Here is a 66,431-nt window from a genome sequence, read left to right as displayed (position 1 = left end):
TCGCATTGTCTCCATCCATGCCCGCGTCTTCTTGTTCATCGTCTACGACCATGTCATCGATAGTCGGCAAGCCGATTGTGAAATGGCCGGGGAGCCCTTCTTCCCGATAAAACTCGACACTCCTTGCCGAGGGGTCTACGCGGCGGTAATCGTCCTTGTTTGGCGGGGGCGGCCTATTGCGTGAAGGCACCGTCATCACAACATCCCATCCATGTAGACGTTTTGTCGGTTTCGCACGCGCACGGGAGATAGAATACTTGAAAGGCCTGGGTTGCCAAGATGTACACATCCTCTCCCTTATAAACGGAGTTCCTTTCAACTTCGACCAACCCAATTTCAGGATCCCGCCTCACCCGACGTGGGTCAAACCAATGGCATTTGAAGACGACGGGATTTAGCCCTTTGTGAAACCCGTAATTCAGCTCGTATATACCCTCGACTCTTCCATAGTAATGGAGCCCATCATCACCTTGACATACCACCCCACTATTTATTGTCTTCGCTGGGCCGGCTTTGTTGTGTATTGATGGGTCCGGAAGCGATACCCGTTCACGTCATAGGAGTTGAACGCTTCTACGGAATGGTCAAAGCCCCTAGCAATTTTTCTTAGCTCGACTTCATCTCTTTGTCGGTTCTTGCCTACAAGTTTAGCACAAGAAGTTTAGAACGAGAAATGACCGATAAATGTCGGAAGTGCTAGCTAATTTGGATAGAATAGTACCAAATTACAAAACCAGCTACCGAAACCGAAATCGCCTCCCTTATCGAAAATTTGCTTGGATTCTTCCGGGTAGGCTCCTCGTGGGTATTCTTCCAATGTATAGCCTTGAATTTCCTATACCGATGAAAAGAGGAAGAGTTAGCCACGAACATACGAGTGAATGTTTGCGAATAATTAAATGGTTCGCACTTACTCGATGTACGGCTTCACTTCGACCATGGTGTTTAAGACATACGAGTGGATCAAGGTCCGCTCATGTAGGTCCGTTCAGTACGGCTTCGAGCCACTTGACTTGCCACCAAGCCCCACGAAGATGCTAAGCTTGGGTACTTCTTCATTGTTGGCGGCATTGTAACGGAGGATCGGGTTGTGCTTTGTGGGAATGTTGGGATCATAGTGCTTAGTGGTGAAGTTTGCCACCTCCACGTTCGAGGATCGCCTCGGCTATGGATGCTTCGATCTTGCATTTATTGCCAGTCATTTGACGAAGCTTTTGTGTTTCTCTCTCGGGACCAAACCGCCAACGGCCCCAATTCGGGCCCCCTTTAAGCACTCCTCCGCGAGGTGCAGGGATCATGTGTTGCATCGGATTAAAAAACCCCGGAGGAAAGATCTTCTCTAGATCGCAAAGCAACACGGGTGCCTCTTCATCCAGCTTCTCAATCACTTTAGTGTCTAACTCCCTAGCACAAATCGGCGGAAGAAAAACTCAACCTCGCTAGCACTCGCCAAGTCTTCTCGTGGGACATAGCCTCGAATCATCACCGGCATTATCCGCTCAAGCCATATGTGGTGTCATGACTCTTCAGTCCTTGTACTCGCAGCTGTTTCAATGTTCAGACCCCTCATCCAAGCTTGGCTGCGAACCCATCGGGGAAAAACAAGGAGTCCTTCATCCATTGGAAGACCTCCTTTTTGGGCCTTTGTGAGGCATGAACTGGAGCGTGTGGCTTAGTCCAAGTTTTTTGGCACCATGAGGTGGCTGCATGTTCAACTCCGGCCTATCACACCACATTTCTTGATCAATTCGAGCCTTTATGTTATCCTTCGTCTTCTCGGTGTCCACAATCGTGCTCCAAATGGCTTCACTCGATATTCTTCTCGGTGTGCATTACATCAATGTTATGCGGAGCTCGAGAAACTCAAAGTAAGGGAGCTTCCATAAGCACGGCTTGTGAGTCCATTGGTGTGTCTCCCCATATCCCAAGAAACCATTCCCATCGTGGCTAGGCTGAAGAGCATCTAACTCGGCCTTGATTTCCGTCTCCGGTCTTCGAATTGGCTTCGGGCCACGGACAACACGGCCTTTCTTGAAACTCTTTACATCACTCCGTATGCATGCCTCCGCTCAAGGAACCTGTCGAGCTTCATCAAAGCATGAATACTTGCCTCCCTTGTTTAGCCGTGAAGAAAGTCACGGCCCGCTCCGCACTGTGGGCAAGGCCACTTCCCATGTGTACACCACCCGCGTGAACAAAGCACGTGCCGGCAGGTCATGCGTGGACGTGTGGTACCACACATACATATCGAAGTACTCCTTCTTTGATGCGTCATATGTTCGGATCCCGCGACCTTCCCAGCCACGAACCAAGTCATCCACCAGCGGTTCCAGGTACACATTCATGTTCTTGCCCGAGTATTTGGGCCCCGGGATTATCATCGACACAAACATGTTCTCCGATCTCATGCGACGCCAGGGGGAGGTTCATGGGAATAACAAACACCGGCCAACAACCGTATACCGAAGCCGACATACCATATGGATTGAACCCATCGGTTGATATCGCAACCGCTACGCTCCTCGGGTCACCCGCTTTCAGTGGAAATTTCTTGACAAAGTTCTTCCATGCAGCACCATCCGACGGATGTATCATCTTGTCGGTGTATCTGTTTCCTTCCACGGCCCACCTCATCCGCCAGGCAGTATCCTCGGTCATGAAGAGCCGCTGGATCCTCGGTAGAACTCGGAAGATAGCGGAGGATATTCTTGGCAACCGTGGTCTGCCTCTTCCGACCATCACCATTGCGGTCTACCTCAAAGTACCTAGAGGAATTGCATTTGATGCAATAATTTGTGTCGACGTGCTCCTCTCCGAATAGCATGCATCCCTTTGGACAAGCGTGTATCTCGCTGAGATGACATCTTAAGGTCACCGAGCAATTTGGTCGAATAGTAGAAGTTTTGCGGCAAGAGGTGCCCTTTCGGCGTAGAGGCTGCCTACGATGACCGAAGTTCATCGAACCCATCTCTCGCACAAGTTCCTATGGCACTTCAAGGCCATAAGGCGAGCGATGGCATCCGAGTTGGGTAACCTCCGTATTTTCATGTAGGGGTTTCGCGAAGCAAACAGAGCCTCATAATACTCCTTTATGTTTTCCTCCGGGTCCTCACTTGTCTCCGCATCCCGAGGTGTCTCCACCTCTACATGAGGGCTTTCGAGCACATTACCATTAGCCAAGTTTTCTAAGCACCTATCAAAACCAAGTGTCATATTCCCCCTAGGTTGAATCTGCCGCACCTCCTTCATAGCACGTTCTTTGCCTTTTCTCCATGGTAAGTCCAAATCCTGTAGGACGGTGTGAACCCAAACTTGATCGAGTGCATACTCATAGTTTCCTTGTCCCGTGCCTTTCGGTTAGCGCACTTACTACAAGGGCACCAAACACTTATAGGTCTGCTAGGGATGGCAAACGCCCTATCCACAAACCTGCTCGGTCTTTTCTCCCCATTCATCAAGTATAGTTCCACTGACTGATTCTGCCATCGTACATCCAGCCACGATTATCCATCCTCTAATCAGCAACAAAACAGACGAACGTAGCATTTATATATCAAATAAGGAATAAATGCATCATTTTTTTTACGCGTGGATCAACCTGAAACTCTACTAGGTGGGCTCCTAGCAGCCGCCGGATCCGTAGATTGAGTACGTTCTCCCAGCTCTACCCCGATCCGAGACAGAATTTCGGCAGCACCTCCCCGCTGCTCTCCCGATACACGTCTCGGCAAAAAGCTGAGAGGGGTGTGCATCCGGAGAACAACGGGGAGGCGCTACCGAAATCCTGTCTCGGATCGGGTAGAGCACGGAGAACGTACCCAACTACGCATCCGCCGGCTGTCCCGATAAATGCCGTAAGAGTTACGAGTTCATAATATGCGAGACCACAAATGCATATTTATCCGCGTAACCCTTACGGTCGGGAAGAGACGCCTAGGTATCGCGACAGTACTTGGTGATCTAGACACAAAAAAACCTAGGTACAAGAGAGGCGAACGGATTCTCACCCTCGAAGCATGATCGACGACCGGCGAAGAAGATCAACAACCCTCCGGCAAAATCCACTCCGGAAAAAGGTCCCTCCGAGCAACGCTCATCAAGCACCACGACAACGCAGGCCCTCGTGTCCACCTCGAAACATCGTCCGCATAATGAGAAAAACTACAACAATTAGCATGCATATTTATTTTAACTACCTACATAGCTAACCTACAAATAATTTCTAGCACTACATCACTACCAACAAATAATTACAACTACAACTAACCTAAAGAGCTAGTCCCTCCGGTCGATTACAAATAATTTCTAGCACTACATCATTACAAATAATTTCTAGCACACTACATCATTACAACTAACCTCCGGTCGATTTTGCAGGGGCCGAGGTGGAGGAGGGGGGCAGCCGGCCGAGGTGGAGGAGGAGGACAGGGCCCGAGGTGGAGGAGGGGGCAGCCGGCCAAGGTGGAGGAGGAGGGCAGGGGCCGGCCGGGGCGGACGAGCAGCACCAGCACAAGGCCGGCGCGCGAGCAGCAGCTGGCCGAGGTGGAGGAGGAGGGCAGGGGCCAGGGCGGGCGAGCAGCACCAGCAACTGGCCGGCGGGCGAGCAGCAGCTGGCCGGCGCGCGAGCCGCCGAGAGCACCCAGGGGCGCGCGGCAGCAGCAGCCAGGGGAGGGGCCCGCGGCGGTGGCGGCGTGGGCGACTCCGGCGGCGCGGGTGGGGCTCGGGAGGGTAGGGAGAGAGGTGAGGCGTGGGCGGGGCAGCGGACGGCGGCGGCGGAGGTGAGGCGGCGGCAAATGGTCTTTGCCGTGCGCGCGATAACCTTTGCCGTGCGGCAAAGGCTTTGCCGTGCGCCAGAGCTCTTTGCCGTGCGGCAAGGCTTTGCCGTGCGGCAACGGCTCTTTGCCGTGCGCCCTTGTCCTTTGCCGTGCGCTAGTGCACGGCAACGTTTTTTTTATTTTACAATTTCAATTTTCATATGTGAAAATTTAGTTTTATTTCAAATTAAATTAAACCTGTTTTTCCAACATGCATGAGTACTTTTTAATAATGTTCTTACCATGTTTTCTTATAACTATAGGGGTGCAAAACTCGATCGCCTAAATCCTAACAATAACTGTCGGTGCACACACAATACCGCTGTTTTGAGGTGACGAGGGGGAGAACAACCGCCGGAGGCTACCATGTGCCAAAGGGTCCCAATCTTGGTTCTCCATGTGTATATGTACTAAACAAACCTAAAAGAATGAAAAGTTACATTGGTGCACCCTCGCGCGGAGAAATCTAGGGGGGTAGACCCGACGGGGCACGCGTTCCGCTGTTTTGGGGAGGAGGGGATAACGACCGCCGGAGCACCGGAACCCCACCAAACCTTGCATGTGGACCTATGATATGTGTCAAAGTGTGGAGCAAGGTCTAATGGTGCAAAAGTAGCTCCCCTAAACCCTAAACCCTAAACTGGGGAGGCTTCGAGCCCTAAACCCCTCTAAAACCCTAAACCACGACGCCGAGCTGCAGTAACCATGCATCATAAACCCTAACCCTAACCCTAAACCCTAAACCTATACCTAACCATAAATACTTACCCTTTAACCTAAACCCTAGCCCTAGCCCCTAAACCCTAGCCCTAACCCTACACCTAACCCTAACCAGTAGATCAGGCACATCGTCGATCGTGTGATAATGGCTCGAGCTGCGGGTATATGTGCCAAAGGGTCCCAATCTTGGTTCTCCATGTGTATATGTACTAAACAAACCTAAAAGAATGAAAAGTTACATTGGTGCACCCTCGCGCGAGAAATCTAGGGGGGTAGACCCGCCGGGGCACGCGTTCCGCTGTTTTGGGGGGAGGAGGGGGATAACGACCGCCGGAGCACCGGAACCCCACCAAACCTTGCATGTGGACCTATGATATGTGTAAAAGTGTGGAGCAAGGTCTAATGGTGCAAAAGTACCTCCCCTAAACCCTAAACCCTAAACCGGGAGGCTTCGAGCCCTAAACCCCTCTAAAACCCTAAACCACGACGCGGAGCTGCAGAACCATGCATCATAAACCCTAACCCTAACACTAAACCCTAAACCTATACCTAACCATAAATACTTACCCTTTAACCTAAACCCTAGCCCTAGCCCCTAAACCCTAGCCCTAACCCTACACCTAACCCTAACCGAGAGATCGAGCACACCGTCGATCGTGTGATAATGGCTCGAGCTGCGGGTGTATGTGCCAAAGGGTCCCAATCTTGGTTCTCCATGTGTATATGTACTAAACAAACCTAAAAGAATGAAAAAGTACATTGGTGCACCCTCGCGCGGAGAAATCTAGGGGGTAGACCCGCCGGGCACGCGTTCCGCTGTTTTGGGGGGAGGAGGGGATAACGACCGCCGGAGCACCGAACCCCACCAAACCTTGCATGTGGACCTATGATATGTGTCAAAGTGTGGTGCAAGGTCTAATGGTGCAAAAGTAGCTCCCCTAAACCCTAAACCCTAAACTGGGGAGGCTTCGAGCCCTAAACCCCTCTAAAACCCTAAACCACGACGCCGGAGCTGCAGAACCATGCATCATAAACCCTAACCCTAAACCCTAAACCTATATCTAACCATAAATACTTACCCTTTAACCTAAACCCTAGCCCTAGCCCCTAAACCCTAGCCCTAACCCTACACCTAACCCTAACCAGTAGATCAGGCACACCGTCGATCGTGTGATAATGGATCGAGCTGCGGGTGTATGTGCCAAAGGGTCCCAATCTTGGTTCTCCATGTGTATATGTACTAAACAAACCTAAAAGAATGAAAAAGTACATTGGTGCACCCTCGCGCGGAGAAATCTAGGGGGTAGACCCCCGGGGCACGCGTTCCATCTGCTTTGGGGGAGGAGGGGATAACGACCGCCGAGCACCGGAACCCCACCAAACCTTGCATGTGGTCCTATGATATGTGTCAAAGTGTGGTGCAAGGTCTAATGGTGCAAAAGTAGCTCCCCTAAACCCTAAACCCTAAACCGGGAGGCTTCGAGCCCTAAACCCCTCTAAAACCCTAAACCACGACGCCGAGCCGCAGAACCATGCATCATAAACCCTAACCCTAACCCTAAACCCTAAACCTATACCTAACCATAAATACTTACCCTTTAACCTAAACCCTAGCCCTAGCCCCTAAACCCTAGCCCTAACCCTACACCTAACCCTAACCGAGAGATCAGCCACATCGTCGATCGTGTGATAATGGCTCGAGCTGCGGGTATATGTGCCAAAGGGTCCCAATCTTGGTTCTCCATGTGTATATGTACTAAAAAAACCTAAAAGAATGAAAAGTTACATTGGTGCACCCTCGCGCGGAGAAATCTAGCGGGGTAGACCCGACGGGGCACGCGTTTCGCTGTTTTGGGGGGAGGAGGGGGATAACGACCGCCGGAGCACCGGAACCCCACCAAACCTTGCATGTGGACATATGATATGTGTCAAAGTGTGGAGCAAGGTCTAATGGTGCAAAAGTAGCTCCCCTAAACCCTAAACTGGGGAGGCTTCGAGCCCTAAACCCCTCTAAAACCCTAAACCACGACGCCGGAGCTGCAGAACCATGCATCATAAACCCTAACCCTAACCCTAAACCCTAAACCTATACCTAACCATAAATACTTACCCTTTAACCTAAACCCTAGCCCTAGCCCCTAAACCCTAGCCCTAACCCTACACCTAACCCTAACCAAGTAGATCGAGCACATCGTCGATCGTGTGATAATGGCTCGAGCTGCGGGTATATGTGCCAAAGGGTCCCAATCTTGGTTCTCCATGTGTATATGTACTAAACAAACCTAAAAGAATGAAAAGTTACATTGGTGCACCCTCGCGCGGAGAAATCTAGGGGGGAGACCCGCCGGGCACGCGTTCCATCTGTTTTGGGGGAGGAGGGGGATAACGACCGCCGAGCACCGGAACCCCACCAAACCTTGCATGTGGACCTATGATATGTGTAAAAGTGTGGAGCAAGGTCTAATGGTGCAAAAGTAGCTCCCCTAAACCCTAAACCCTAAGCTCGGGAGGCTTCGAGCCCTAAACCCCTCTAAAACCCTAAACCACGACGCCGAGTCGCAGAACCATGCATCATAAACCCTAACCCTAACCCTAAACCCTAAACCTATACCTAACCATAAATACTTACCCTTTAACCTAAACCCTAGCCCTAGCCCCTAAACCCTAGCCCTAACCCTACACCTAACCCTAACCGAGAGATCGAGCACACCGTCGATCGTGTGATAATGGCTCGAGCTGCGGGTGTATGTGCCAAAGGGTCCCAATCTTGGTTCTCCATGTGTATATGTACTAAACAAACCTAAAAGAATGAAAAAGTACATTGGTGCACCCTCGCGCGGAGAAATCTAGGGGGTAGACCCGCCGGGCACGCGTTCCGCTGTTTTGGGGGGAGGAGGGGGATAACGACCGCCGGAGCACCGGAACCCCACCAAACCTTGCATGTGGACCTATGATATGTGTCAAAGTGTGGTGCAAGGTCTAATGGTGCAAAAGTAGCTCCCCTAAACCCTAAACCCTAAACCGGGAGGCTTCGAGCCCTAAACCCCTCTAAAACCCTAAACCACGACGCCGAGCTGCAGTAACCATGCATCATAAACCCTAACCCTAAACCCTAAACCTATACCTAACCATAAATACTTACCCTTTAACCTAAACCCTAGCCCTAGCCCCTAAACCCTAGCCCTAACCCTACACCTAACCCTAACCAAGAGATCGGGCACACCGTCGATCGTGTGATAATGGCTCGAGTCACGGGTGTATGTGCCAAAGGGTCCCAATCTTGGTTCTCCATGTGTATATGTACTAAACAAACCTAAAAGAATGAAAAAGTACATTGGTGCACCCTCGCGCGGAGAAATCTAGGGGGTAGACCCGCCGGGGCACGCGTTCCGCTTGTTTTGGGGGAGGAGGGGGATAACGACCGCCGAGCACCGGAACCCCACCAAACCTTGCATGTGGTCCTATGATATGTGTCAAAGTGTGGTGCAAGGTCTAATGGTGCAAAAGTAGCTCCCCTAAACCCTAAACCCTAAACCGGGAGGCTTCGAGCCCTAAACCCCTCTAAAACCCTAAACCACGACGCCGAGCTGCAGAACCATGCATCATAAACCCTAACCCTAACCCTAAACCCTAAACCTATACCTAACCATAAATACTTACCCTTTAACCTAAACCCTAGCCCTAGCCCCTAAACCCTAGCCCTAACCCTACACCTAACCCTAACCAGTAGATCAGGCACATCATCGATCGTGTGATAATGGCTCGAGCTGCGGGTATATGTGCCAAAGGGTCCCAATCTTGGTTCTCCATGTGTATATGTACTAAAAAACCTAAAAGAATGAAAAGTTACATTGGTGCACCCTCGCGCGGAGAAATCTAGGGGGGTAGACCCGACGGGGCACGTGTTTCGCTGTTTTGGGGGGAGGAGGGGGATAACGACCGCCGGAGCACCGGAACCCCACCAAACCTTGCATGTGGACATATGATATGTGTCAAAGTGTGGAGCAAGGTCTAATGGTGCAAAAGTAGCTCCCCTAAACCCTAAACTGGGGAGGCTTCGAGCCCTAACCCCTCTAAAACCCTAAACCACGACGCCGGAGCTGCAGAACCATGCATCATAAACCCTAACCCTAACCCTAAACCCTAAACCTATACCTAACCATAAATACTTACCCTTTAACCTAAACCCTGGCCCTAGCCCCTAAACCCTAGCCCTAACCCTACACCTAACCCTAACCAGTAGATCAGGCACATCGTCGATCGTGTGATAATGGCTCGAGCTGCGGGTATATGTGCCAAAGGTTCCCAATCTTGGTTCTCCATGTGTATATGTACTAAACAAACCTAAAAGAATGAAAAGTTACATTGGTGCACCCTGCGCGGAGAAATCTAGGGGGTAGACCCGCTGGGCACGCGTTCCATTGTTTTGGGGGAGGAGGGGGATAACGACCGCCGGAGCACCGGAACCCCACCAAACCTTGCATGTGGACCTATGATATGTGTCAAAGTGTGGAGCAAGGTCTAATGGTGCAAAAGTAGCTCCCCTAAACCCTAAACCCTAAACTGGGGAGGCTTCGAGCCCTAAACCCCTCTAAAACCCTAAACCACGACGCCGGAGCTGCAGAACCATGCATCATAAACCCTAACCCTAACCCTAAACCCTAAACCTATACCTAACCATAAATACTTACCCTTTAACCTAAACCCTAGCCCTAGCCCCTAAACCCTAGCCCTAACCCTACACCTAACCCTAACCGATAGATCGGGCACACCGTCGATCGTGTGATAATGGCTCGAGCTGCGGGTGTATGTGCCAAAGGGTCCCAATCTTGGTTCTCCATGTGTATATGTACTAAACAAACCTAAAAGAATGAAAAAGTACATTGGTGCACCTCGCGCGGAGAAATCTAGGGGGTAGACCCGCCGGGCACGCGTTCCGCTGTTTTGGGGGAGGAGGGGGATAACGACCGCCGGAGCACCGGAACCCCACCAAACCTTGCATGTGGACCTATGATATGTGTCAAAGTGTGGAGCAAGGTCTAATGGTGCAAAAGTAGCTCCCCTAAACCCTAAACCCTAAACTAGGGAGGCTTCGAGCCCTAAACCCCTCTAAAACCCTAAACCACGACGCGAGCTGCGGAACCATGCATCATAAACCCTAACCTTAACCCTAAACCCTAAACCTATACCTAACCATAAATACTTACCCTTTAACCTAAACCCTAGCCCTAGCCCCTAAACCCTAGCCCTAACCCTACACCTAACCCTAACCAAGTAGATCGAGCACATCGTCGATCGTGTGATAATGGCTCGAGCTGCGGGTATATGTGCCAAAGGGTCCCAATCTTGGTTCTCCATGTGTATATGTACTAAACAAACCTAAAAGAATGAAAAGTTACATTGGTGCACCCTCGCGCGGAGAAATCTAGGGGTAGACCCGCCGGGCACGCGTTCCGCTGTTTTGGGGGGAGGAGGGGGATAACGACCGCCGGAGCACCGGAACCCCACCAAACCTTGCATGTGGACCTATGATATGTGTAAAAGTGTGGAGCAAGGTCTAATGGTGCAAAAGTACCTCCCCTAAACCCTAAACCCTAAACTGGGGAGGCTTCGAGCCCTAAACCCCTCTAAAACCCTAAACCACGACGCCGGAGCTGCAGAACCATGCATCATAAACCCTAACCCTAACCCTAAACCCTAAACCTATACCTAACCATAAATACTTACCCTTTAACCTAAACCCTAGCCCTAGCCCCTAAACCCTAGCCCTAACCCTACACCTAACCCTAACCGAGAGATCGTGCACACCGTCGATCGTGTGATAATGGCTCGAGCTGCGGGTGTATGTGCCAAAGGGTCCCAATCTTGGTTCTCCATGTGTATATGTACTAAACAAACCTAAAAGAATGAAAAAGTACATTGGTGCACCCTGCGCGGAGAAATCTAGGGGGTAGACCCGCGGGGCACGCGTTCCGCTGTTTTGGGGGAGGGGGGATAACGACCGCCGAGCACCGGAACCCCACCAAACCTTGCATGTGGACCTATGATATGTGTCAAAGTGTGGTGCAAGGTCTAATGGTGCAAAAGTAGCTCCCCTAAACCCTAAACCCTAAGCGGGGAGGCTTCGAGCCCTAAACCCCTCTAAAACCCTAAACCACGACGCCGGAGCTGCAGAACCATGCATCATAAACCCTAACCCTAACCCTAAACCCTAAACCTATACCTAACCATAAATACTTACCCTTTAACCTAAACCCTAGCCCTAGCCCCTAAACCCTAGCCCTAACCCTACACCTAACCCTAACCAGTAGATCAGGCACATCGTCGATCGTGTGATAATGGCTCGAGCTGCGGGTATATGTGCCAAAGGGTCCCAATCTTGGTTATCCATGTGTATATGTACTAAACAAACCTAAAAGAATGAAAAGTTACATTGGTGCACCCTCGCGGAGAAATCTAGGGGGTAGACCCGCCGGGCACGCGTTCCGCTGTTTTGGGGGAGGAGGGGGATAACGACCGCCGGAGCACCGGAACCCCACCAAACCTTGCATGTGGACCTATGATATGTGTCAAAGTGTGGAGCAAGGTCTAATGGTGCAAAAGTAGCTCCCCTAAACCCTAAACCCTAAACTAGGGAGGCTTCGAGCCCTAAACCCCTCTAAAACCCTAAACCACGACGCCGGAGTCTGCGAACCATGCATCATAAACCCTAACCCTAACCCTAAACCCTAAACCTATACCTAACCATAAATACTTACCCTTTAACCTAAACCCTAGCCCTAGCCCCTAAACCCTAGCCCTAACCCTACACCTAACCCTAACCAGTAGATCAGGCACACCGTCGATCGTGTGATAATGGCTCGAGCTGCGGGTGTATGTGCCAAAGGGTCCCAATCTTGGTTCTCCATGTGTATATGTACTAAACAAACCTAAAAGAATGAAAAAGTACATTGGTGCACCCTCGCGCGGAGAAATCTAGGGGGGTAGACCCGCCGGGGCACGCGTTCCGCTATTTTGGGGGGAGGAGGGGGATAACGACCGCCGGAGCACCGGAACCCCACCAAACCTTGCATGTGGACCTATGATATGTGTCAAAGTGTGGAGCAAGGTCTAATGGTGCAAAAGTAGCTCCCCTAAACCCTAAACCCTAAACTGGGGAGGCTTCGAGCCCTAAACCCCTCTAAAACCCTAAACCACGACGCGGAGCTGCAGAACCATGCATCATAAACCCTAACCCTAACCCTAAACCCTAAACCTATACCTAACCATAAATACTTACCCTTTAACCTAAACCCTAGCCCTAGCCCCTAAACCCTAGCCCTAACCCTACACCTAACCCTAACCAGTAGATCAGGCACATCGTCGATCGTGTGATAATGGCTCGAGCTGCGGGTATATGTGCCAAAGGGTCCCAATCTTGGTTCTCCATGTGTATATGTACTAAACAAACCTAAAAGAATGAAAAGTTACATTGGTGCACCCTCGCGCGGAGAAATCTAGGGGGTAGACCCGCCGGGCACGCGTTCCGCCTGTTTTGGGGGAGGAGGGGGATAACGACCGCCGGAGCACCGGAACCCCACAAAACCTTGCATGTGGACCTATGATATGTGTCAAAGTGTGATGCAAGGTGTGATTCACCAAATGGTGCATGGCATGGATCCCCGGTCTGACATTCCTCACCTTCGGGCGATAACACTTAACGTATTCCTCGGACGTGTACGCCGAAGTGTCCCGCCGCGGGTATATCGGGGGCTAGACTGTGCCAAAGGGTGCCACACATGGTTTTCCATATGTCCATGGACTAAACAAACCTAAACCTATGAAAAGGTATATTGGTGGAACCTCGCGCGGAGAAATCTAGGGGGTAGACCATCCGGGGCCCACAGACAGCCGTTTTTAGGGGGGAATGACCCCCGGAGCACCGAAATGCCACCAAAACTTGCAACTGGACCTAAAACCTAACCCTAACAAACCTAAAAGAATGAAAAAGTACATTGTGCACCCTCGCGCGGAGAAATCTACGGGGGTAGACCCGCCGTCCCGCTGTTTTTGGGGGAAGGAGGGGGACGGCCGCCGGAGCACCGGAACCCTGATATATGTGGGGGATGAGCATGGAGACTAATTTTGTATTGCACATTGTCTTAAGTAACACTAATAAATAGTTATCAAAAAGTAAAACTAATAAAAAAAATATAAGTATTAGATGAAATAAAATAGAAAGAAAAACAAATAAAATGAATGATGGCGCACGGCAAAGAAGTAGTCGCACGGCAAAGGCGGCTTTGCCGTGCACTCAGCCTGGCCTCACGGCAAAGGGAGGCCCACGGCAACGTCCCAGTCCCTTTGCCGAGCACGTTTTCTTTGCCGTGAGGCTCTTATGCTCTTTGCCGTGCTTGCTTCTTTGCCGTGCTTGCTTCTTTGCCGTGGGCTTTCGAGGGACTTTGCCGTGCGACGATACTTTGCCGTGCGGCGCTGCTTACTTTGCCGTGCGCCGCTCTAAGTCTTTGCCGTGCTTTTATGCTTTGCCGTGCGTACAACTCGCGGCGCACGGCAAAGATTTCTTTGCCGTGCAGCACTGCACGGCAACGCCTGTTTTTCCCCTAGTGTATAATCCCTGCTGCGCGTGATTCAGCAGCTGAGGTTATTTCTAGTATAACCTTTGCTTGAGTAAATCACATTGTTTTGTCAATAAATAACAATCCTCTTTATTTCATGTGGCCAAGACCGTTACAGTGGCAGCAACATGTAGGTAGGTCGAGAGCAAAGTTGGCCGAACTGACACAATTTGCGGAAGAAGTAACTAACAAGTCCTTGGGATGATACGAGCACGAAGGCGGTGTTTCATGACGATAAAGGTACCTGGCTCCTCGGTCATGTCAACGGTAGTGTCTTCTCCTGGCGGCGGAAGCCACTGGAAGTCCCTGACGAGGGCGCCAACCAAGTACTCCGCATGCAGCACGGAGAGCATGTGCCCCGGGCACATCCTGTGGCCAGCGCCGAAAGGCGCCATCTTCACCTCCCCGCTCCCCGTCATGTCCAGGTCGCCGTCGCCGTCCAGGAACCGCTCAGGCCGGAACTCCCGTGCCGCCGTCCACGCAGTCTCGTCAAGTCCAAAGTCGGCGACCAGGAAGTTGATCACGGCGCCCTTGGGCACCCTATACCCGGCGATCTCCGCGTCGCTCTGCACGGCGTGCGGGAGTATTAAGTGTGCCCCAGGGTGCAGCCGCAGGCTCTCCAGGACAACAGCCCTGAGGTATTGCATCCCGCGTAGGTCGTCTTCGTTGAGCTCAGGCTTGCCCCTCACCTCCTCATACACCTTGGCCTAAGCGTCGGGGTGGTTCACCAGCTCCCCCATGGTCCACTCCATCATGGCCACAGATGCGTCCATTGCGCCGACCATGAACTCGGAGCAGAGGGAGACCATTTCAGCGTCAGTCAGCGGGCGGCCGCCCTCCTCGGGCACGCGGAGCTCCAGGAGGGAGCCGGCATAGCACGGGGTGCCGCAGGACGAGTGAATCAGCGGGAGCAGCACCTTGCTCTGCCTCTCACGTAGCGTCTTGTACTGTGCCCACCGCTTCCGCATGGAGAGCGCCGGGAAGAAGCAAAAGGCGGGAAAGCGAGCCATGGCGAGGTAAATCTGCCGGTTCATCTCTTGCAACTCGTCGATCAGTTCCTGGCCAAGCCTTGCGCCGAGGCTCATCTCTACAATCAGCTGGAACAAACAACGCGCCAAAAATGGCCTTACCGTAATGACCCGCGACGCATCTACACCGACATCGGCACGTAGCGAGGCAAGCATGGCGTTGCGCGCACGCTGCCTTGCCGGCTCCAAGAGCCTGATGCGGGATGGGTGCAGTGCATGCACGTTGAGGTTGCGGCGTAGCAGACGCCAATAGTCCCCGTAGGGTGAAGTGCCGATTCCGTGGGGAAAAAATAGTTGCATAATCCCGTTCGGCGGTGGTCGGCCATCGAAGTTGCCACCGCCCTTGACGAGGACACTATGCGTGAGGTGGCGGTCGTCCACGAAGACGAACATGCGCAGGAGCCAGAAGGAGAAAATGGGGCCGTGGCGAGCGTGCAACCCACGTAGCATAGGGCCAATATAGGAGGCTGACCGCCCGGGCAGCAGAAACTTGGCTATGAATAGCAGGGTTGGCGGACCAGGTGGGAGCTTCTTGCGTCCATGACGGCTGAGCAGAAATATGAGAGGGAGGGGGAGAATGATGCACAAGAGGATGTTGAGCACCTCCATTGATTGCCAGTCTCAATATGTGCTGATCATGTTGCGCTCCGTGGAGACTATATATACCGGCAGATCCAAGGTACACCATCGGTTGGTTGTGAAGTTTTTAAGAAGCGTTTCGATCGGAATGTAGTGTAGCACAATCAGCCGGATTTGCTTTTTAATATATGTACAGTATACCGGATATGGTAAGGTTAGGTAGGATATATATGATGGCTTTGTGAAGATATCACATCTTTCGGAAGGTAGTGTAGCACAATCAACTTAGTCACCAGGAAATAGACGATTCAGTACTACAGAGAAGCAAAAGACACTTTCAAATCGCCACGATGAGCAGCTCAAGGGCAGCTAATCAAGAAATCCACTAGAGGATAAGGTTGCAGCGTCACACGTCTGCATCAGGGATTTGCATTAACACCCGGTTACCGACTTGCATGCATGTACACCTATCACTAAAAGGATTGAGGAACAACCAGTGGCGGACCTAGGATTTTATGATAGGGTATGCCACAAGAAAATTTTAGTTCATACTAATTCAACAAATAATTTCAAAATTTGCATTGCAAATCGGTATATGCAATAAATAACATGTAATTGAAAGATTAAGCTGAAAAATAGTGTAACTACGACAATCCCCTAGAGGGATAATTATTGTGCAGCCTGCTGGCCGTTGGCGATGGATTAAAATTCTGAGTGAGCGAGGATCGAATCAGTTGAAAAAGCAGGAAAAACAGTTGAGATTTTGGATTTAATAAAAAAAAGAGCCTGTTGGAATTAATCTTGATTAGGTTACCCATTAGTCTACATACACAAGCACAAGTCGTCAGCGTGATGTTTCATTCGTATTAGAGCTCAGCTACCACTACTAGATGCTCAAAAGTACTCCATCAGCAAGCTCGGTCTAGGCCTATTCGGTGAGCCAAATACTACATAAGCTAGCAGATTAGAGCTAAAGTGTATGTGCTAGCACAAGCAAGCGAGCTGGCCTCGGGGTATGCCATGGCATATACGGCATACCCCGTAGGTCCGCCACTGGGAACAACACATGTTCATTTCTGTTTCAGTTTATTACTAGACGCATAACTGAGAGATAAAGTTACGGAATAGTTATTTTGAAAATAATTCAAGCGGAGCAACGATGCCTCTTCATTTTCCATGCAGCCCCTATTGTTCATCTTGGCGAGTCCAGCCAACCCTACAAATTGCGGTGCAGATATTATACTTAACTGAACTAGAATGACTTGTTTGATTATGATAACATCTAGAGCAGACATAAACATGCAATATCTTTACTATTAAATTGCTAGAGGTCTGGTACGTCGTACATCAAGGGAAAAGAGGGGAAAAATATCAGCGATAAAAATCCACCAGAGAAAAACGGCGCAACATGATCCGAGAAGCACGCAGACCGAACAGAAAACTAATCGACGCTGGGCCAGTGGGCCGTCTCTAGTCTCGAACAAGGAGAACAAGTCGACGCCCTCGCCCAGTCCGGAACAAGAAACTAATTGACGTCTAGTTCAGAACAAGGAAAATCATCGATACAAACACCGATCGGTCAGTTCGGTCTGGCCAATGTAAAAAAACCAGCAAACACCGATCGTCCAAAACTTCTGCATGTGCGCTCAAAATTCAAATTTGTTAATTTCTATTATATACTAAAAGCAAAATGCGGATGTTTAATAGAGCTACCACGTTAATCTACATCATCTGAATTATTATGACAGTTAGATATATAATTAATGGATGAGATTTAAAGATCTAAAAGTTACGTACATATAAATAAATAGTCTGATTGTACCATGCTAAAATTTGTCACGTAAGAAGAGTCAATGTTAAATACACTACCTACCAATTGGTTATAATGGTTAGGATTTAATTTTAAAAAAAACACGTAACAGAGTCCATGTACCGTACCATGCTAAAGAGTCCACGTTAAATACACTACCTACTAATTGATTTAATGGTTAGGATTTAATTTTTTTTTAAACACGTACCAGACTCCATGAAAGATTTATATCAAAATATGATACGTACGATTCCAGCCCTTGGTCCAACACGTAACATATGCCTTGCCTTGAATCCTGATTACTCTTATTTCCTAACTATTTACTCCTACTATATTCCTATATACTATATGCTAACACGGTAACACACCACCCTGGGTAAGCCGCGTGCCGAAAAAATACAGGTTAACAGGAAAATAAGTATCGACCAAATATTTTTGCGAAGGTTTGTGTGGGCATTGCGTGGCTCTATAGAGATGAACAGCTCGACATAGTAATGCATGTGAACGGTAGATCCATATGCTAGAGTAGGCTTGAAGGTGCCCTCCCGCTCATATGCAGCCTCTGCAGGTATAATACCTATACATGAGAGCTTTATATATGCTGACACTTCCATCGGCGGATCATATACAAGGCAACCAATATCGCAAAACTTGCTAGACCCTGTAATCGAGTAAACGCGACCGGCTGGTGCAAACTCTTGCGAACTCCACCCTCGACATGGCGTGCGTCGCAAGAACAGACATCAGCCGAAAAATGTTATTGCGAAGCTTCGTGCTGAGGTTGGCGTGGTTCAACAGAGAAGAACAATTTCCTAACTATTTACTCCTACTATATTCCTATATATTATATGCTAACACACCACCCTGGGCAAGCCGCGTGCCGAAAAAATACAGGTTAACGGGAAAGTAGGTATCGAGCTGGTGTTTTTGCGAAGGTTCGTGTGGGCATTGTGTGCCTCTATAGAGATAAACATCTCGACATAGAAAGCAATGCGTGGCTCTATAGAGATGAACAGCTCGACATAGGAATGCATGTGAACGGTAGATCCATATGCTAGAGTAGGTTTGAAGGTGCCCTCCCGCTCATATGCAGCCTCTGCAGGTATCATACCTATACATGAGAGCTCTATATATGCTAACACTTCCATCGGCGGATCATATACAAGGCAACCAATCTCGCAAAACTTGCTAGACCCTGTAATCGAGTAAACGCGACCGGATGGTGCAAACTCTTGCGAACTCCACCCTCGACATGGCGTGCGCCGCAATAACAGCCGTCAGCCGAAAAATGTTATTGTGAAGCTTCGTGCTGAGGTTGGCGTGGTTCAACAGAGAAGACTAACTATTTACTCCTACTATATTCCTATATATTATATGCTAACACACCACCCTGGGCAAGTCGCGTGCCGAAAAAATACAGGTTAACAGGAAAATAGGTATCGAGCAAATGTTTTTGCGAAGGTTCAACAGAGAGAAGAACAATTCGACCGAGGCATGCATGTGGATTAGTCGATCGATACACTAGAGAAGATCTCGAGGTGTCCTCGTGTTCATATGTAGCCAATGCATGCACCATACCTACACATGCATGAGAGGAGAGGCCGCAAGCCTACAACAGGATGGATTGCAGCCGTTGATGGTTGGTCATCATCTGTACCACTTCATGCCTGGCTGGCCGACCGATTAACTAGGAGGTCGGGGTTTCTTTACAACTGATCATGTGGTTGCTTCTTACTGCAATTGGATCATTATATTTCTTTAAAAGTTGCTGATTTTGACAACTGAAGTCCCTAAATTGTATATATGTGCACGCGACCATTCTTCTTAATATCCACACAGACAAAAGAAATCTATACAGACAAAAGAAATCTATGAGAAATCGGTACCAATTCATGGTCACGTCCTCACCAGCAGGCAGCACGCCTTAATCTCCACCAAGTAGCTCCCTTTCAGTCTGCGACCGGTGTGGATGCAATGCTGCTAGACCAACGTCAGGCTCATCCCAGGCTGCAAGGTGCCCTCTGCCCCTGATCCTCCGTATATCGGATGAAGCGCATGGTCGTCCAACAGCGGCACCCCAAAATGCAGTTGTAGGCAAGGGCGAACAACAGGAGCGGCAGCAATTATATTCTATTGGGATGATGGCAGCAATCAGATCTGGATTGCAGCGGTGAAGAAAAGATGGTTAGAAGTAAAACAGTAAGCACCGGTGAAGAATACGTGTCAATTAGGGAAGAAGGTGAGAGAAAATACTTTTCTTTATTTTAATTCGCAGCAAGTACATACATCTTTTAGTTGCCTAACATTAACAAAAAATCATACTGAGCATGATACAAATGTAGAAAGATAACAACGGTTGATAGGTACAAAACATACATTCTACAATTAAATATGAAACTGAAATCAAAAAGCCTAAACAGAAACTATAGTGACAAACATCTAATATGAAAAAAATCGTACTTGGTTATAAAGATTTTGGGAAATGTACTTTGATAATAAAAGGCTGATACGTTGCCTTGAGTTTGTCTCCTTACTTTGGAGCTTGGTCATATTTGCACACTCCAATTTTGTTGAAAATATAAATAAGATAGAAGGCGACATTGGCTAGAATTAACTTGGAAAAATAAAGGGCCATTTTGATTATAACATTCTCATATGTTACCAACATAAATTATTTTTCTAAGCAAATAATAAAAACGTATATTTATGCATACATGAAACAATTATACAATTCTATCAACACCCATGAGTATATAACAGTATGTATCATATTAGTACATTACATAAATTTCTAGGTTTGTTGTTTCAACTACCCTTACCTAAAAATCAATAATAATACAATGAAAATCCAATAAAGTATTAATAGAATTAGGTTTCAAGTGCAAAATATACATTTGTAGCATACTTTTAGGATCCGGTTATTTCTTAGTATGCACATACATAAGAGAGATCACCCATTAATTTATTAAATTTATATATAGAAAATAGAAAACATAATTAACAACAAATACTAGGTTTCAAAAAAAGCAAACATAATTAAATTTATATATAGAAGAGAGATCATCCTCCCTATGTTTCAAAAAAAGCTTCTCAAAGTTATGTAAACATGGTTGTATTTAGACATGTTTCTAGTGTGTAAATATATTGTATCTAGAAAAAGTTGAGCAGCTTTTTTAAAAGACTTAAGGTGTATTATATTTCCGTTCACATAATCATTTTAGGCTTCTTAGGTTCCAACTGCACGTATTTGGTTACTTCAGTTTCCTACTCACCGTCGTCTCCTCGCATTCCCTAAGGGAATCTCTAGCAGATACCCCATCTAGCGGTACTGTATAACGCGGATGCAGTTTACTGCATCGGGTTGTTTGCTGCGAAAATCGATGCCGCATAACAAATCCCACCTAGCAGTACCGTAAAATGGAATATGTTTTTTTTACGGTTTGTCATACGTCGTATCTGTTCTGCCGAATCATCCTCGAACTGCAAAACAGGATTTTGTTGTTTTATGTATATCTCAGACTTTACATTCAATACTTGTTCAAATCAGTACATAGCAATACAAATCAAATTTCGTGTTTAAATCACACACTACAACAACATCCAAATTACAATACTTGTTTAAATCAAATAATTAAACAAATGAATAGTCCAACAAGGAGAATACAATAGTTTCACACACATTGAGAATGAAATGAGGATAAAATAAATTAACGGGCAAGCACTGCCCTGATGTTTGACAAGATCATCTCGCAGCTGCAAATGCTTATCACTTTCCTCAATCTAGTTGTATGTGTCAAGAAAAGTTTTGATTCGGTTAGAATTTATAGCTGGCTACACACGGCTGCCAACATTGTCAAATTCAAAGGGGAGATCCATATCTCTCTCATCCTCGATGATTATTTAGTGATGATCTTATGTAAGGTCTTGTTATCCCAAAATTTGGCTGGCACTCGAACAATAGCAAACCTAACTTGCAAAACATCGAAGCCTCTCTCTATTTCCTTGCGAGTTGCTTCTTGCATTTTTCGCAAAGTGATCTTCCATCATGTTCTCGGGTGTGGGTATGGTTTTCACAAATATGGACCATTTTGGATAGATTCCATCTGCTAGATTAATACCCCATGGTATATTGATGGCCATTGACAGCGAAGTTGCAAGCCGGCAAGCCGGCGTCTCGCGATTGATAATCTTACAAAAAATAGGTGATCTTTGCAAAATATTAATATCGTTTAAAGATCGTGGAAGGCTAAATAAAGCAGGCCAAATCCACATATCCTCCGAGACCACTGCTTCAAGCACAATGGTTGGATCACCATTACTGGTTGTGCCATGCTGCCGGGCAATTCTTCCATGTTCAGTGCATACGATTGATGCTTCCAAGCATACCTAACCAGCCACTTGCCTCATTCATAGCAATCAGCCTCTTGGTGTTCTCGTCATTCGGAGCTCAGAGATACTTTTCTCGGAAGATACGAATCACTGTCTTTGCAAAAAGGCGAATGGATTTGATTATCGTATCTTCACCAATTCGAAGATACTCGTATGTGTAATCGGCAGCAGTTCTGTAGGCCATAATCCTCATCGTCACCGAGATTTTCTGGAACGGGGTAAACCCAATGAGGCTGGCGGCATTTCTCCGCAAGTGAAATAACGACATCTCGCGTCGCATACCTTCACTATCTTGAGGAACATGTCTCGCCTCATCCGGAACCGTCTACGGAAGACATGCCAAAGAGAGGTACGTACCTCAGCGAAATAGTCCCGCATCAGCATCTCCAAACCAATCGCATGGTTGCACAGGATGCAGAGCCACCCAACGGTTCTCTCCTCTTCCTCTTCCTATTCTCCTCGTCGTGCAGGTTCTGCAACGCCACCGGCAACAGTATGTGCTCGATCTCGTCGTCGTCGGATTCCCTATCGGAATCATCCCAGGATGATGAATAGAAGTAGGCATCGACCGACGTGCTTCACGCCAAAATCTACGATTCGCTCCATGGACTCATTTGGTTTCATGAATCGGCCAAGGGATCCAACAAATTGTAAAACGAAAATCGAAACTACGGGTGGAATCAAACCTTCGAGCTGGGCTGGTGGCGCGTACGAGGCGGACCTGCGGTGCCGGCGCTGCAGGCGGGCGGCGACGCGGAGGATCTCGGCCATAGGGACGGCGCAGGCATGCATTGGCAGTTGCGCGGGATCGAGCGTAGGCAGTGTCGCGAGCGGGCTCGGCGGTGGCGATGGCACGTGGGGGGGTGGGGGAGGGGGCGATGGTTTCCGCGGACGAGCTCGGACGGAGGCACGGATGCCTCAGGCGAAGGCGGTGGCGGCGGCAACACAGACGAGGTTGTTGCCTAGCTAGTTAGATCTAGGGCTCGAGGCAGGGGCAGTGCGAGGGTTCTGAGCTAAATGTTCAGCGCGCGCTGGATTTTGTACGCGATGGGGGAACACCATAGTTGAGCTGCCGATCCGAGTATATCTAGCATTTGGCGACGCGATGGGGTTTGTTGTAAATAAAGTTTGAGGCTGAACTTTTTTCCAAAATCTGCCTGGGACTTATTCTACGTCCGGTACCGCATCCGGTTTCGGGCTGCATTCTAGTGACGGGCCATTACCACAACCAATTTATATAGCCGGTTTCGGGCTGCATACTAGTGACGGGCCACGACCACAACCAATTTATATAGCCTTGGGAGGCACCGAGAAGTATTGCATGTTAGGACCACCTGAACGCTATGCTACTACATGCGCGTGTGGCCAGATCCATCCTGCTTTCAATTAAATAAATTTACATTTGCTGCAGGTAAAAAAAAACTTTACATTTGCTTGATGAGAGAAATTCATCTGCCATTCTCCATTGCTCTAATCTGCGGAGCAAATAAAGGTATACAGGTATCCAACATTCCAACCAATCAGCTCCTTGATTGATCAAGCCATCAAATCCCATAAGTATCTCTTGCCATCTGCCTTCTTTCTGACGATCATTCGTTTATTTGAGTAAGATCACACCATACCTGATTACTTCAGTTCCTACTTTGATTGTTGTATGGGGTTGCGCTCGGCTCACTTTCTTATGCAGTTAACTATTCTGTCTGATGTTCAGATGATACACTTGTAGCAGGCTTGGCTTGATGAATCAGCATTGCCTGATATAAGTACCGGTAGGGGAAGATAAGATGCGGTTAAATTGGCAAAGAATCCCAACTATTTGATCGATTGGTCGCTTCATGTTTTTTTTACGGATGTGACATGCTTATGGAAGCAAATTCTAAACAACAGCTAGCTGATTTACAATTGGTTTACAGTCGTTTTTTGGACCGTACGTGTGTCTTTGAGATTCGGGCGCCAGGCTCCCACGTGTCCATGTATTTCCCGGATTTTGTTTTCTGGCGAAGGATCCGAACCTGCTTGGAGACCCGTTAGCTGTGTCATTTTTGAAATTAATTTTTGGTTTTTGGCCGTGTGCGTTTCTTTTCCGTTAGTTCTTTTTGGTGCTGGTCGAGATAGGAGAGGGGTCTGGGGTCGAAGACAGGGGCGGTGCCTCCCGTCGCCATCCATCTCTGCTGGATGTTGAGAACCAGGGACGGCGGAGGCAGGTCGTGAACCAGGGACGGCGGAGGCAGGAGGTTTCACCGGCGGAGGTATGTTTTCTCGTCCCCCGCTCCGTGTTCCAGTTCACGTTTTCCTGCGGATTTTCGGATGAGGGCCGCGACTGCGAGAAATCTGGGGAGAAGGTTGTGGGACGCAGCGGGGAGAAGGATGAGAGCCGCGTCTCTGAACAGATTAGGGGAGAAGGACGCGAGCCGGGCCGAGAGGTTGTTAGGGAGAAGGATGGCAGCTGCGATTTTGTTTGATTTTCTTCTTAGACTATAGAAATTGATTGGCGATTTGTGTGATTTCGTCTGTTGTTATCTTCTGCGAGCCCCCGCTAGAGTTTTCGTCTGTGATTTGTAGTGCGGATTTTATAGTGTATGCAGGTGGAGCTGCAGATGTGGGGATTCCTATTATGTTGTATTTTGTCACTAATTGCAGTGATTTTAGTGTGTTGGCCTCATCTTTCATTTGACTCGGCTAGCTCCAGGGGGAGTCATGGAATGGAGCACACCGCCCCGGCCATAATCTGTAGTCACCATATATACCACATGCAACTGGGCGAGCCAGGGTTGCCGTAGCAACACCTGTCTGCGGCGCTTTGTGACGATTTACTGCAGTGGTGGGAGGAGTTGTTCCTTTAGGTCGGTTACCACTGCTCTTCCTTTGGATAGCACTAGGCTGGCGGGTACAATGTCAGATGGTATACATCTTTTCAAGCTATTCAAGCACATCCCATTGGAATGTCTAGGGCTGGTTTTTATAATAATGTTGCAGGGGGGAGTGGAGATGAATGTTTGCTAGTTTACCTGTGTTTTCAAGGATTTATTTCATGTGTTGTAAGTTTGTGAATCAACATTTGGGCAGTTAGCAATACAGTGGCAGTTAGCTATATACAGTGGGTTTTTTTTTCTCACTTTCAGTTATTCAGTCCAGCATGGTGTGACTTGTTTTTCCACATGTTATGATTGTTGTGGTCTTGGAAGGTTGTCCGTGTATTCGTCAGTTACTGAAAGGATCATTTGTATGCGTCAGGAAATAGTAAGCTTACAGGAGATGGAATGCCATTTCTGTTGTTAGCCATTTTTATGAAATTTCTGTTTGTTAGCTGGGCTCTGCTGTTTCTCTACTTGTGTCTAATATAGTAGGGTTATATTCTAATATAGTAGGGTTATATCAGACTATGTACGAGATAAATAGTAATATAATATGAGATCATTGATTTGTATACTAGCTGATCCCACATCGTAGAACTAGGATTTACATATCAATACGCACTAGGTATATATTTTTAATGAAGATGATTTAATATAGGGTAGTTAGCAATACATGATAGTCCGAGATCATTTGTTTGCAGACACTAGGTATATTGTTTTGTTTGCAGACACTAGGTAAATTTTTCTATTTTCCTTTTCTTATGCTGTAACTTCGTGTGCTAGTTTTACAATTTCATGCTTACATAGGGATTTTTTTTTTGTAAATGCGCTAAAGTACTTTTGTTTTTGCAGAATTTGTCATGATGTAGCTGACCATGGAAAGTATTATTCTGATGATGGGGACATTGAAGGAGACAGTGTATATAGCGATAGTGATGTGAGATCTTCCTTTGTATTTCTGTATTCACGCTCATTATCTTTTGTTTCTCTCGTCTGCGTTTTTATACGGCTAAGCTGTGGTATGCTTTCTCTTTCTTGTGTGCAGGGTTTGGAATATAGAACAAGAGACACTATCTTAGATGATGCATTATTTGGGTTCTTCAGGAAACAAGTATGCTTTTGTGTCCCTTGTTTCTTGACCATTTATCATCTTTCTTTGTGTGATTGTTTTTTGGTACTGCACTATTTGTGTATTTTTATTTTAGACATTTTTATTGTTGGTATTTTGTCATCTACAGGCTGTTAAATCATTGAAGAGAAATTTCTCAGATTTTTGCATGGATGGTTCAACAAACATGAAGACTGTAATATCCTTTTTATGTCAAGAACATCTGCTAAATACTCTATTCCCAGGTCTTATTGTAGGTAAGTTAACAAAACGAAAATGTAGGTAAGTGACTTAACGAAACGAAAATGTAGAAAAAGGATGTGCATCTTGTCTGTGTGTTTCAAGTATGTGCTTCTTTGACGAATTTTTTTCAGTATTTTGATTCTTTTTCTTACTCATTTCCCACAGTTGAGTGCTTGACGATACCCCATACTAGGAACTGTTGGCGGCCTCGATGGATTTATCCAGGGCCTTTCGACTCTTTTTTGTGTGGTCGCGCTCTGGTATGACCGCGACACCAGCGGGCATACCACCGGCGCTGAAGGAAATACTTCACAGAGGTTTTCTTCTTTGACGTGCTTAACCGAGGGTTTAGGCAGTAGATTCACTTGTTTTCATCAAACTAAAGTTTTCTGGCACATCATCAGATGATACGAGCTGACTGTGGATACCCATCTCAACTGCCTGTCCTAGATGAAAACAGTGGCACATATCATACTACATTTTTTTTGTTTTTATTAGCAGGTAAATACCCATGTACATGCATATTTCAGAGTAACAAGGACGAGACGACCCATTGTACCTCATGATAATCAAGGCAGTTTATGTCCAACTTTTTTTCAGTAATTTGATGGTAACAATTGGAGACAGAATCACTAGTGAAAAATCGACTGGGAGATACATAAATTGAAGGGCATTGTAATTCTTTGACAGGGGCTTAATCTGAGTGAAACTAACCTGGAGTGATGCTGATTTCCTTGTCAGGTCAGTACTGAAGCCTAGGGCTCTCTTTCTTGGTTGTTCTTCTTCTTCATCCTCCATCCTTTTTCGCCTACCCAGTTGGATCTCTTATTTCTTTGTGCTTCTGATCTGACGGGGGGAAGTGCTTCTTTCTTGGGGAAGAAGGTCTCGACCTCTACAGGTTGGAGGCAGCAGGGGAGGAGGGGGACGGGGTGTAGGTGGTTCTGGAAGCGTGACCTCTACAGGATGGCACATGTAAAAGGCCGAACTCATACGAAGCCCAACAACTAAAACAACGAAGGGTGCTCTCTTCTGAACCTGGAGTAGCCCAAGAGCAACTTAAGCAGGCCATGGCCCATGGGGGTTGAGTTTGTTATTGGGTTTGGTGCTTTTACTCGGGTCCACCCGGAATGAGGCCTAAAAGCCCGGAAAGAAACAATGAACAAGAATGACTACTAGCACGCGAAAGAAACAAAAGCAACGAGGATGACAGACTGACATGGACGAACCAGATTGGTTTAAAAAGTGACTGTGGACGAATTGAAAAACAGCTGCCTATGAATTAGACAGTCCCTACAACAATTAGAACATAAGGGTTTATATGAAACGCCCTGCTCCAAGCTAGAAAAATACAGATGGACACTAGGGGAGTTTAATCCCCACAATAAACAAGAACAAACAATCAACCATGAGGACTTCTGTAATACGTGGATGCAATCACAAGCGATGTTCTCTTGGCATGCATTTTGATAAATAAAGGGAGATGCTGATATATCAAGACTTGAAAATGGAAGAAGACAAGTTCCCGACCGGAAGTCATTCCCGCAAATGGAAGGGCATACGATGCGTCCAGCCCCCACAAAGCACTTCCTCCCCGTACTGAAACAGGGTTGGCTGAGTTACATAGACATAGATAAAAACTGACAAAGAAGGACAAGGGTGAAGTGCAAAACCAACCTGGCTGGACACCGGACGGAGGAGGCGAAGGCCAGATGGAAGATGCAAGAGAAAAGGAACCCACGGAGACGGACCACATATATATGGAGGAGACCAACAATGAGAAAATGGGGAGAAAGTTATATATGGAGGAGACCAACAATGAGAAAATGGGGAGAAAGTCAGAAACGCATGTTTATTCTCAGCAACAGAAACGGAAGGGAGACGGAACAACCTCCGCCATGAATCAATGCCACCGGCCATCGACCATTAATAAGAGGGTAAACCGAAGAAATACATGGGGTGCCTTGATTCCATCGCCGCAAGACCTCCGCCATACCTCCGCATGTATTGCTTCTCAATGAAAAGAGAAGCTGAAGGGGGCACACACTGGGCCCGTGGACCAAATATGGAGCCTCAAGTATATGTTAGATTTTCTGCCCCGGCTAACCAAAGAACGCCCGGGTCAGCGTGCCCAGTAGAAGCCCAAACAATGATGTGGTGGGTTTTTTCGCGAGTTACGGTGGGAACAGGCTGCTGTGACCTTTCGGCTTGACACGCGAGATCTGGACCGTTCATAGGTACGATCGGACGGCTAAGAACGCTAAAATGCTGTGGTGACTCCTAGGTAGGTAAGTTATAATGTTAACTAATTCGGTGACTTAGAAGGACTCATTGTGATGGCATGTAAATGAGTTGCCAATATTTTGCTGAAATATTGATTCATTTCCATTTCGATAAATTTTTGGCACTTCGTATATGTTCTATTTTTAGCGAAGGTTAAGCCAAAATTTTGTTTGAAACTGACGGATCTAATTCTCTTACTTATATCATGCAGAGAAATCACGATCCCAATGAGCGAAAGGGTCATGAGCAGATATTTATAATCCGCGTCAGAAAACATGATTCAAAATATAAAAACATAAATAAGATGTTCGTGTCGAAAATGCAAACAAATGTGCCTACTCAACCCCTTTGATAGCCATTAAAAGGTGCACCTGCTTATGAGTGGTTTCATATATGAATATAACCGGTGGGTACGTCACGATGACGATAAGAACGTCGACCATGGGACTGCGGATGGGCAAGACAATGATAATGACAATGACAAGGAACGAGAAGATGAACGACACAATGAAGAAGCTCCTGACCATGACAAAGAAGAGGCGCCCACACATAGAAAAGAAGAGACTAATATATCAAGTGGAGAAAATGTGGATACGCAAACGATACTTTCTTCTGCTGTGCGAGACCCTCATGTTCAACAGCTGGTTCTGAAGGAGATTACTACCGACAGAGCTTCTTCTAGAGAGAAATTGAAGCTTGCACAACTGGAGATAAACTCGAATACGCCGCATGTGTAGGTCGAGAGCCCGAGGACTCCCGTTTGAAAGTAACACTTCATATTCTGGAGCAGAAATCAAAATTTGGCTGGAGCGACACATCCAACAGAGATAGCCCTTGCCCACACTGTTGCTCTCTGATACGTCCAATTTGCATCACTATTTTATATCATAATTTGCTGTTATTCATTGATATATTTCATATTGGGACACAATACTTATGTTATTTCATCTATTTTGCATGTTTCATCATTATTGGAGGATCAAGCACCGGAGCCGGGATTCCGCTGGAAAAAGCACCGTCGAATGCAATATTTCGGAAGATCAACTCGTGGGAGGAAATTATACCAAAAATCCTATTTTTCAAGATAACGGAGGAAGCCAGAAGGAGGGACCAGGAGGACCCAGGGTGGGCCCACACCCTAGGGCGGCGCGGCCCATGCCCTGGCCGCGCCGCCATGTGGTCTGGGGGGCCCACGACCCCTTTCGCCTCCTTTTCTTCGTGAAACCCTTCGTCCCGAAGACCTAAGCCACAGAGGGTTCCTCACGAAGAGTTACAGCCGCCTCTGCGGGGCGGAGAACACCGAGAGAGAAAGAGCTCTCCGGCGGGCGGGAATCCGCCGGGAAATTCCCTCCGGGAGGGGAAAACGACGCCATCGTCACCGTCATCGAGCTGGACATCATCGCCATCACCATCATCATCATCTCCACCATCATCACCGCCATCTCCTCCGCAGCACCTCGTCACCGCCGTAGCAATTTGGGTTTGATCTTGATTGTTTGATAGGGGAAACTCTCCCGGTATCGATTTCTACTTGTTGTTGATGCTATTGAGTGAAACCATTGAACCAAGTTTATGTTCAGATTGTTATTCATCATCATATCACCTCTGATCATGTTCCGTATGATGTCTCGTGAGTAGTTCGTTTAGTTCTTGAGGACATGGGTGAAGTCTAAATGTTAGTAGTGAACTATGGATGAGTAATATTCAATGGTGTGATATTTAAGTTGTGGTGTTATTCTTCTAGTGGTGTTATGTGAACGTCGACTACATGACACTTCACCATTTATGGGCCTAGGGGAATGCATCTTGTATTCGTTTGCTAATTGCGGGGTTGCCGGAGTGACAGAAACCCGAACCCCCGTTGGTATATCGATGCAGGAGGGATCGCAGGATCTCATAGTTTAAGGCTGTGGTTAGATTTATTCTTAATTACTTTCTTGTAGTTGCGGATGCTTGCAAGGGGTATAATCACAAGTATGTATTAGTCCTAGGAAGGGCGGTACATTAGCATAGGTTCACCCACACAACACTTATCATAACAATGAAGATTATTTAGCCGTATGTAGCGAAAGCACTAGACTAAAATCACGTGTGTCCTCGAGAACGCTTGGTCATTATAAGTAAACAAACCGGCTTGTCCTTTGTGCTAAAAAGGATTGGGCCACTCGCTGCAATTATTACTCTCGCACTTTACTTACTCGTATTTTATTCAACTGTTACATCAAAACCCCTGAATACTTGTCTGTGAGCATTTACAGTGAATCCTTCATCGAAACTGCTTGTCAACACCTTCTGCTCCTCGTTGGGATCGACATTCTTACTTATCGAAGATACTACGATACACCCCCTATATTTGTGGGTCATCAAGACTATTTTCTGGCGCCGTTGCCGCGGAGTGGCGCTATTGGTAAGTGGAATTGGTAAGGGAAACCTTTACTCGTTGTGCTGATTTTATTTCTCGCTCGTCTGCTATAAGTCATTATGGAGAGATCTTCTCTTCAATTTTTATTTGGAAAATCTACTACTACCGCAACGGTAGTGGATGAGACGCCGAGTGAGGAAGTGATACCATATAAAATACCTACGAAAATTATTGAACGTGTTATGGATAACCGCTATGAAGGGGATGGAACTGTCCATCCCGGTGATCATTTACTGTTTTTGCATGAATTATGCGGGTTATTCAAATGTGCAGGTATTGCTATGGATGAAGTGAGGAAGAAACTATTCTCTTTATCGCTGTCCGGTAAGGCGGCGCATTGGTATAAATTACTCGGATAATGGGGATTCTCTTGAATGGAATGATATTGTGCCCCGGTTTTATTCTAAGTTCTATCCTCCAAGTGAAATTCACAAGGATCGGAATCGCATATATAATTTTTGGCCTCATGATGGAGAGAGTATTGCCCAAGCTTGGGGAGATTGAAGTCTTTAATGCTCAAATGCCCCATTCATGAGCTTCCTGGTAATGTTATTATTGATAATTTCTATGCAAGCCTTTCTTTTCAAGACAAGACCTTGCTGGATACTTCTTGTTCTGGATCATTTACACGCAACAAAGAAGAGTTTAAAAGGGACCTTCTTGATCGGATCCAAGAAAATACTGAAGGATGGGAGAACGACAAGGATAGAGAATCGGGTATAATTTATGATTATAAATGCATTGAAGCTTTTATGGATACCGATAAATTTCGTGATATGAGTGCTACATATGGTCTTGATTCTCAAGTTGCTGCAAATCTTTATAAAGCTTTTGCCTCTCATTATGAATTGCCAAAGAAGAATTTTGATAAGTATCATGAACCGTATAAAGATAAAATTGATTCATCTATTAATAAATGTGTTGTAGTTGAAACTGCTGATCATGTTATTCCTGAAGCTTATATTGAAAAAACTCCTTTCCTCGCTAAAATGAAGGAGTACTCTGTTATAAATAGTGCGGTTCATAAAAGTGAAAAGAAACCCGTAGAACCCGAAGAACAAATAAAAGTTGAACCTCGCTTGTTGCAATAATTAAAGATCTTGTGACTTGAAAATGTGGAGGATGGTCATATTATTTTCTCGTGAAGATGCTTCTAATATTGTTTCACATCCTAATAAACCCAAACAAGCTAGTGTTCCTATGCTATCTCGTTAGAATTGGTGATCATTGCTATTATGGATTATGTGATATTGGTGCAAGTGTTAGTGCTATTCCGTATGAGCTTTACACGGAGATTATGCACGAAATTGATTCTTGTGAACTTGAAGATATTGATGTGGTTATTCAGCTGGCTAATAGAGAAACTATTTCTCCAATTGGTATTGTTCGAGATGTGGAAGTATTATGCGGTAAGATTAAATATCCTGCTGACTTTTTAGTACTTGGTTCTGCTGCTAGTGATTATTGTCCTATTATTTTCGGTAGACCTTTTCTAAATACTTGTGGAGCTATTATAGATTGCAAGAAAGAGAAAATTTTGACTAAATTTGCTGGTGAATCTTATGAGTTTAACTTCTCTAAATTTACTAAAACTCCTTATAAAGCTGACTTGCCTAGTAATGATCTTAAAATGGAGCAATGTGCATCTATTGTTCTTGTTCCTAATAATCCTTTGCAGCAACATTTGGAGGATAGCGAGAGTGAAGTTTTTAGGAAAGAAAGAGATGAGCTTGAGGAAATTTTTCTTCGCCAACCTATTCTCAAGCATGATTTACCGGTGGAAGATTTGGGTACAACACCTCCACCAAAGGAAGATCCTGTTTTTGATTTAAAGCCTTTGCCTGATAATCTTAAATATGCTCATATTGATGATAAGAAAATATATCCTGTTATTATTAGTTCTAAGCTTTCAGAGATTGAGGAAGAAAGGTTATTGGAAATATTGAAGAAGCACCGAGGAGCTATTGGCTACACTCTTGATGATTTGAAGGGGATTTCTCCTTCTATTTGCCAACATGCTATTAATATGGAAGATGATGCAAAGCCTGTTGTTGAACATCAGCGTCGTCTAATTCTGAAGATGAAGGAAGTGGTAAGAAATGAGGTATTACGACTTCTTGAAGCTGGTATTATATATCCTATTGCTGATAGTAGATGGGTTAGTCCTGTACATTGTGTTCCCAAGAAAGGAGGAATGACTCGTTGTGCCTAATGATAATGATGAGCTCATCCCTCAAAGAGTAGTTGTAGGGTATAGAATGTGCATTGATTTTCGAAAAGTTAATAAAGTTACTAAGAAAGATCATTACCCTTTACCATTTATTGATCAAATGTTAGAAAGATTGTCTAAAAATACTCATTTTTGTTTTCTTGATGGTTATTCTGGTTTTCACAAATTGCTCGTTAAAGCTAAAGATCAAGAGAAAACCACTTTTACTTGTCCCTATGGAACTTATGCTTATAGACGCATGCCTTTTGGTTTATGTAATGCTCCTGCTACTTTTCAAAGATGCATGTCTGCTATTTTTCATGGTTTTTGTGAAAGGATTGTAGAGGTATTCATGGATGATTTTTCCGTCTATGGGAATTCTTTTGATAGTTGTTTGCGAAACCTTGATAAAGTTTTGCAGAGATGTGAAGAAACTAACCTTGTTCTTAATTGGGAGAAATGCCACTTTATGGTTAATGAAGGAATTGTATTGGGACATAAAATTTCTGAGAGAGGTATTGAAGTTGATAGAGCTAAAGTTGAAGCAATTGAGAAGATGCCCTATCCGAGGGATGTTAAAGGTATTCGTAGTGTTCTTGGTCATGCTTTGGGTTTTATAGGAGATTTATTAAAGATTTCTCCAAGATTTCAAAGCCTCTTACTAATCTTCTTCAAAAAGATGTACCATTTGTTTTTGATGATGATTGTAAGGAAGCTTTTGAAACTCTTAAGAAAGCCTTAACAACTGCTCCTATAGTTGAACCTCCTGATTGGAACTTACCCTTTGAGATTATGTGTGATGCTAGTGATTTTCTTTGTAGGCGCTGTTCTTGGACAGCGAGTAGATAAAAAGCTGAATGTTATTCATTATGCTAGTAAAACTCTTGATGCTTCTCAAAGAAATTATGCTACAACTGAAAAAGAATTATTAGCTGTAGTCTTTGCTTGTGATAAATTTAGATCTTATATTGTTGATTCAAAAGTTACTATTCATCATGATCATGCTGCAATTAGATACCTAATGACAAAGAAAGATGCTAAGCCGAGGCTTATTAGATGGGTACTTCTTTTGCAAGAATTTGATTTACATATTGTAGATAGGAAAGGTGCTGATAATCCTGTTGTCGATAACTTGTCTAGATTGGAAAATATTGCTTATGATCCTGTTCCTGTTAATGATAGTTTTCCAAATGAACAATTGGTCTGTAATAAAGGTGAGCTCGCGAGACAGTCCTTGGTATGCTCGATTATGCTAACTTTATTGTTTCCAAGTACTTGCCTCCAACCTTTTCAGCTCAGACAAAGGAGGAAGTTCTTTTATGACTTGAGGCATTATTTACGGGATGACCCACACTTATATAAAGAAGGAGTGGATGGTATTATGCGAAGATGTGTTCCCGAATATGAACAACAGGAGATATTGAGTAAATGTCATGGTAGTGCTTATGGAGGACATCACTGCCGGAGAAAGAACCGCGCAAAAGGTTCTACAATCAGGTTTTTATTGGCCAACTCTCTTCAAAGATGCGAGAAAGTTTATTTTATCTTGTGATGAATGCCAAAGGGTTGGTAATATCTCCGGACGTAATGAAATGCCTATGAATTATACTCTTGTTATTGAACCGTTTGATTGTTGGGGATTTGACTTCATGGGACCTTTTCCGTCTTCGAAGGTAACACTCATATACTTGTTGCTGTTGATTATGTTACTAAATGGGTGGAAGCTATACCTACAAAAAGTGCTGATGGTGAGACCTCTCTAAGAATGCTTTTAGATATTATTTTTCCTAGATTTGGAGTACCTAGATATATTATGACTGATGGAGGTTCTCATTTTATTCATGGAGGTTTTAGAAAAACTCTTGCTAAGTATGGTATTAATCATAGAATTGCTTCCGCTTATCATCCTCAAACTAGTGGTCAAGTAGAATTATCAAATAGAGAGATTAAATCTATTTTGGGGAAGACCGTTAATAAAACTAGAAAGAATTGGGCTAGTAAATTGAAGGATGCATTATGGGCTTATAGAACTGCTTATAAAAATCCCATGGGAATGTCACCTTATAAAATGGTTTATGGGAAAGCTTGTCATTTACCTTTAGAACTAGAGCACAAAGCTTATTGGGCTGTTAGAGAATTAAATAAAGATCCTAAACTTGCCGGTGATAAGAGGTTGTTGCAATTAAGTTCTCTAGATGAATGGAGAAGTGAAGCTTATGAAAATGTTAAACTCTTTAAAGAGAAAGTTAAAAAATGGCATGATAGAAGGATTATCAAAAGAGAATTTAATATTGGGGATAAAGTCCTATTGTATCGGTCTCGTCTCAGATTCTTTGCAGGGAAATTACTCTCGAAATGGGAAGGACCATATATTGTCGAGGAGGTGTATCGTTCAGGAGCAATCAAAATTAGCTCTCTCCAAGGCAATGCCACGCAAGTGGTGAATGGACAAAGACTCAAGCATTATATCTCAGGTGATTCTTATAATGTTGATGTTGATATTATTCAAGTGGAAACACCGGAAGCCTTCATCAAAGGACAAGTTGACAGTCCGCCAGAACTCGACTTTGAATAGGTAACAGTACTGGTAATGAAAAGTTCGCAATTTACTTTCCGAACAATATTTTCGCTGTTTTTGGAAAATATGAAAAATTACGAGTTCGAAACGGAGTGGAAAGGACGCACGAGGGCGTGCCACCACAGGCCGGCGCGGCCTGACCTGGGCCCGCGCCGCCCTATGGTGGCACCGCCTCGTCGCCCCTTTCCGACTCTGGTTCGACCTGGTACTTTCCGTCTGTTGTAAAAATTTATTCTATATAATCCCCCGGGCCCCTGGAGGTCCGTATATCATTTTCTCGACGAGTTTTGTTTTGAGCTGTTTCTGCCAGGATCTATTTTCAATCTAGGAGCACCATGGTCTCCCACAACAAGGACAAGGAGCCTTCGGAGGAAGATATCCAAGACCCCGAGTTGAAGGAAGAAGTCAAGGAGGATGAAGAGGAAGTCGAGGAAGTTCCGCGAGTGCGTCCGCACACCACCATTGCAAGCATCGGAGTGGTGTCAAACCCGTTCAACGCCAAGAAGAGTGCACGGATTAGCACTGGAGGAGGAGTTCCACGTCATTACCTAGCTCCAAAGACATCTCCTCCAGGCACCTACAACCCCTTCCGCAATCTAATTTACAATAGTCAAATTGAAAGGACTCCCAAGGCAGCATTGCCTAGCAATTGGGATATAGATCGTTCTAACACTGCAGGAAGGACGAGGCCTGAAGCTGAAGAGTGGGGAAATAACTCCAAGAGTTGGGGCTCGCCGTCGGATATACTTCTTAACCGCATCGAGCATAATTCGGAGATGATCCGCAATCTCATGTACAAGATTGATGAGCTTCAGGAGCTTGTTGAGAAGCTTGTCAAGAATTCATCACCACCATCGCCAAAGGAGTAATTCATCATCGGTATTGGCATCCCCTTGGTTTGTTCCAAGCTTGGGGGAGTGCCGCGGTATCACATTATCACTACCTTTTACTTTTAATTGTCAAGTAGTGTCATATCATGAGTAGGGAAGTTATCATATAAGATGGGTTGCAGTTTGGAAGTATCTCTTCTTTAGTTGGTTGTCTATGTATCCCTTGGTGTGAGTTATCGTTATGGAATATTAATGAGAAGTCTTATCATTTACATATTGCACATCTTATTTTAGTTTGCAATCTCTACTATATGATTTACCTTGTTGTTAGTATTGGTATCACTTTGGGAGCATTGAATAAATCTATTTGGTTTTGGCAAACTTAGCATTGGTCAATAGCAACAACACTTTGAGGTTTAGTTAGAAAAGAGAAATACATATAGATGTTTCATTGTCTTTCTTTCTTGTTAGCTCATAGCTTATTATTCTGAAGTTAAGATTGTTTGTGCTTATAAGAAAGATGCATGATTGTTTCTATCATATGTATATTTGTTTGTTTCCCTCGACTCTTATGCTTGCTAATTAACCTTGCTAGCCAAAGACCATCTTGCGAGAGGGATTACTTCTCGTGCATCCAAACCTTAACCCAAACCTATGTCATTTGTGTCCACCATACCTACCTACTACATGGTATTTTCTGCCATTCCAAGTAAATACTTCATGTGCTACCTTTAAATAATTCAAAACTTAGTATCTCTTATTTGTGTCAATGTTTCATAGCTCATGAGGAAGTATGTGGTGTTTTATCTTTCAATCTTGTTGGGCAACTTTCACCCATGGACTAGTGGCTTCATCCGCTTATCCAATAATTTTGCAAAAAGAGCTGGCAATGGGATTCCCAGTCCCAAATTAATTAAACTAAATAGACACTCCTCCATGGTATGTGATTGATGGACGGCACCCGAAGGATTCGGTTAGCCATGGCTTGTGTAAGCAAAGGTTGGGGGAGTGTCATCATCATAATAAAGCTAAAATAAAAAGGCACTCCTTCATGGTATGAGATTGTTGGCAGGCACCCGAGGATTCGGTTAGCCATGGTTTGTGAAAGAAAGGTTGGAAGGAGTGCCACACAAAATGAAAATAATATGGGAGCCGCTCTTTGAAGGTTTGTCTGGCAAGGGGGATTAGAGTACCCGCTACCAGTCGTTGACAACAACAAACACCCCTCAAAATGTTACTTTTATTCTCTTTATATGATTGCAAAACTGAAAAAGCTCTAGCACATGATTTAATCCTCGCTTCCTCTGCGAAGGGCCTGTCTTTTACTTTATGTTGAGTCGATAAACCTATTTCCCTCCATCTTGAGCAAGCATTTGGGTTGTTGTGATCAAACCATTATATTGTGATTCACTTCATCATGTCTTTTACTCTTCCTTGTTTAGTACAAGTTTTATCTGAATGAATATAGCTTTGCAAGTTATCAATGATCATGAAAAGACCATTATGATTGAGTATGCAAGTTGTGCCTTATAAACTTTAACATGAGAGCGCCTGCTCAATGAGATAAATATAATCTGTTAATTGTTCTCTGACCAGGAACGAAGTTTGCCATCACCAATTATGATTTCTTATGCACCTTTACTTGTGATTACCTTATACTTGTTTCAAGTTGAGTTATGAGAGGTTGTTTACTATAATGTTCTGTGTGAATGAATATGATGCTTCTTGTCCGTATTTTATTTATCAACTCTTCACTCCATAAACATGTGGTCCTGTCTATCGAGCTCAGTTTCGCTTGGGGACAAGCGAAGTCTAAGCTTGGGGGGAGTTGATACGTCCAATTTGCATCACTATTTTATATCATAATTTGTTGTTATTCATTGATATATTTCATATTGGGACACAATACTTATGTTATTTCATCTATTTTGCATGTTTCATCATTATTGGAGGATCAAGCACCGGAGCCAGGATTCTGCTGGAAAAAGCACCGTCGAATGCAATATTTCGGAAGATCAACTCGTGGGAGGAAATTATACCAAAAATCCTATTTTTCAAGATAACGGAGGAAGCCGGAAGGAGGGACCGGGAGGACCCGGGGTGGGCCCACACCCTAGGGCGGCGCGGCCCATGCCCCGGCCGCGCCGCCATGTGGTCCGGGGGCCCACGACCCCTTTCGCCTCCTTTTCTTCGTGAAACCCTTCGTCCCGAAGACCTAAGCCACGAGAGGGTTCCTCACGAAGAGTTACGGCCCGCCTCGCGGGGCGGAGAACACCGGAGAGAAAAGAGCTCTCCGGCGGGCGGGAATCCGCCGGGGAAATTCCCTCCGGGAGGGGAAAACGACGCCATCGTCACCGTCATCGAGCTGGACATCATCGCCATCACCATCATCATCATCTCCACCATCATCACCGCCATCTCCTCCGCAGCACCTCGTCACCGCCGTAGCAATTTGGGTTTGATCTTGATTGTTTGATAGGGGAAACTCTCCCGGTATCGATTTCTACTTGTTGTTGATGCTATTGAGTGAAACCATTGAACCAAGTTTATGTTCAGATTGTTATTCATCATCATATCACCTCTGATCATGTTCCGTATGATGTCCCGTGAGTAGTTCGTTTAGTTCTTGAGGACATGGGTGAAGTCTAAATGTTAGTAGTGAACTATGGATGAGTAATATTCAATGGTGTGATATTTAAGTTGTGGTGTTATTCTTCTAGTGGTGTTATGTGAACGTCGACTACATGGCACTTCACCATTTATGGGCCTAGGGGAATGCATCTTGTATTCGTTTGCTAATTGCGGGGTTGCCGGAGTGACGAAACCTGAACCCCCGTTGGTATATCGATGCGGGAGGGATCGCGGGATCTCGCAGTTTAAGGCTGTGGTTAGATTTATTCTTAATTACTTTCTTGTAGTTGCGGAATGCTTGCAAGGGGTATAATCACAAGTATATATTAGTCCTAGGAAGGGCGGTACATTAGCATAGGTTCACCCACACAACACTTATCATAACAATGAAGATTATTTAGCCGTATGTAGCGAAAGCACTAGACTAAAATCCAGTGTGTCCTCGAGAACGCTTGGTCATTATAAGTAAACAAACCGGCTTGTCCTTTGTGCTAAAAAGGATTGGGCCACTCGCTGCAATTATTACTCTCGCACTTTACTTACTCGTATTTTATTCAACTGTTACATCAAAACCCCCTGAATACTTGTCTGTGAGCATTTACAGTGAATCCTTCATCGAAACTGCTTGTCAACACCTTCTGCTCCTCGTTGGGATCGACATTCTTACTTATCGAAGATACTACGATACACCCCCTATACTTGTGGGTCATCACTCTCTTCAACCGTGTGTTCTGTGAAGAAGCCAGAGGCTCTAGGTGGTGCAGCCCAATGTTTGCACCTACATTCTCATGGTGAATTGGTTACTACTAAGAATTGGTTTCTTAAATGATGAACAAAGGTATTCCTCATCCTAACTGTGTTGTTCACTTCATTAATAAACAATTTGTGCAAAGAAGGAAGGGTTATGGATGCACAAGATGCGTTTTATTTGGTTATAGGCATAAGTGAGAGGCCTGAGGTCATTACATTTGGTTTGCTGATTGTTAGATATTTCTTAGTCGGCAAGACATATAAAACACTCGGAGAACTTGTTGCAATGGAGTCCTCAGTTGGTGTTGAGCCTGATGTTGTTACATGTAGTACATTTGTGAATCACTATTTTTAAAACGGTAGGGTCGATGATGGTCTGTGTGCCTGTAAGTTTGCTTGTCCATGGGTTTGTGTGTATGCGTGTGTGTGTGTGGGTGGTTGCGCGTGCACGTGTGTGTGATGAATCAAGAAACACAAATTATTTTTCGTTTTCTCGGGAAAAAGCAAAGTACCCATCCTCCGCAAGCTTGCATGGTATAAAACTACAAATTGATATCTACTTAAACTCGTCATTAAATTTAGCAATCGCTTAATTATGTTCTTAATTATCTTGTAGGCTGCATTGAAACAGTTTTTAGACTAGTCATAGTGATAAATAACATAGAGTAGTAACATGCACATGTTAGACTACTCATAGTGGAAGTAATTTCACTAGTAACTAAGTGTCCAACTCAGCAATTTTGTTTATGTGTGAGTTAATAAGGAGAGAGGAGGATGGAATAACATAGCTAGTTACTGTAACATCACATTTCTCAAGATACAATGAGTCTACTCCCTCCGTTTTTTTTAATTGACTCAAATTTAGTACAACATAAGCAAATTTGCACATGTAACATCTTATAACTAATTACTGTAACATCACACTTCTTAAGATGCACATGTTAATAAGGTTAGTAACATCAAAGTAGTATCATACTCATTGTCTACAATGACCGTGGGATCGTGACTGTGAGCGGTTGTGATTGGCAGTTCAGGAAAAACGAAGCGAGTTAATGCTACCTCGGTTAAATCTCTGTCGTCGCTGACGTCTTGGCCCGGCCGTGCCATCGTTCGTGGGGGTACAATGCGTCCGGTAAAAAAAAGACAACGTCTAACCCTTTTTTTCTTTCTCTTCTTCCTTCCGATCCTAGGTCTCCGTGACTCTGCCCTTTCCCCGACCCCCTCCGCCGCCGAGCGTGGAGAGCGCCGCCCCTGCCCCGGCGGAAGCATCCCCTCGCCCCCCCCCTCTCGCCGGAGGAAGAAGCTCATCGCCCCCCTCGCCCGCGGAAGCTCGCCGGTTCCGCACTGACGGCCGCTCGATGTTCCCCTTCCGGCAGCAGCGCGCCGTCCAATCCGACGGGCGACTCCAACCGCGTCAATGAGGAGCGCGTTGCCAGACTCCCCGACGCGGCGCCGGCTGCGGCGTGGGATCTCCCATGCGCGCCATTGCCGCCCACTCTGTCTCCGACGACCCGGCACACATCGAGGTCATCAACAACATTGAGCACGGCGACGCACCACCGGGCCTGCGCCGCCACGATGAGATCGCTTCCATCGCCGAGGTGGACTTCGACGTAGCCAAGGAGCTCTCGATTTTTCAGTAGGTGGCGGCCGCTCAAGATGGGGTGCCTCAAGGTAATGTCGCAACACTCTCGGTACCTATCAATGCTACTCTCTCTGGAATAAATTATGAAATTAGATGGGGTGCCTGAATAAATTATGAAATCATTTGTGATCCTGGAATCGCCTATCTCTCTGAGCGGTCGTGGCGTGGCCACCGCTTCCGCCGCTCCTCCCTCCATTATCCCCCACCTCCGCTTCTAGCTGAAGGCATCCCTCCACAATCTGCAACTACGGTGGAGTTTCTACAGCGGCTCCGCCGGTGGAGGTGCGACACGAGATTGAGCGTGGAAAGGATCGCCCACCAATCAATGTATTGTTGAATACATGAGGATCAAGTCACAGATTCATTATGTGTTTTCAGATTTTGCATGGTTTCATTCGTTGGCTACCTATATTTTTGTGTTTGGTTTGAAGGACATTCTTCTGTTATCACCAATTGTAGCTCTATAGTTCTATAAAAATGCTTTGGTTTGTTTTTTAATTTAGGAATAGGTGTACGTTGAAAATCAACTTCGAGAAGTTGAGCTCAGATATTTGTTACAGGTGCCTTTGCTAGCTACCATTGTCCTGAGTTTCATCTAAATAGCTACATGCACACAGTTTTCTTTATCCTGTTCATGCTCCTTTTGTATGGATATTCATGTTGATTTTATTCAGATTGTTCTGCTCTTATTTTATTTATTTGGAATTCCCTGTTGCTCCTATAGAAGATGTAACGTTTTAGTGGGAGGTGGAAACCTATGTGTCTTTTTTGCAGACTTATATATGCATGCGCATTTTTCATAAATAATTTGATAAATCTACCCCAGTTAAGTTAAATATATACAGAGTACTAATATACTTTGCCAGGATGCCTGATGATGGGCATGCCAAGGTACTGTTTGTAAAACAAGACTACTAACTGAAAATGGAGTTCATATGTACTACCAAACTTTGATCAAGACTTGTACCCAAAACAGTTATCTGTAAGATTGTTTATTCAGGTAGAGTAAAGTACAGGGGCATACTTAGCATGACTTGAAATAATGCAGGCAAAGAAAGTAATAATTAATTAGCACCAATCTCCCTAAGGATCTAGATCATAGAGGTAGAGCACGCAAGCTGAACAAATAAGCAACACCTTCTGTTTTCTATAAACTATCCGGTTCCCTCGGTCCATCTGCCTATATATTGCTAGCTCTATTTATACATTGACTTCATGCATGAATAGATGGGATGCCAAACTCACTAGCTGAAAGCAAGGCTCACCAGGTTGGTCTGTAGTGAGCACGTAGAGGAGATTACAACATGATCTGGGCCGAACGCCAAGGCAATGTCAGTGCTGCAGCGGACAGAGGCGGCCGGTGAACAACGACAAGCCGAGGCATCAAATCGATGTGGTTGGTGACGGAGCAGATGACCTGGCCTGCACTGTCAGATTGGGCCTAGATGCTAGGGGCAGGATGCAAGGTCAAGCGGAACACCAGGCGAAGGTGAAACCCAGCCGACCGGAGCGGCCAGGTGGTCCTTTATCAGATTCAGTTCTTGATGATTACTTGGCTGGGGAGAGACTAGGTGGTCCTTTATCTCCGCTTCAGTAGTCAATTTTAGTTGTACCGAGAATGGTAACAGCAGTCAACTCAGATTCTTAATAGCAGTCACATGGAATGATCACTTTTGGTTTTGATTCATTTGTCTGCCTTGCATATTTTTGGAAGGGATGCCACCTGATGTTGCAACATGAATTTGGTGTTTTGATGATCATTATTCTGTGAAGGGCAAGAAACAAGCAGTTTTTGTTTACCTGGAGCCGATCATGTAGGTCCTAGATCACATTGTTGTTTTCCTAGCATAGCAGGAACTGCAAGTGGCAGCTCTGTACATATTGTTGGTTATTTCTCCGTTCATTAGAGAATTATAAGTTTGGACTATGAAAAAAGAAAGGGATAATGTCCTGTGTTTTTAGTTTTAGTTTTATTTTTGTTAATCACTTTTGTAGCATAAATGATGGAAGAAAGAAATAATGTACCAATTTTTCGTATTTTTAGGTTAAAATCATGATGCATACAAATCAATCAGTTTTGACCTTAAAAGACTACTTTTGGTCGAGACCAATTGTTTGATCTTAATTAGTATGCAATCCCTCGATAATTTCCGGCTATTCTCTCTGTTCCTGACTGGTAAATTTTTTTTGAGACAGTCCCTGACTTGTAATTCATGTGGCTATAGCTAGCGTTTTTATGTTAAAGGCAGTACTAAAACAAACATGCAAAAGAAAAAAAAAACCATGGTACAACTCACAACAGCACTGCTGACCACACACACGTCACATGCCTATTAGCAGATGCAAATCCACCCCGTCTACCACGGAGTGCCCAAACGTAATGTAGGCGGCGTGGCGAAGCGTGTTTATCCATCTAGTTAAGTATAAGCCTGTTGAATTGTTAGCTTGACCATGCTGCTTCTAAATAGGCACTGTTTGTTAGACCTAAACTTCTGTTCCTAGTGACTTGGAATATCTGGACTCCGCCGTGCAGCAGAGTCATTGTTTGTGCCCAGTACTTGTTTTGCAAAATACATGAGCTGTGACTGTATTTTGCATTTTTTTTCTTGCGCTGATGGTGTACAACTTATTTCAGAACTATTCCTGCACATACAGATGGAGAAGACCTTACTGCAAGTAGAGCTCACAGTTCAAAAGGAAATCCCCACACAAGGTTCCCTTTTCCTTTGCAAGATGAGGTTTTATCACTTAGCACCACTAGTTGAGGAAATTTTATCGCAAAACCACAACTCTAGAAACTTTTTTCACAGAACACCAATATTTGGGTTAATTGTATCACAAAACACATAAATCTCTACTGATCCGGCTTGGCAAGTAATTAGTTGACAGTAGTTATCTAGAGTGGCACCCAATTATATGTACTCTCTCTCTCTCTCCTGAGCATGTTTGTGTGACAATATGATAATATTTGTTACACAATAATATTTGCTACACACCTGCTGGTGTCCGAGCCCCCTCCTCCTCTTCCCCTCACCTCGCCGCTGCCAGAGAGAGCCGCCGGGAAAGCTTGCGCGGTGCTCATTTGGCCGACGGGTGGCACACCCATGTCCGAGATCTGGAGCTGCAGTCCCCGATCCGGCTCCGACACGGTGCTGGTCCGGCGGACCCCTGCAGTTGAGGCACCCATGGGCTTCAGCGGAAGGGATCGGGCCAGGTGTGTCGCGGCAGGACGTCCATGCCCAGGGTGCTGCTGCCGACAGAACATAGAGGAGGCGGGGGAACCATGGGAGCCCCTGCTCCGGTCCTATTGGCAGCGAGTCACCCTAGACTGCGCGTGCACCAGATCCCACCTCTCCAAGTCTCTCACCACCAGAGCACCGACCAAGACAAGCAGCAACCACACCAGATCGGCCGGGGCACCGGCCATCTCAAGTGGGGAATTGCGGTAGATCTGGGCGAGGGAGCGCCAGGCAGGAGATGGAGGGGAAGGAGAGGGGATACCTCCTGTGCACGGCCGGAGACAGCTCCCGACGCTGGCGTCGAGTGGCCAGGCCCCTTCCATAGCCACCCGAAACTCCCACCGCACCTCCTCACCACACCCACCCTGGGCATGGACGTCCTGCCGCGACACACCTGGCCCGATCCCTTCCGCTGAATTCCATGGGTGCCTCCACTGCCGGGGTCCGTCGGACCAGCACCGCTGCCGGAGCCAGATCGGGGACTGCAGCTCCAGATCTCGAACATGGGTGTGCCACCCGTCGGCCAAACGAGTAGCACTGGAGAGATCCCCGCTGCCGCCGTCCTTGGGAACCGCGCAGGCTTTCCCGGTGGCTCTCTCTGGCAGCGGCGAGGTGAGGGGGAGAGGAGGAGGGGGCTCGGACAACAACATGTGCGTAGAAAATATTATTGTGTAACAAATATTGTCATATTGTCACACAAACATGCTCAAGAGAGAAAATACAGATAATTGGGTGTCACTCCTAACTAATTACTTGTCAAGCCGGACTAGTAGAGATTTATGTGTTTTATGATACAATTACCCCAAATGTTGGTGTTCTGTGAAAAAAAATTCGAGAGTTGTGGTTTTGCGATAAAGTTTCCTCAACTAGTGGTGCTAAGTGATAAAACCTCTTGCAAGATCTAGTGAGCAGAGATGCTTATAAGATTCAAAACATGCCCATCTCTCCAAATGGAAAAAGGTAGTACTGTTCAACGATGCAAATTCAATTAAGTTTGTCCAGTTGAAATCCAGCGTAAGCGCAAAATGAGTGAGCTCCCCAGAAGAAATTTATTTTTTGAGCCAGCAGTTGTATCTTTACACTTGTACTGACGTACAGTGTCAGGCCAACAGCAAAAGACTTCTTGATAGCCAAGTCCTGGCAGCGCGTTCCTTAAATAGATTGATAAAAGGATGGAGCTCTCATAGCAAACATACATAATCAGTCACAGTACCGAGTTGATGGGGTGGGTGTTAGTTTTTTTTCTTTTTATAAATGGGGGAAATATCGCTCCAGCTTCTGCATCCAAACACAGCTTTTTTATTAGATTATTCACTAAACTTTACAAGAACAATACAAATGATCAACCTCGAAGCCACCTCACTAAACATACAGTGGGATGAAGGGGTGACAATACAGTAACTCACATCATCCAAAAACCAAATGCCTTTCCAAACCGCACAATAGCAGGTGAGAAGCACATCCAGTCAATCACACTCTCCACGCACGCCAGCGCACACGCCACAGAAGTTGCTACCGCCGTCTTCTTCGACTCCATCTTCAAGAGAGATCATCCCATTAACCTTGCAAGACCTGTCGTCGATACCACCATGACGCTAGACGGCTCCACTATCCTGCACGCATACATCATCCCGCATCCGTCGTCGATGCCCTGCAACACCATGCCACCGAGACTCAACACCAACAATGTGGTAGATGAATACCACTCCACCAACATCCGCCAGCTGCTCCAAAAACGATGCCCCAAGAGGTAGAACGACGCAGGGCGCGCTGCCATCGACCGATCCGGGAGACCCAGATCTAGGGTTCCCCCGGAGCAGCGCGACTGTGTAGATGCAGGCTGCGACAACGATGCCTTCAAGAAGGTTATGACGTGTAGCGCCGCCATCGCCCGCCAAGACCGGAGTCAGAGCACGGTTTTCACCGGCAGCCGCGCATCCCCACCTCCCCGAGCGGAGTGCCGAGGCAAGCAGATGGCGCCTCCTTGAGCCACCACCGCTGTCCCTCAGATGTCGTATTCGCAGAGGACACCGTCGCGCCACCGCCGGCAAGATCCAGGCCCGACAGCCTAGATCCAGCCCGCAGCGAGCCGGTGCTGGCCCCCCACGTAGCCGCCGTCGAGCCACCTCCTTGCAAAAATCGGCCGAGCAGCCACCACCGCCCTTGCCACCACCTGCCCCGCGCCGCCCGGAAACGCGCAGCCACATCCGTCGCCCTTCGCATCGCCGCAGCAGGCCATGCCCGCACCGGCATGCCGTGGCACCCGACGGACGGGCCACGCCCTGTCCCGGGGAAGACTTCCCGCGCCCCTCCACCCGAGCCAGAGGACGAGAGAACCTTGCCGCCGCCGACGCCGACCGGGCTTTGCCCGGACGTGCCCTCAGGCAGCAGCGAGGGAGGAGAGGGGAGGGAGGAGGGGGGCCTGGCGGCGGCGGGATTAGGGTTACCCCTGGTCTCCGGTCGAGGGCGCGGTGAAAGCGACGAAAACACAACGACAACGGTGGTGGGAATGATGGTGGCCATGAGCTCATTACTGTACATGCATGGAAATGATACTCCCTATACATGCCGTGGATTTAGGCCAAATGTAGACTAAATATGTCTAGATTCATTACATTTGCGACAAATATTTAAGGGCATAGAGAGTAGGAACTAGAACAGTTAGTTTGCGGTGTTAAAAAGCAGGATGAGAAATTTAGAGTACACTACATGCATGCAAATGATAAAACTTTAATCTGATGAGTAAAAAAAGAAATGGTGTTGAGTCCATAAATACCTTGTTATTTTGGATTGGTTAGAGTAATTGATGATTTTGGAAATTATTGATACAATGCTTAATTTCAACTTTTGCTAATGTTCCGGCTTCACCGGGATCTTCGGCGGCCACCTCATCGCATGCCTGCACAACGGACACAAAAACTATTTCTTGTCATCCCGTCTGACAAGCCCGCCGTGACGCTGAGAGATGCGCTGAGGGATGGCTTCCAGCTCAGCTAAATTAAATGTTTATACTAGACATTTGTACTTCTCTAAAAATAACTTTTATCATCCTATGGTCGAAACTAATATATTTTTCTATTACTTTAATTTCATATTTGAGCACATAAAAATTATGCAGAAAATTAGTTAGAATGTTTTGTTGTAGGGATTTAATATATATAGACATTCAAGTTTATTGTGGTAAATTAAATTTTTATATCCTAGTAAAGTTTTCCTTGAACAATTTTTTTCTAGTTGCATAATCTTGTATTGCGTGTATATGTGTGTAGTGGTTAATGTTTCTTATTAGCTAAGCATGAATATTAGATGATACTCCGTGTGTTGCTGCGGAATATTAGTATGCCTAATACTTAAAGTGGTGAGGTACACATTTAGAAGCAAAATAAGATATAATCATGTGAATGAAAAAACAAAACATGATCACTCATGTGTAGAATGTTCGTGAGCTATCGCGAACTACAGTTTACTTGCATTGCAAGACATATAAGAAGTAACCAGTGCACGTAAATAATGCTTGTAGAATGTCTCAATTCTGCTTATTACGAGGGAGAAACAAGATCGAAAAATAATAGTATTAGGTAAGAGTGAATAAAGTGAACCGGGCGGCATTTGCTCCCACCGCAACTCCAACATTCATTGGTCCACGTTAGCACTGTAATCAGTATAGTGGCAGGGTATATCTTCAGTTAGATTGAATAATTAATGGTAAATGGTCCGGTACACGCGAGACAATAATGAGGCGTCGTTTTCGTTGGTCCCACGAACCCACCGCTAGCACCAGCAATATCTCACTTGGCTTATCTTCACGGACGTGAGACGGTGAGACCCACTTGTTGGTCTTAGAGCTCTCCGTCGTTTGCTCCCCGTATCTCACCGGCGAGGAATCTCCGTCGTTCCCCGCCGCCTCCTCATCCATGCGGCTCTCCTTCCCGTGGTTGGACCAACCAGCGCTGCCGCTGCACCGACCTCGTCCCCGCACGCAGGGGTCCCACGGACCCCCACACCCATTCGCGGCTGCAACTCCACGTCCTCGCTCAACAGCTGGTGGAGCCGCCTGTCCAGGTTGTCCACCGCCGCCGCATCAACCAGGACTGTCCTGGCGCCGCGCGCGCCGCTGCGGAGGACGTGCCGGCGGGACTTGATGCGACTGATCCAGGCCGGCTCGTGGATGGGCGCGCCCACGTCCTCTTCGCGGAGGAAGAACAGTTCTGCGACACGTTGGAAACGAGGCCCGGGCGGTCGCCGCCGACGAGCTCGAGCACACAGAGCTTCCTCTCCTTGGCCGGCGGGTCGCACGCCCTCGGCAACGAGTTGGAGGCTGAGGAGGCGGCGGAGAGCGCGGAGTCGAGGCGCGCGAGCAGCCCATTGGCGACATGGATGACGTCCATGAACCAGCGGCCGTCGTCAGAGGAGATGTACCGTTGGCGACATGAACCAGCGGTACTGCAGTGTACTGGTTCTTACACAAAACGCAGTCACCAACGGCAGCAACCTCCTCTCATAGGACAACCCAGTTTGCTCTCGTCTACGCGCTCAGCACTGCCGACTCCGTCTTCTAACTGAGCAGCGACGCGGCAGAGGTGTGCGCGCTGTGACCCGGCACTCTCGTTGTTGCTGGTTCGGTGCAGACGATGCTGCCGCTGACTGTCACTGGCACTATCTGTTAAGTAGTCTAGCTTCTTGTATAATTGTGTGTATACGTGTATTGTACATGTACTGATCCTTATATATAGTGGAAAGACGTGAGGGCTGTTTACCCCACGCAAAACCCTAAACCACGTTTTCTATCTTGGTATCAGAGCACGCCGCCGCCGCGAGCCTCTCTCCGCGACGCGCGGTCGTAGATCCGATCGGAGCTTGCCTCCGCTCCTCTCTCACCGCGAGCCCCTCCTCGCGGCATCACCATGTCGTCGTCTGCTCTCACGACAACAGACATCGGCGCCCTCACCTCTTCATCGACGGCCTCGACTCCTGCCGCGATCTCGCTCTCCGTCCCTGTTCGTCTTGACCATGGCAACTTCCTGCTGTGGAAGGGCCACCTACTGCCCAACCTCTCCGGCGCCGATCTTCATGGGCATCTCGATGGGACTAAGCCCGCGCCGGCGACGGAGATCACCACGGGGGAGGGAGACAAGGCGGTGACCGTCTCCAACCCCGCTTACCACCACTGGTGGACTCAGGACCAGAAGGTCCTGGGCTTCCTTCTCGGAGCTATGGAGCCGTCCATCTCGTGCCAGCTGATTGGCTGCAAGACGGCGGCCGCGGTGTGGACATCCGTTCACGCCATGTTCGGCGCTCACAGCCGCGCCAACGTCAGGAATATTCGGCGCCAACTCCAGAGCCTGCGGAAGGAGGATCGATCCGCAGCTGAGTACATGCACATGATGAAGGCTTTGGCAGACTCCATGGCCGCCGCCGGATCGCCCATCTCCGACGATGACCTTGTTGATTACATCATCACCGGGCTCGGCTCCGCGTACAACGGCATCGCAGCATCACTCACCGTTGGTAACAAGTCCGTGCCTTATGTTGATTTCTACTCTCACATCCTCTCCTTCGAGGCACTCCAGGCACAGCAGGCCCAAGTCGAAGGATGGACCTCGTCGGCCAACGCCGCCTCTCGACCACCACCTCCGGCCGAGCACCGCCCTCGTGCGCCCGACTACTATGCCCCGCCCGCTCCAGGTGCATATCGTCCCAATGGCGGGGGCAACCAACACGGTGGCGGAGGTGGCAACCCCTACGGGGGCAAAACCCCTATGGGGGGCACAACACCTATGGCGGCGGCAACCCTTACGACAACCGCGGAGGCGGGAACAGCGGCGGTGGCCGCACCGGTCGCGCCGGTGGTCGCGGCGGCGGCGGACGCAACGGAGGAGGACGCCAGCGCTGGCGTCCACGCTGTGACTACTGCGGCTATTGGGGGCATCTTGCCCCTGATTGCCGTCGTGCTGCAGAGGATCAGCGCGCCAACAACTACATCACCCAGCGCTCCGGCAACGCTGCTTCGACTAGCGGTGGCGGCAACCCTCAGTGGCACCTGGACAGCGGCGCGACGGACCACCTGACAAGTGAACTAGAGCGCCTTCAGTTCTACGAACGTTATGGTGGCAAGGATCAAGTGCAAGTGGCAAATGGCTCAGGTTTGTCAATTTCGCATATTGGCTATTCGAATCTAGCTGGTTCATCTCTTCGTCTTAAAAACATCCTCCATGTACCCTACATTAGCAAAAATCTCCTCTCTGTTTTTCGCCTTGTTTCTGATAATGACGTGTTCGTTGAATTTCACCGTCATGCTTTCTTTGTAAAGGACAAGGTCACGAGGAGAATCGTCCTGCAAGGTAGAAGCCATGGAGGGCTCTATCCTATTCCATTCGCCAAAGCGACGTCAGCCTCCACTCGCCATGCCTTCGCTAGTGTCAAGGTCACCCCATCACAGTGGCATCAACGCCTCGGTCATCCATCCAATAATGTAGTTCAATCCATCATTAGAACAAATGAACTCCCCTGTTCATCGCCAGACAATTTATCTCTTGTGTGTGATGCTTGTCAGCGTGCTAAAAGTCATCAGTTGCCTTATTCTCTGTCATCTCATGTTACTACTATGCCTCTTGAGTTGATACACACTGATGTTTGGGGTCCAGCGCGTGCTTCTTCAGGGGGATACAAATATTATGTTAGTTTTGTTGATGACTATTCACGATTCTGCTGGATTTATCTCCTTAAAAACAAGTCTGATGTTGAGCAGATCTTTTATGCCTTTCAGGCTCATGTTGAGTGCCTTTTGAATGCCAAAATTAAATCTGTTCAATCTGATTGGGGCGGTGAGTACCATCGCCTTCACCAGTATTTTCAGCGCACGGGTATTTCTCACCGTGTTTCCTGTCCACATACTTCTCAGCAGAACGGTATTGCGGAGCGTAAACACCGTCATCTAGTGGAAACAGGCCTTGCCTTACTCGCTCATTCTTCACTTCCTCTCCACTATTGGGATGAAGCTTTCCTTACGGCGTGCTACCTTATAAATCGTATGCCTACACCCGTCCTTAAGAATGAGACGCCCATGTTCCGACTCCTTCAGGTCCAGCCAACCTACTCTTCTCTTCGCATTTTTGGGTGCGCATGTTGGCCTAGTCTTCGCAAATACAACTCCCACAAACTAGATTTTCGCTCTAGAATGTGTGTCTTTCTCGGGTACAACCCGATGCACAAAGGGTACAAGTGCTTGGATAAATCAACAGGCCGCATCTATATTTCTCGTGATGTCGTGTTTGACGAATCGGTGTTTCCTTTTGCCACACCCGGAGTCTCTGTTGATGTTTCCACTCTAGAGCACTCCATCACATTTCCCTCCGATGAACCAGTTACGAGTATGCCAATTCGAAATTATGACCTGACTTTTTTGTCCACTAATGCTCCTGTTTCAGATGTCATTCCTTCACAGGTGCCAGGTCCTGCAGGCGACGTCAGTTCTGCATCGCCGCCAGTCACACCGCCCGCGTCGCTGATCGACGTGCATGGAACGCCCATCCAGGGCACGCCCCGCGTGGCCTCTGCTTCGCCCTCGCCTGAGGCACCGAAGCAGCCCGTGCCGCCTACTGCCGATACCCTGGCCGCGGCACCTTTGGCTGCTCCCTCTACTGGCTCCACGCATGCTATGGTGACTCGTGCACGCGATCACACAAGGACGGAGAAGGTCTACACCGATGGGACGGTTCGTTACGACCCTCGACGACGAGCATTCTTTGCTGCACCCTCCTCTCATCGGGAAGCATTACGGAGCCTCGCTTGGTCCTCCGCCATGGCAGATGAGTTCGCTGCTCTCACACAGACGGGCACATGGAAATTGGTCCCGCGCCCTCCTGGAGTTAACATTGTTGGCAGTAAGTGGATTTTTAAAACTAAACACCGTCCTGATGGAAGCATTGACAAACACAAGGCTCGATTGGTCGCACGAGGTTTCACTCAGCAGCATGGCATCGACTATGGCGACACCTTCAGTCCGGTTGTGAAGCCAGCGACAGTCCGACTTGTGCTCTCTCTTGCAGTATCTCGTGGCTGGTGTCTGCGTCAAGTTGATGTTAGCAATGCCTTTCTTCATGGATTTCTGAATGAAGACGTCTATATGCAGCAGCCCCCAGGCTTTGAAGATGCACGATACCCTTCCCATGTCTGCAAGCTCCAGCGGTCTATCTATGGTCTGAAGCAGTCGCCACGCGCCTGGTATGCTCGCCTGAGTCAGCGCCTGTATGAGCTTGGTTTTTCGGCATCTAAAGCCGACACATCTCTGTTTTTCTTCTCTCGATATGGTGTTGAGATTTACATGTTGGTTTATGTCGACGACATTGTTATCTCTGGCTCTACATCTGAGGCAGTGGATCGCTTGGTACATGCTCTTGCTGCTTCGTTCCCCATTAAGGATATGGGAAAGCTGGATTATTTTCTTGGACTAGAAGCATCTTACAATTCAGGGGGCATGACATTGGCTCAGCGGAAGTATGCACTTGACCTTCTTCATCGAGTCAATATGGAGAATTGTAATTCAGCTCCTACTCCTCTGATGACATCAGAGAGGCTAGCTCGTGATACAGGAACTGCTCTTAGTGCTGATGATGCTTTCAGGTACCGCAGTGTTGTGGGAGGCTTACAGTATCTGACTCTGACACGTCCAGATATTTCATTTGCTGTAAATAAGGTGTGCCAGTATCTCTCTCAGCCTACTGACGCTCATTGGGAAGCAGTGAAGCGAATTTTGCGATATGTCAAGGGGACTCTCCAAGTTGGCTTGCAGATTCGGAGATCTCCGTCATCCATTATTAGTATTTTTACTGATGCAGATTGGGCTGGCTGTGTGGATGATCGCCGTAGCACGAGCGGATTCGCCGTGTTTGTTGGTTCGAACATTATCTCGTGGAGTTCGAAGAAACAGCCAACAGTTTCGAGGTCCAGCACCGAGGCGGAGTACAAAGCCTTGGCAAATGGCGCTCGCTGAAGCATTATGGGTTGATTCACTTCTTAGAGAGCTTGGCGTAACTCAGCAGCGTCCTCCCATATTATGGTGCGATAATCTTGGGGCTACATACCTGACAGCTAATCCAGTTTTCCACGCTCGCATGAAACACATTGAGGTAGATTTCCACTTTGTGCGTGAACGAGTCGCAGCAGGCTTATTGGATGTCAGGTTTATTTCCACTAATGATCAGTTGGCCGATGTATTTACTAAACCGGCTACGAGACAGATGCTAGACAGATTTAAGAACAATCTCAACCTAGTTAGCGGAGGTTTAGATTGAGGGGGAGTGTTAAGTAGTCTAGCTTCTTGTATAATTGTGTGTATACGTGTATTGTACATGTACTGATCCTTATATATAGTGGAAAGACGTGAGGGCTGTTTACCCCACGCAAAACCCTAAACCACGTTTTCTATCTCTATCTACCACAGCGCGGCGACGGCGTTCTCCTTGGCGCGTCACGTCGCGCCGCCGAGGCCCCTGGTCTGGGCGACCGCCTCCAAGGCGCCGTCCGCGTGCATGCTGGGCTTCTTGTTGGCCTCCACGATGGACAAGTTGAGCAGCGCGGTGACGAGGATCTTCCATGGCGCCGTCCGCCGTCATGCGCGCCACCTCCAGCGCCGCCTTGTTGCCTTGTTGGCGGCCGCTGGTGATGAGGAACACGAGAGCTCCAGCACCCTGCCCACCTTTTTCATCAGTGCCATCCCTGCTCCTCGTTGACATGGCTCGAGGGGCGGCGCTACAGAAAATCAAGGAGGCACGCCGCCGCTGGCGCCGCTGTCAGTCGGTCGCCGCTGCACCTCCCCGCAGACCGCTGAGCCTCAGCTACTCCATGCTCATCCATCGGCGTCGTGTGCTGCTTCGTCTGAGCCGCCCGCGAGAGAGGAACATCATTTGGGGCGTCTAACCATGCTTTAACTTCCTTAGCTTTTTCTCTCTTCCGACGGGTCCTACCCCTGTATTCATCAATGTATTGTCGACTGCCCTCAAAAAATATTACCAATGGAGTTGCAGGACCACCTCTCACTCAGCCAATAGGAGAACAAGTTCAGGCAGGTGCATATGCCGTGCGGTTCATCTCAGAGTTTTCCTATTAGGTAAGGCATTTTCACCGGCACTCCCTATATTGTGACCGGCAATACTACCGGCAAAGCTATATAAGCGGCGCCAACATACATACCCTCCAAATAGGGAGCATATTCCCATACCGACGCTCCCAATAAAATTCCTCAAAAAAAGTAGCATGCCACTTTCATTAATATTTGAAGAACTTTTAACATAGAATGGTAATTAAAAACTCTAGCACTCGTCGTCGGAGTCAAGGTTGATTGAAGCCGCAGCAACGCCACCCGGCAGAAAAGGCGCGCGGAAGGCGAGGCATGCCATTAACACGGCGCAAAAAGCTACGACGTGCCGCCCGTCAGTTCTGCCACACTGAAGGAGAAGTATCAGGGTCGCTGCCAGGTGGACCAGTGCGAGAAGTGAGCGAACGCGCGCTGACCACGCAGACGCATTCATGGAGCATTTTTATGTAGCGTTTCTGTCTAGGCGGACATGCCGATCATTATCTGTTGGGCCGCTGGGATTAGGTGCAGGCATATTTCTCGACCGACCGATCCCAAACGATCACTACGCATCTGTTTGGGTCATCCCTCTAGAGATGCCCTTATGTGATACCATGGTATCACTAGTGGGCTATGCATGAAAAGCCGCAAAGAGGTGGAACATGTCCGTTTGTGTCTTCTGGTCTTCCTTCACCGCACTGAGTTAGAATAGATATAAAAAAGGCACATATAATGGGGTGACGTTTTACTTTACTTAGACTTTTCATATTAGAATTTTGTTTAGTTGGATGAGAGATAAGGAAGAAAAATGAAGTTGGTTTTCCTTATGTAAAGATGAGCTATTAGAAATTAAGAGAAGGTTATTTTCCCCAATATGCGTACGTCTTCTTATAGTAAAATAAGTTTTCACTAAGTCGTAGTTTTTAATAATAAATTGCTATGATAACATTAAGAAATAATGAATTGTACTCCATCCGTTTCTAAAAATGATTCGCAGCTTTTTATAGATATAAATGAATCTATATATCTTCGTATCTAGACAAAGTAAGATTTTCTGAAACGGTGGGAGTATAATTTATGCTTATTGACTTCTCTAGAGATATGCGGAATTAAGAAAAAAAGTAAATCTTCTCTACCATTATGTATGACTTCAGACCCTCTCAGTTTCACTTATTGGTCGGCAAACCACACTCAGCCACCAAGTGATGTGTCCCCGGAGTGATTCCATTGTTCAAGGAGGTAGATAAGTCATGCTTAGATTGAGTACTATAATACGTTGTTATGGCGTGACATGCATGATTTATGGTGACAACTTGATATGTATTTATTTGCATCGAGAACGGACAAGCTGCAGGGCGATGGGGTAAGAGATGTAGCCAACTAGCTAGTGTGTTCCTCACATAATTAAAACTAGTTGAGACCGTGAGAGTTCGATAGACAATTTAGATTTCGGCATTTGAGATATTGGAGAAAACACAATATAAGATTGCGGCAGCCACCCACCGGGACACATTAACACAAGCTTTTACACAAACTGCTCATTTCAAGAGAATATCCTCGCAGGGTACTACCTTGCCTGGAGAGCGCTGACGCATGGCACACCTACGGATTCAGGGAAGGTGACTTTCTCCATGCCGTACTCCTACAGCAAGCTGTTCGACGGCATGGTCGGCATGCCCGTCCTGAGGAGCTGGATTCCACGGGGACGGCGTCATGCCGGCAATCAGCGGAGGCTTCGAGTTGTGGTGGAGGGCGCGGCGCTGGGTGGGGAATGCTGAGATTGTGAGAAGGGCGGCGCCTTGCCGAAGGCGCCACACGCGGCTAGGACTTGTATCACGAATCACGATGAGCACTCCGGCACCGTCTGAGTCACAGTTGCACTACTAATCATTGGCGGTATAGTGGCGATTGTGTTAATAGTGTTGGCAGGGCTTCTACTGCGGCACAAGCAAGGCATAGGCGAAAACAGTTCCGTGTATAACGTCGCGATGACAATGCTAACAGGATTAGCAGGACGTTAATTAGCTAATCAGTCAGGCGGATTAGTAGCCAGTTTGAGATTAGTTTAGTAGTGTTGGTACCATTTGGAGTATGTTTGTGTCTCTGATGTTCACGTGTGTGAGAGATAAAAACTTGGCTTTTGCAAACTCCTGTTTATTTCCTTTTATTTAGTAATTAGCTTCTATTGAAGTCCGAAAAAATTAGTTGGACTTTTATGGACAACATAGATTCATTTTGGATATTCACTATTGCAGATTCGAAATATCTAAAAGCTGGATTGTGAACCTTCACTGTTTTTCAATACAGTTAACTTTCACTAGAGATATTTTAGAACATTACGTATCCAAATATATCTCAGTTTGTGCTGCTCTTGCACAGATACCACACATGCCACCCTCTGTTACTCGCGAGCTTTTGCTGACTCTCTAGTGTTGGTAGTCGCTCGCTGCTGCAGGTCAACTTTAGTTGCCCCTTACGCCAACTGCCGCTGCTAGCTTATAACGAGTGGCAGAGTTTGAGGGCATTTTCAACGGAGCGACTTATTTTGGTTGAAATTGACTGTCCGTTCGTTTGCGCCGGATACCTCAGTGGCATGACATATTTTTTTATAATTTTGCATTCTTTTCACATAAGCATAATTACATAGTGAATAATGAAAAATAAATATATAATTACTAAAATGCGCATGTACCGCCTGCTACCCTAGCATACTCCTTGTCGTCGTCGAGCACCACGAATTCTGGTATCTGCCACGACCTGTTGGCAACGGGCGCCACATATGCTGATGCCGCCCCAGATGGTGGAGGTAGAGCAACCAACGGGTTAAACGCCGGTGGTGGAGGTGGAGCAGCCCACGGGCTGAACGACGGAGGTGGAGGTCGCGTCGGGTGCGTCGCCGAGTTCTGCAACGCCCGTTCAAGGGCTCTTCCTCTGTGAGGACTGACGGCATGATATCGGTGGCGTACCGGGGCAGCGGAGGCTGCACCGGTCGGTCCACCTGCGACACGAGGACATCGAGCTTCTCGATCGCCTTGTCAGTCATCACGGTGAAAATTCGAACTTCCGACTGTCGACGGTGCTCCTCGGTAATGCCCACCTTGAGGGGCTTAGGGTTGACGGAATCCTTGAGGGTAACACGAGACATAGGATACCAAACAAACGGGGGAGAGAGATTTACCCAGATTCGGGACCCTCGATGAGATAAAACCCTTACTTCCTGTTTGTTTGATCTTGATTATTGTGAATATTGGGTTACAATGAGGTAGCCGAAGGCTTTAACTAAGAACTTGACGAGAAGCTAGGTTTGTGTATGACCTAACTCTCGACTTGCGATGTATATGGCTAGATTGACTGCGTCCCTCGGCAGCCACTCTCCTGGCCCTTATATTGTGAGCCAGATCTCGAGAGGTCTATTCGAGTACAACTAGGTTACAAAGAGCGCTATATCTAAACTTTCCTTGTTCCTTCGTCTCCTTGCCTTGTTCTTCAAGAATCCTTCACGGGAACCGACATGGCGGCTCACCTTAGTTAGTAGATGATCTTCTTGGGCCCCTGGCTGGGCCGCAGGAGGTAGCGCAATATTAGTTACCTAAAGGGTAATGCCCACATCACCGGCCCTCCGCTATGGCCACTTGCTAGTCGTGGAAGACGCAGACGACAAAGTCGTCTAAGTCGTCCTTGTCCTCCTCGTTGTGGTAGGCCAGCGCGCCGCCCTCGTCGTGTTGGGGAGGACAAGGAGGAGCGGGCGGCTCGAGGAGGCGGGCGCAGGCGGCAGTGGCCGCTCAAATGGGAAGTCTCGATCCCCAAGGAAGCTCGCCTTCCTCCTCGGATCCTCCTCGGTCTCACGTCAGGTGTGCCATTGATTAGAGTCCACGAATAAGGCAGGATGGTCGTGGAGGTCCGGCGGCAGGTACCACCGTCTACGCCGGATCTCGACGCTCCTCTACGACTCACGACGAGGCACCAGTGGGACAGGCACCCGGCGGCAGCTGAGCTGCCAGTCGCCGCCAGGCAGGTGCACGTCCCCCAACAGTGGTACGTCACCCAATTTGCTTGCAGCACCCCCGCCATATTTATGGGGACGACACCTGTTCGGCCGCGGATCCTTCTTCGCACCACTGTCGGACGCCTCAGAGTCGTGCTTCTTCTTGCCCATGGGGATGCGGCGGGGCGTGGTGGTTAGGATGGGAGCGCAGGTGTCAGTGATGTGGGCGATGGCAGGGACGATGCCGGTCGCCTTTTAAAGGCTGGGCACACGGGACACGATGCCATTAATAACGGCGCAGAAGTCCAGCCACCGCCTGCAAGTGCGCGTGTAGAAGAGCAAACGGCGCTATTCATGGCGAAGGCTGCGGCGTTTCCGTGGAAGCGAAGTCTGCCGAAGCAACAACCGCGGAAGTGATGCCCTCGGAACAGGCCTCTAGGTCACTGCTAGACGAGCCCGTTATATGACGTAATTGTGCAGTATCCATCTAAACGCATCCAAGGCGCAAATATACACCGTGTTTGCGTCTCCGCGAACCAACTGTTCACTATGTGTCGGGCCACCTGAATAGGTTGGTTCGCTATGTGTCGGGCCACCTGAATAGAGACGGTATTTTTTGACCATATTGCGTCGCCCTGTTGGAGATGGCGTGAGAGAAAGTTGGGGCGGGTGCAGCTATGCCATCCTCGGGCACAATATCTGTTCCGTCCATTTCGTCCTCTGCCGTGCCCGTGTGGAATTCCCCAAATGATCTCCAGCAAAAACAGTACGATGTAGCCTAAACAATTCCCAAGATCATCCTGATTCTCCCCATTCCATACACGGAGTCCAGCCTCCAACATCAAATTCGTTGACCACCAAGATACTAGGCACTGGGACCTCGTGCTCTGCCGCCTTATGCCAGGCGTCGCGGCCACCAGTGCCTTGGGCGTCGCTGCCCTCGGTCTCAGTCGACTTTGTGGTGGGAAAATGTTCAAAACAAACCTTAAACTTGTAGACAAAAGCTAAATCAAACTCCTAATTCATAATCCCTGAAATTAGCACTCTAAACTTCTCAATCCCGATCTATTTTCAACCCTAGATCTGTTTGGCATGCTAGGGAAGTTACGATCCCAACCGGGATTACAGTCTAGTCTGGCTGTCAGATGGACCCCATTAGATAAAAAATAAACGAAGGAAAAGCAAGATGCTGACATGTGGCCCTAGCCTCACAGGCCTTCTCCTACCTCCTGTCACGGATGGAAACGGCCGGAACCGATCGTCCCCGCGCACCCAGCTTTATTCCCTCTTCTCCTGGGCCCGCGGCTAGCTTCCCCTCCACTCCCGACCGTCCCTGATTCGCCTCCCTCTCTCGATGATCATCCCCAAATCCTAAAACCTCACAGGGAACCTCCCTTGTCCTGTTTGACCAAGTGGGCTCCCTCGACTGCAGGCGGCGGCACTGAGCCTTGTACAGGAGGCCACATGAGGTGGTGGTCGCCCCCCCCCCCCGATGAAGGCCAAAGGACTGAAGGAGGTAGTGGTCTGGGGCGGCGTTTCGTTGGTGAAGAAGCTAACGAGATCCCGGGAGATGGGAAGATAGAGATGATGGTGACGGCCATGATATTCGCCAGCTGGACTGGGCTGGACAATGTTGCGAGCGCTGCTCATCAGCGAGTTTGTTCACATGGTGTGCTGGCAGATCGGTCATGTGGGCCAAGTCAACAATCCCAGGTTTGACCTGCCAAGTCAGCAAACTTCTAACTCAAATAGGCTCAAGGTTTAAAATAGACTAGGATTCATAAGTTTGGTGTGCTGATTTCAGGGATCGTGAGTTGGGGGTTCGGTTTAACTTTTGCCTACAACTTTAAGGTTTGTTTTGGACTTTTTCCCTTTGTGGTGGTTGTTGCATACACTGCCCTTGGTCTCGACCACCGTCGATGGTCTCCATCAACATTTGGTGGTCGCCGTTGTCTCGAACGGGTGTCCACTAGCATCTGCAATACTTGGCTGGGCTGCTACTCTGAAAAGCAATATCAGGGCATCTCTATTTGGGCGACGCAAACGGATATGGAGGGACTGTTTGCATCCGCGGGATCAAAAATGCGTCGTGTTCCTGCTTCAGTGGGGTAATGCATATTAATCGTTCTATCTGCAGCGACGCAAACTTGGCTCAAACATGCGCCTCAGATGCATCTCTGTGGACGCTGGGCAGACGCGCAAAGTGTCCGCTCGCGTCTGGCGGACGTTTTGTCGGGCCCTCCTGGCAGCGAACCTGTCTCGATGCATCTTCTCAGGCGCGCCATCTACTGGCGCCGCTGCGTCTTTTCGTTAGTCTGCATCACGTTAATCAAGCGGCCACCGCCCACCTCCGCCAACGCACTAATGGCCATGCCACGCGTGTCACGGCTGTCGCTTGCCTCCGGCCTATATAAAGAGGGCGCACACTCTTCTTCCGCATCCACTCCTCCACACAAACCCTAGCCACCACAAGCTCCACCGTAGTGCCGCCTATCTTTTCCTGCGACGGACCCAGCCCCGCGAGGAAGTCCATGGCAGGTCTAGGTGGTCGGCTAGTCGGTCGAGGCCGCGGGCGTGGTTGGTGGAGCAGCTACGGCCCCACGGTCGCCGTCGCCTGTGCCGTCATCCTCTTCGCAGGTGGAGCGCTGCTTCGAGTTCCTCCTCCACATCGATGATGACCCCCTAGGCATCAAGCGGCTCCCGGACAAATTCACCGAGTTCGTCGATGGTGTCGAGCCGGCCCAGTTGCAGCTACGGGAGGCCAGTTGCAACTTCTGCTGGTGGCCTGTCGAGGTCTTGTTCGACGGGAAGGACGAGATGTACCTGCACACGGAGTGGGACAAGTTAGCCTGCACCCTCGCGCTCGAGCCCGGCTGCCAGCTCACCTTGCTGTACGAGGGGGACAGCGACATGATCGTCAAGGTGTTCGAAGACACATCCTGTGCTGCAGACACTACCACACCGGTGAGTCCGAATCAAACACCGACAGAGTGTTCTTTCTTTGCAGCAAATCCACCGAAGCATCATCTACATGAACACTTCCGATGTCCACTGCCCCAAGAACTAAAGTGTCTCATCAGCAAGTTCTTCGCATCGCCATGGAGTCCGCGAACCACACGAGCCAAAGTTGCTACGCGGGTCCAAACGATGATAGCAAAATCGATGCATCTGGATCCAAAAGGTACGATTTGTCTTTAGCAATTAACCGATTGATAGAATTTATTGTTATACGCTTGACGGTGATGATCTTATATAGTGTTAGATGACGAAAAAATGATGAACAGAGAACATGTGGTAGAGAAGAAGCGGTCGTGGAAAATGGTCAAGGAGATGTTGCCTCTCGATCAGTTGCAGGAGGAGAAGACAAGGCTCTCCGCAACTTCTTGGAGGTGATTTTTATGAACCGGTGTTTGATTGTTTTTGTTTATATACTGCTTGATATGTATTCCTTGGTGACGAGTTCTATGTTAGATGATGTTAGTTGAGATTGTAATACAATCCAAATGTGTACTGTATAGATGGATAAGTATAGGTTGTTAGTCTTGTTGTAATCCTAACAACTGTAACCCTAGCCCATGTGGGAGTATATATATACATACATCAGCCGATGTGATACACATGGCACAAACCAATCTACTCTTCTTTTCTTGTAGTTTTATATGGTATCAGAGCCATGGCTCCAAACACCTCGTCGTGACCAGCTCCGATCAACATCGCGGCCACGTTGAGCGCCGCCGCCATCTCCATCAAGCTTGACCAGGAGAACTACCTGCTCTGGAAGGCTCAGGCCCTGCCATCCCTCCACGGCAACGACCTTTTTGGCTTCGTCGATGGCTCCAACGCGGCTCCACCTAAGCGTGTTCCTGCCGCTGTCGGGAGCTCCAACCAGGTCGACAACCCGGAGTACGCAGCCTGGCGCAAGCAGGACCAGCAGGTCCTCAGCAGACTACTCACCTCCCTCACACCTGATGTGCTCGGCCACGTCCAGCTTCTCACGATGTCGGCGTAGGTCTGGGAGGCTCTAGACCGGACCTTTGCGTCCAGGTCCAAAGCGCGGATTGTGCAGCTTCGCACCGCACTAGTGAAGCCGAAGAGGAGGGACACGACGATGTCCGCCTACTTCCACCACACCAAGAAAATCGCCGACACGATGGCAACGATCGGCAATCCACTCGACGACGAAGAGATTGTCTCCTACATCCTAGCTGGTCTGGGCGAAGATCATGAAAACTTCACTACGTCGATGACTGTGATCGCCACCAAGGACGACTTCACGTTGAGTGACTTGCACGGGCACTTGACCGCGTACGAGGCGCCGACCGGCGGCCGCACGTCGAACGGCCACAATGATGCGCCGTTCCAGCACTCCGCCAACAACGCCTGGTGCGGCGGCGGACGCGGGAATTTCCAGCGTGGCGGAGGCGGGCATGGCCGTGGCGACGGAGGCCACGGCAATGGTGGAGGCCGATATGGCGGCTATAACGGTGGCGGCTACAACAGCAGCGGCTACAACAACGGAGGCTACAACGGTGTCCATGGCGGCGGCCGTGGCGACAACCCAGGGCGTGACGGCAACGCTCAGGGAGGAGGGCGTGGACGCGGCGGCGGCAAGTCAGCGTGCCAGTTTTGTGGCACCTCTGGCCATGACGCCCTGAGGTGCTACTCACGGTTCAATCACGTGATCTAGCCAAAAACCTCCAACCGGATGGCCAACTACTAAACGCCAATGAAGGCTACACCAGCGACCCCAACTGGTACATGGACTCTGGCGCCACCGACCATATGACGAACGACATGGAACGACTCCACATTCACGAGAACTACAAGGGCAACGAACAGATCCAAGTTGCAAATGGTACGCACATCCCTATCTTGCATATTAGGGAATCTAGTTTATCCGGTTCATCCCGTCCTCTTAGATTGACAAATGTTTTGCATGATCCTATATCAGTAAAAATTTGCTATCAACCAGTAACCCTTGCCAATGACAATAACTGTTTTATTGAACTTCATCCTCAATCCTTTTTTGCCAAGGACCTCACCACAAGGGCAACTCTGCTTCAAGGTATATCGCAAGATGGCCTGTACCCAGTTCCTCCACTTCATTCTCACCAAGCACCACGCTCCCTGCGAGCTCACATCATCTCACCGACCAAGGAACTGTGGCATCATCGTCTCGGACACCCTGCATCACCTATCGTCCAGGCCATCCTTCTGTCAAACAATTAGGTTTTACACAAAATAAACAAGCATTGCCGCATGTATGTGACGCATGCCAGAAAGCTAAGCTTCATCAGCTGCCTTATGCAGATTCTAGACGTGTGTTTAGATTTCATTTAGAACTTTTTCATCCAGATGTATGGGGTCCAGCAATTTAATCAGCTGGCGGGTTCAAATATTATGTGAGTTTCCTCGATGATTTCAGTAGGTTTACATGGGTGTATTTTTTGAAACATAAATCCGACGTTGAGCATGTCTTTTATCAATTCCAGAAACAGGTTGAACTTACTCTAGGTACTAAAATTCTCTCGGTTCAATCTGATTGGGGAGGGGAATACCACAAACTACACACATATTTCAGCAACACTGGCATAACACATCGCATCTCATGTCCCCATACTCACCAACATAATGGAGCAATTGAGCGTAAGCATCGACACTTGGTCGAAACAGCTCTAGCTCTTCTAGCTCAAGCATCTGCACCTCTTCGGTTTTGGGATGACGTCGTCCTCACTGCTTGCTATCTAATCAACCACATGCCAAGTAGAGTCATTCAAAACCACACTCCCATCACTAAGCTGGTCAAGACGGAAGTCGACTATGGCTCTCTTCGTGTCTTTGGGTGCGCGTGCTAGCCTAACCTTAGGCCATACAACAACCGCAAGCTGAGTTTTCGCTCCCGCCTATGTGTTTCTAGGGTACAGCCCTAATCATCGAGGCTTTCGTTGTGTTGATCAATCAACGGGACGTATTTATGTGTCTTGCGATGTTGTGTTAGACGAGAACGTCTACCCCTTCTCCCATGATAGCTCTTCCAAAGCTTCCAAATTCCCACCCACCGAGGATGCTCTTCTTCTCTCTGAACCGGATAGTGATAACCCTTTATGCACGGATACGGCAAGTGCTACTGATATTTTGTTCCTTCTGATGTTTCAGGTCCGATGGCTCTGACACACCACGACGATCACCAGTTGCATGTCATGCATGCACCCCCTCACGACGATCACCCGAACGTAGCGGGGCATGAGGCAGACCAAGATGCAGGCAATGCCAATGGGGCTCCTGACAGCCCACTCGGGACTACCTCGCCGCCCTGCACGCCGTCTCCGCCGGCCCATGGGTCAGCTCACGCAGACGATGGCTCTTCCTCCTCGCACCTATCACCTGGGTCACCTGCCACGCACACGAGCTCTCCTGCCGTTTGTGCAGCTGATGGTGCTCCTCCGCCTGCTCTCCCTACTCGCCGGCCTATTAAACCAGTCCGACTGTTTGATGGCATCATTTGTGATGAGGACATCCCTACCACACTACTACCTACGTCATTACCAAATGAACATGAACCTGCTGTGAAGCTCAAGTCCAATGAAGTTCGGGTTGGACCTATTACAAGGCCTCGTGCGAAGCTACTTAAACAACAGGTGAACTTGTTTCTAAACAATACTTTGATTGATGAGAACTTTATACTGCATAAGTCCTATTACTTATGTATCATCAGATATGAAGAGGAGACAAGCATCGCACGAGGAGGAGAGGAGCAGCTAGACAAGACGATGGACGTGAAGCTGGACATGGAGCTGGACCTGAAGACATCCCATGGACGTGCGAGGGAGTAGTGAGAGGCATGCACGAGAGGAGGAGATGAAGTTCAGGAGGTCGGCGCCAGGGCCGGTCCAACCGGCCGTGCCGCCGGGCCACCCAGTCCCATACCCGGTCAGCTGGCTCCCACGCCGAATCCGCCCGGTCCAAACTGGGTTCCAGGCTTGTGCCAACCGGGGCGTATCCTGTAAGCCTGGACGTTCCATCCGGTCGCCACCCGGTGCCAGGCCCGGTCCAAACCGGACCGGCCGGTCCCAGGCCCGGTCGACCGGCCCCCAGACCGGCCGTGTCCGAGTCTGTCTCGACCAGATCTATTCTGGGTCGGTTATTTTTGTACATTTTCGACCTGAGATCGTCCCGGACGCCTATATAAGTGCCCAGGACGCCCCCTAGCTGCTTTATACCATGTTTAAGATAAACCCTAGTTCTTAGTTGTTTGCTCTGCAAAACTATTGAATTTCCTACACCATATTGCTTGATATTGTGTAGATCTGAAAGTCTTGTGTAATCTGTTGTTCCATTGGGAATTAGACGGTTGCAACTTACCGCTTCGTGGTCGGCGGCTACGTATGCAAGTGTGTGGAGTTGCGAATATCTTGCAGGGTTGAGAGTTGTTGCATTGGCGACAGGGACCAATCGAGAGATCTCGTTGCGTCATACAAGTTATCATCCACTTCATCAAGTTACCTCCGCTGCAATCACCCCGTGATCATCCTCACCACCGTTGCTTACTGAGAAGATCGGGCCACCCCTTATCATCTTGGTATCAGATTTCAGCGTTTCCTCGGTAAGCCATCCACAATCCACCCC

The 66,431-nt window shown here is 47.6% G+C and overlaps 2 protein-coding genes and 1 long non-coding RNA gene across 3 annotated transcripts; 1 reads left to right on the top strand and 2 right to left on the bottom strand.

The window, feature by feature from the left end:
* Nucleotides 1-14,140: 14,140 nt before the first annotated feature.
* On the bottom strand, nucleotides 14,141-14,796 carry LOC124674715 (cytochrome P450 89A2-like). The gene has a single exon (XM_047210762.1). It carries the CDS (start codon nucleotides 14,794-14,796, stop codon nucleotides 14,335-14,337), a length of 462 nt encoding a protein of 153 aa, XP_047066718.1. The 3' UTR covers nucleotides 14,141-14,334.
* On the bottom strand, nucleotides 14,224-15,786 carry LOC124674716 (cytochrome P450 89A2-like). The gene has a single exon (XM_047210763.1). The coding sequence runs from the start codon at nucleotides 15,784-15,786 to the stop codon at nucleotides 14,857-14,859; it is 930 nt and encodes a 309-aa protein (XP_047066719.1). The 3' UTR covers nucleotides 14,224-14,856.
* A 9,530-nt stretch (nucleotides 15,787-25,316) lies between these two features.
* Nucleotides 25,317-26,298, top strand: LOC124669484. Its single transcript, XR_006992203.1, has 3 exons — nucleotides 25,317-25,747; nucleotides 25,856-25,921; nucleotides 26,049-26,298. It is a non-coding gene; the product is annotated as an uncharacterized LOC124669484 (long non-coding RNA).
* The last annotated feature ends 40,133 nt before the right edge of the window (nucleotides 26,299-66,431 follow it).

The sequence above is a fragment of the Lolium rigidum genome, chromosome 7 (genome assembly GCF_022539505.1).
Source record: "Lolium rigidum isolate FL_2022 chromosome 7, APGP_CSIRO_Lrig_0.1, whole genome shotgun sequence".
In the NCBI taxonomy this organism is placed as follows: Eukaryota; Viridiplantae; Streptophyta; class Magnoliopsida; order Poales; family Poaceae; genus Lolium; species Lolium rigidum.
Note: the sequence above shows the minus strand (reverse complement) of the source record. Positions and strands in the feature narration are given on the sequence as shown.

What these genes read in the sequence shown, in the direction of transcription:
- LOC124674715 (XM_047210762.1), bottom strand. Translation starts at nt 14,796, where the DNA reads ATGCAATACCTCAGGGCTGTTGTCCTGGAGAGCCTGCGGCTGCACCCT.
- LOC124674716 (XM_047210763.1), bottom strand. Translation starts at nt 15,786, where the DNA reads ATGGAGGTGCTCAACATCCTCTTGTGCATCATTCTCCCCCTCCCTCTC.